The sequence below is a fragment of the Cupressus sempervirens genome, chromosome 11 (assembly GCF_028749045.1).
Source record: "Cupressus sempervirens isolate cs-2001-9-10 chromosome 11, ASM2874904v1, whole genome shotgun sequence".
NCBI lineage: Eukaryota > Viridiplantae > Streptophyta > Pinopsida > Cupressales > Cupressaceae > Cupressus > Cupressus sempervirens.
In genome coordinates this window covers 29,207,545-29,279,633 of record NC_143128.1, presented here as the reverse complement: position 1 = coordinate 29,279,633, position 72,089 = coordinate 29,207,545, and the positions used below count along the sequence as shown (strand labels likewise).

The window sequence follows — 72,089 nt, the reverse complement described above, 5'->3', positions numbered from 1 at the left end:
AATCATTTAAAACAAGAATTTGAACAAGTGAAAGCATTGGGAGGGAGCAAGGAGTGGAGAAGGAAGAGTCCCAATTAGAAATTTCAACCATGAAAATAAGAGAAAATAAATTAAAAGAATATATTGAAGTCAAGTCTTGAGCACAAGATAAAAATGGATTCCAAGTCAAACAAAGAAATTATAGAAAAATAAATAAAGAGGCAAATAAAAGGAGAAAAATGAAAACAAGGCCATAAACATCATCATCAAATATTAATAGGAATTTGTTAAGAACAAGCTTACATGGAAAGGCTATATTCTTCAAGAAAATAGAATTGGAAAGAAAATATGAGGAAAGAATAGGCATGTAAGATTTGTGCTAAGAAACATGTAAAACAAGATTGCAATCCCAAATATTAGGGGGTCCATCAAATGTACTCATATATAGTTAGATGAAGACTTGATATTTTCCCAACAAGAAGAGACAAGGGAGTAAGAGAGATTGAAATCATCAAGTGATGCAAGAAAGTGGGTGTGGTTGAACACGGGAAATTTCAATTCGGTTACATGAGAAATAGGATTTTAGGGGCCTATAGAAGTATTTGCACATGATAAGTTGGAATTGTAGAGGTTATCAATGGGGTACTTAGTAGAGGGTGAAGGCATTTATAACTATTGTTATCAAACATGAGTGTGATAGATGCAAAGTACAAAACTTTAAAGGACATGATAGTCTCAATATAGAATGAAGATATTGAAAAAGTAAAGAATGTGGAGGGATCATAATCCTAATGAGAAAAGCATGGAGTGGAATAGTAAAAATAGAAAAAGAAAATCCAAATAAGCAATTTATATGGCCAAAAATAACATTAAAGGAGACAAAATTAGGGTAGATGCTTGTTATTTTTCTCTAAAAAGCTCAAAGTTGTACAAGAAAATAAATCTAGAAAGAAAAGATCCTTAAACTAGTTTAAAAAAAGTCAATATTTTTTTTATAAACACAAGAGAAAAAGTTTTGATTGGTGATTTTAATGCTAGAACAACAAACAACCAATCTATTTAAATGGGCAACAAAGGAGGGATAACAATCCTATATGGCTAGAGAAAAGTGAAGACTTTGAGAAATGAGTTCACATTATGCGAATCAAATGTGTCAAACTATGCGAGGTAACTACTAGGTTTATATAGTTTGTGTGGCATGGTTATTTGTACTGGCATGCCAACTTGAACAAAATCCCCAAAGGTATTTCTTGTAAAACCTACAATGGGAAAAGTACTCACATGACAACTATATGATCTATTCTCGGAGTACTATTTCCAATTTGTCATAGTTCAATATTGGAAGCACACTAGATATAGAATACATAAATTGATAGAAAAAGGAGGGAAAAGAAGCAAAAGAGAAGAATGACCTTAGACCAAGACACACTAACACTAACCATTGACTTAGACACTTCATTGAGAAGGTTTGGTACACACAAGGTGGAGAAACCTTTTGTTCCATTGTTGATTTTAAAACTTCCTTTGATATCATTCCAAGAGTCAAGTAGAATGGACAAGTTTTGGATATCCAACGAGTATAGAGCAACAATTCATTAACTTTATGAGAGGGTTATGACTAAATTGAAAATCAAAGAAAGAGGCCATGTTTGAATGCTTTAATAGAAATGTTGGAATGAAACAAGGGTGGTCCTCTTAAACTCGTGAAATGACTTCTTTGATACCTGCTCAAATCTTGGAAATAACTCTTGCTGAGCTTGAATTCCAAAACAACTCTTCAAAGGGAGGCACTTTTTCTTGGTCCCATTTGTACAGCAACTATAGTTATGACAAAAAGAGGTTCTTTCAGCTTCACATCACAATTGGAAGGATATTTTTGTATATTGCTTCTTTGTGATGTGGATAAAAGAGTGATCTTCCTCTTATAATGTATAGATGGATAGGTTGTAGCCCAAACTACAGAAGAATGAGTTATAGTTCTATTTTGATGAATGTGTAACTGTGTCTCATATTATTACTATTGCAAAAAAACAAAAAACAATCACATATAATAGGACCTATGTATTATCTTCTAAAGTGCAACAATCTTGTCCATAGTACTAAGTAGTATAAGCATTTACAAAGAATTCAATATTCTCTCCCATATCTAGACTCTTATGATAGTTTTTTTTCTTTTTGTGATGGATAAGGGGTCATGAGTAAATTGAAATCCAAGAACTCTTCAATAAGAAGTGTGTTGCAGGCTCTTGCCTAAGATAGATGTTTCAACATTGGTACTGTCCAGGCTTGAACTGGAGACCTAGAACTCTTATGATAGTTACAATCTGTAACAGTTTCTACATTTTCCCACAAATACATGAACCATGAGCTGTGGATTTTCCTGATATTGTCAGGTCCTATTTATGGTGGTAGGTTCATGCTTTTTCGTTGGCACTTTGGCTTTTCCCTTGGCCTTTGCACAAAATGAGCATACAAATTGCTGCATATAATGCTTAGCAAAACCCTTTTGATTTTAGTTTATCGTTAGATTCCTAAACATATAAATGGGCACATAAAATAATATTTTTACTAGTAGTGAATAAGAGTGCTTTTAGATTGAGGCAAGAGCCTACAATACAAGGGTAAATTGTGAGTTTCTTATATGGAAAGTCTTGAATTAGAATCTACTTAAGATTAATAAAAAAAAAATGAAAATAATTTACACATAATAGAAATTAATCTTGACTTTACCCTTTTACCAAAAAAAAAATTTGTAAATAACTGTTAGAAACAGTGAAAAACCCATGCCAGTCAAATCCACATCAGCTTCTATTATAGTCGCTACAGATTTTCTTACTAAACGGATATGGATGCTGTCCTCCAAAATAGGTCATACAACTCTATAAAATCCACATCTCCTTGTGGACTAAGTCTTATAGCTCATGCAGCCATCCACTTGTCAAAAGCCTAGGATTTTCCTCTACTGGTTTTGTAGCTCCAATCCTCTATTTACAGAGGCTATGAAATTGGATTTTTGTGTGTAGCTAGATCAATATGAATATTGCAAGTTATATTTTCTTGAGATTTGCTGTCACCATTTTTTGTTAATTCTTTGTTTTCAATTTTCTTCATGGTATCAGAGCTAGATAAAAAATTAAAGTTGTTGGACAATGTTAAGAAAAAAAATGATGAATTAGAAGAGAAAATGAAGAAAGTAAAAGAAGAAAATGATTTGTATTTAGTTTTGAATTGGAGGGAAAAAGTTATTTAGGGTGATGAGATTTGCTTTCTGATTCATGGTTATTTGGAGAAATTGGAACAAGTTATAAGTGATTAGTGGGATGGGGAATCCATATTTCTTCTATTACAGAAGGACTATTTTTTTAATGGTAGAATCATACATTTTGGGAGCTTGCATTATCAGTTGTACCCGACACTTCAAAAGTTTTTTTTTCTTGGTTTGACATATTGATGAACCATGTATCTAAAAAGTATTCCTAGAGAACTAGCGAGCACAGTGACTGAGCACCCATGTGACTCGATAGATGGATTATTTTTCATATGGACTCAATATTAGTGTGTATGGAAAATTCTAGAGTTGGTTTCCCTATCATTAGATCAATGGTTTTGTGAAGTTTGAAGGGTTTGTGTTAATCCAAAACCACTTGTTTAAGTAAATCTATTGAAGGGTTTGTGGTAATCCGAAACCATTTGTTTAGGTGAAAATCCTAAAAGTCTTGAAGGGTTTGTGGTAAACCAAAACCACTTGTTTGGGTGAAAAGCCCTAAAGAAGGGAAAAATAAAAGTTTCTATGTTGTGAATGGGTACCTCAAAAGGCTTAATGCCGGGACCTATCATGTTTAAATTTCTTATTGTAATTTCTCCCACTCAAAGATTCTTTAGTGGTAGAAATTAAGGGAGGGTGTTAGAAATAGTGAAAAAGCCATGCCAGTCAAATCCACATCAGCTTCTATTATAATCGCTACAGATTTTCTTGCTAAACAGATATGGATGCTGTCCTCCAGAATAGGTCATACAACTCTATAAAATCCACATCTCCTTGTGCACTAAGTCTTATAGCTCATGCAGCCATCCACTTGTCAAAAGCCTAGTATTTTCCTCTACTGGTTCTGTAGCTGCAATCCTCTATTTATAGAGGCTATGTAATTGGATTTTTGTGTGTAGCCAGATCAATATGAATATTGCAAGTTATATTTTCTTGAGATCTACTGTGACCATTTTTTGTTAATTCTTTGTTTTCAATTTTCAATAATAACACTGTTCATTAGAAAATCATTGTATGACAAATCTCCCACAGAAGCATCAAAGACCACTTCCAATCTCCTTCACCTGCAGATGATCTCGAAGGAAAGATGATTCTCGAGAAGAAATATAATATGATCATATTCCTCTTCAAGATTATCTGCAAGTGAGGGAGATCTGTTCATATTTGTTCAGTTCATTCTCATAGAATTTTAAAAAAGAAACTGTATGATGACACAGTAAATAAACTATGAGATATTGAATCCACGATACAACAATTTAAATAAGCATTGAAAAAAATTTTCATATTCCATTCCAGTCCACATTCCGTTGGAATAAAAAACTATTCGCATTCCCTACCATTCCAAAACCCAAATTACGTTCCAATGATAGCGTGAATGCACTCGCAAGAAATGAGAACCAAAAAACAATTAATCGTTAATGTGGAATGGTTAGATTGTTGTAATCCAAATTAATAGTTGGATATTATATTAATACTATTTGTTGGTTGGTTAGTAGATACACTATAACATGTTAATTCACAATTTGATTTAAAGATAGATTCCTCTAATTTTAAGATAGAAACTATTTACAATAGTATTTACAATAGGAGAAAAAATGAAAATGTGTATTAAGGTTAGATTTTAAAGACTACAATATATTATATATAATTAATAGATATATACATTATATAGTATATAATATATGTAGAAAAAGTTCAAATTCAATTTTAAAATATGAACGATTTTATAAGAAATTAAAATCTTGATATATTAGAATATATATATATCGAATGTAGTATATAATGTATATATAACTAGTAGCTAAGGATAGGGATAGGATTATTTTATAAGGCTTATTAATCGAGTTGAAATGGTTTGTTCGAGTATGCTCCAGTGCCTAATTAGAAAGGTAATATTTTATGATTAGCATTTAATTTGATATGATGTTTAATTAGCCTTAAGTTTAAAGTTTACTTGAATGTTGTTTGGGACAAGGTTCATTTTAGTTTAGTGTTCCTATTAGGGTTCCATTTGGTGTAGATTAAGAGTAAATTAAATTTGTTATTAGGGTTTCATTTTTTCTTTTTTTCTTTTATTGATTAAGTTAGACTCCATGAATTTACATTTAACATTCAATTTTGTTTAGTCTTAAATTCCAATATTGTTTAAGATGACATTTATTTTTATTTAATGTTGATGTAGGTTTAGTAACAAGGTTAAAATATGTTTAGGGTTACCTTTTAATATGGTTTAGGGTTTACTATTTATTATGTAAAAGTCCAAGGGTTCAATTTGATATAGATATATAATCAAGACTTAATTTTATACAAGTTTATATATAAAATCTCCTCTTCCCTCTCTGCCTTTCGTGTCCTCCATTTCAAGATCCCATATCTTTATTTCCCTCTCTAGCCCCCTATCAATTTCTCTACATTAACCTCATCATCTCATTATCTTCCCATAAATTTATATCTCTTTCGAGTGCACTCATGTCATGTATCTTTGTCTCTCCCTTATTTAGGACCACTATCTCCATCTTCCCCCCTATATGTATTAATATACTTATCTTTTTTTTGTTTCACTATATATTTCACCCTCTCCCTCTCTATACATGTACTTATATGTCCCTACCACTTATTTTATTATCTAAATGGATATGTCTCTTCTCCATCTATTTGAATATTTATATCTCTCTATCTCTCTCTTTCCATATTTATCATTTATCATTTTCTCCATCTCTCTATTTATTCCTTTCTATCGTATATATACACATTTTATGCTTCTCTCTCCCTATACATATCCTCCTTTCTATTTATCTATTAGTTGCTCTCTCTCTCTCTCTCTCTCTCTCTCTCTCTCTCTCTCTCTCTCTATATATATATATATATATATATATATATATATATATATATATATATATATATATATATATATTTGTGATTTACTATCCATTATTGAAAGGGTTAAGGGATAAATTTTGTGTACTTATATAATTAGGGTTTAATTTGATTTAGGTTTATATGCACACATTCTTTTGCACATCTACCTATCTCTCTCCCTTTTTCATCCTTCATTTGCATATCCCATATCATTTTATGAGCCTCACTATTCCCCTACCCATCTCTACATATTAAACTCATTATCTCATTCTCTTCACATATATTTTTGTCTCTGTCAAGTTATCTTTCTTCATATATTTGTCTCTTCCTCATTTAACCTCACTCTCTCTATCTAACCTTCTATATATATCTAATATACTTATCTTCATTTATTTCACTATCTTTTTATCCATCTCCATCTATCTTTGTTCCTATGTATACTTATATGTCTCTATCACTCTATCTCTATATCTCTTCCTCTTTGATTTGAATATTTACATCTCTCTATCTCTATGGATCTCTGTATATTTTTTTCTTTTGATCTTCTTCATCCCTGTATTTATTTATCTCTATCATACAAAAATATACACATTCCATGTTTCTCTTCCTATATATATCCTCCTCTCCTAGATCTACCTATTAGTTATTTCCATCAATTTCTTTATGAGTTTTTTTTCTATTGAAATTATATAAAGTCTCTAGAGCTCTTTTTCCCAAGTGGTAATAATGCAAAAAAACACTAAAAACACATAAGTTATGATTTTCTCTTTAAAAAAGGAAGAAACAATAGTTCAAGAATTCATCTTTATGGAAGCTCATTTGTGATACAAATGACTATGAATTGATTTCCAATAAAAACTTAGTTGGGAGACTTGTATAATTAGGAGAATACAAGATAGATGGAGAGATCCATTCTTGTTTCAGTAAAGGTGTATGAAAGTGGAGCTATGAATTAAAAAATCAAGAAAAATATTTTTGGTTTGATGTTTGTATCGGTTGTCCTCTATGGTTATGAGATTTGGGGTAAGAGAATCAAATACCATGAGTGGAGGAAAGTAAAAATAATTCAAAATCCTTTAATCACTAGTTCTCTTGAAGTCAAACCAATGGTCTCATACAAATCCTTTTTTCTAAGGTGCAAATATTTCCAATGGTAGTATTATTAGTAATTCATTTTCTAAGATACCTAAAGAAAGTGGAAAACATGGATGAGAATCCCTCGCCCAAAATGGTTGTTGAAGAAGAATTACACCATGGGAAAGTGACTTGAATGAAAAAAAAAAAAGTTGACGAACAAGGGAAAATCAATTTTCATGATTTCCTTAATACTATTAATGAAAACGGGAAAAAGTTAATGTTAGAAAAAAAACCATGACTACTATGAGGACTAAATAAAATTTTATATAAAAAAATACAATGTATCAAAGAGTTCAACCTCATGTTATAGCACAATGAAAAAACTTATCTTAGAGTTACAATTTTGAGAAAGGTTAAAATTATATTTACATACTTGAGGATTGAATCTCATCATTTTATATGTGAAATAAGTGGATGGATAATCCCCAATGAAGAGTGGGGAGAAAGAACTTGCACTTTCTGCTATAAAAGGGTGGTTGAAATGGAACACTACTTCATCTTTGAATGCTCAACATATGAAGACATTCATCCAAAGGTATTTTGATATTGGTTCATTTTAATGAGTTATTTTAGAAGGCAATGATTCATTAAATAGAAAATTTTCTAGTAAAGATTCATAATAGAAGAGTTTGTATCAAGAGGAACATGAATATGTGTCAATTTTTTGATTCCTTGATCCCTTAAGTTTCTTGGTCTTGTGGACATCATTAGAACTCCATTCTTTTATTATTCACTATATTTTTTTTCCATCTAATTTATTATGGCAGCTAAAATGGTTATTCTATAAATGTTATTTGTTCTTCTCCTTTATCCAAATATATTGTATACCCAAAAAAGCTACCAAATGCAATTGACAAAAAAAAAATAGTAGAAAGGAAGAGTAAATATTTTCCAAATCTATTATCAAAGAAGGGGAACAACTCTATTTACTATTAATGTCAAGTTACTCTAGGTTGATTTAGTGGAGTTGTGTTGAGCTACACATTGAACCTCTTTGAGAACTTGGAATTAATTCCAAGTTGAGAGGCTACTCTAACAAATCCATGTGTTTTAACAATAATAAGATGAAATGCATAACATATTTAGAGCTTAAAAATTATAGATGCAAATAATTTTTTTAAAATTAATTCTTTGTTGAATTTAATTGTACAGTGTTGAAAGAAGTTAAAGAAACATATCTAATATGGCTTCTATACCAAATTATAGGTTTGAGTAATTTGTTTTAAAATAAAAAAATTCATTAAATGTTGTTTTTCAAAATTTGATTGCATATGTTTCCATGTCCAAAATCCAAATATATAACCTCCTAAGTTCATCATTGGATTCAATTAAACATGAAATGATTTTTTTGATTTCTTCTTAAATCTTGATAATGAAACCTTGTTGGACTTCAACTCCACCACAACACTTCAAAGGAAGTTAAAAAAACTAATGTCCCTTTTATATATTAATTTTAAGTTACACACAAAAATAGGGTCATAGAAGGTTTGAGACACTAAAATAGTGCCTAATGAACAAGAATTTATATAGGGGTGTAGTTTGCAATGCTAAACACACTTAGATCATGGTTTTAGTCCATGGAATTAGAAAGTTTACAATTTCTTGCATTAAGTTTCGCTATATATTAGAGCTTGAAGTAGGAAGAACACAATATTTTTCCAAGTTGTAGAAGTAATGAATTGCTACAAAGGTTCTTAAAGAAAAGTTGTAATGATGTAACTCCATTGAAAAATTATTTGGATTTTCATCTCTTGTTTGGTTCTTTGCATTTTAATTAATGATTTATCACTAAATCATGCACTAGGATGCTTTGAGTTTGTAACATTATTTGATTTATAAGATGTATCATGTTTCTATGATTTTTTTATTTTAATATCACTTTGGTTTTAGATCAAACTTTCTATTTATTATTGGTCTAGTATGATTCTTGAGGAGAGAGCCTGCACAAGTAACACAATCAGATTGAGGTTGTGGGTAGTTTCCCATGGTCTTGGGTTTGAAATTGATTTCAAGTTAAAGAGGTGGGATGACTAATGCATGAAGGATCTTTCCCTAGTCTCACCCTTTCTTGCACATGTTGTAGGCCGCTGGACAAGGTCACATGGATGCCTCATAAAAAAGGATTCTCGAGGAGTGATCTTGAAATAGATTTGAAATATCAATACAAAATACTATAGTGAACTGTTTAGATGCATGATACTATGTCCTCCCTAGTACATTTTGACTCTTTTTTGACAAAAATTGGTCAAATTTATGACTCATGTTGGTCAAATTTTTGACAAACTATTTTGTCACTATTTTTGTCATCAAAAATTCAACCAATTTTTGCTTTGGTCAAAATTTTGACCAAATTGACAATGATTTTTGTATGTTATAGTGATATATCCTCCTTTTCGATCACCAAAAACACTCATTGCCATTACTTATAGTGATATGTCCTCCTTTTTGATAGAAGAGATCACTATATGTTATAGCGATATCTCCTCCCTTTTTATCACTGCAAACACTCATCATGATGACTTAGAGCAATATCTCCTCCTTTTTAGTAGAAGAGATCATTATATCTTATAGTGATATCTCCTCCTTTCCAATCACCAAAACACTCATTTTCATTACTTATAGTGATATCTCCTCCTTTTGGACAAAAGAGATCACTATATGTTATAGTGATATCTCCTCCTTTTTTATCATCAAAAATACTCATACTTTGGGTTGTCCTTCAGATCCCTTCTATATTGGTCCCTCATAGTCTTTATATGTTTGGATGCTCTTTTGAGAAGTAGGGCACTATCCAAAATGCTTTTTCCAAAGAGGTTCTCAAAAGATGTAATGGGAGAATTTTTTAATTTAGGACTTTGTTCATTCCACTTTTTTTAAAAAAAATTGTTAGATCAATAAATTTAATATAGTACAATAAATGGAAGAAAAAAAAAATATTATAGCAATGATATGAAACTACGTACCTTGACAGATGGTGGGTCCAAATAACTTCAATGTCATTTCAAAAAGAAAATCATAGAAAACATCATTTCCTACAAAAAAACCATTGGATTATAATTCCAAAATGAGTTATGTATAAGTAAACTACTATTACACTGTAAATAATAACAATTTTAGAGCACCTAGAAGCTTTGGTAATTTTAATGGAAACATATTTTTTTTTTTTAGCAACAATGTCCCTACAAATGAACTAGTACTAGTCATATAGGCTGCTCCAAGAAATGGTCCAACTTCACTAGTAGTGGTCTCTATTGTTCTATCGACTATAGGTGAGTCAATTAGTGCAAAAATAGGTCCATGAGTATAAAATAAACCCAAAAATAATAATAATGCATGATTAACACATAACAAAATATAGCAAAACAAGGTTTTACCAGTTGTACTTGGTATACTCAAAGATTCATGCAAGCTCCTTGTTGCCAAAAATGTCATCGACAATATTGGAGTGGTGACTAAAGGAGTTGTCTGTACTTCATCATGAGCTAAAGAATACATTATTAGCAAAGACATTTGCAATGGATAAAGATCAAATGGGATACTAGCTAGAAGCATCTAAAAATCAAAATTAAGTGTTATAATTTTGATGAAATCAAACAATGTTGCACTAGTAGGGTCACAATCTTCTGTTATTGTTCATATTGTTTCACATGTAGCTAGTGAACTTCATGTACTAATTATTCCATTTGTAGCAATATATCCAACTCTCTCATAATATCAATATGGAATGATTGGTTTCTATGAGAGAAATGGATAGCTTCTTTTTATGGTTGCATATACAGATGATATGTATGGAATGATGGCAGTTGTAGCTGTGACTGGTTTCTATGGCTAGAAAGATATTGGGGTTGCATATAAAGATGATTATTAGAGGAGAAATGGAGTAGCTTCTTTGAATTATGCGCTAGAAGATGTTAATGCTAAGATTGTTAACAAATAACCTTTCCTCCTAGAGTCAGTAAAAATGATATTGGAAGTTTTTTGGTGCAATTAGCTTTGATGGAAAAGGGTATTTGTTGTGCATATGAATCCAGAAATAGGTATTGATCTATTCTCTGAGGTATTGTAGCTTGGAATGTTGAACAATAACTATTTCTAGATAGCCACATATTGGCTCTCTTCCCTTTTGGACTTTGATGGACTTGACTATGAAACCATGAATTCACTCCAAGGAGTCCTTGCTATATGCAGACATATTCCAATTTCACATCAAGATCATGCTTTTAGAGTTTAAGGTGGAACAATATTTACAAAACTAAGATAATTGATTTCCACTTGAATGCATTTGGACTATATGCTTATGATGCAATCTAGACAATTTCCCATTCAATTGACAATTTCTTGAGGAAAGGCTGAAATTTTCATTTTACAAGTTATCCTTAGCTCTCAAATTTAATTGGAAATGAAATAGAAGTAGGAGAGTTAAAGGCGTTTGTAGGAGGATCATAGTTACATAATATATTGCTACAAACAAATTTCACTAGCTTAATTGGTCCTGTAGAATTTGATAAAACTAAAAAATTTCTTGGTTCTACATTTTTCAGATTATCAATATAGTTGGAACACAGTTTCATGAGTTAAGTTATTGAGAAAATCAATCTAGCTTGTTCGTTATTCGTCCAGAAATCATAGTTGCCAAGTCACACATCCAACAAATTGTGGGTCAGAAAATGATTGATATAGTATGGCCAGGTCAAGAAAAACTAATACCATATGGGTGGGTATTTCTTAATAATGACAAGCATCTTTTGATTGTTGTGCCCAAAAAGATTGGATTTCAAGAGCTTGAGAATACAATGTAAGGTAACACCAACATGATGAAGGGCTTCATTATTGATGTGTTTGTTCTTGTAGTGGCCTTGTTACCTTATGCTCTTTTGTACAAATTTTAACCTTTTGGAAATGGAAAATCAAACCCCAATTATGATGAGCTTGTGTAGTAGGTTGCCTCAAAGGTTGGTATGCAGATCTATTCTTATATTTGCTACTATACTTTAAGATAATCATCTACATGTTAGAGCTCTCATGTAATTCTCACATTACATTTTTTGGTGCACCAGAGTTAATTTCCATATGCATACTAGGGTTATCTTTGTATAACTACAGTAGTGCAGAAATTTGATGCAAGAACATGGTGTACAACTATTGCATTCTTTCTTCTCATAGGAGTTGTTTTATAGACTTTGGAGCATAATCAAACTGTGATTTTCAAGGATGTCTAGAGGATCAAGCCACATTGTTAGCAAAGACATTTGCAGCATTGTTTGTTCTCATTTGCAATGGATAAAGATCAAAGTTAAGTGTTATTTAAATGAAGGTTGTGCACTACAACTCTCACTATATTGACCACATGGTCTCATAGGTGTCACAAAATCTTGTAAGAAGAATATATACTATTTTAGATCATGATCCATAAGATACTATAACATATAAACATCTATTGAACTTTTATTATTTTTTAAGATTAATTACTGCTTAGCTTCAAAGAATTGACTCTAAGTATCAATTCTTCTTTTAGTGCCTCTATCTCCTTGTTATGTTTTGGTCGAGGACAATGTCAAGAATTTCATCACTATAATTTTTTACAAGTTTATGGGCGATGAAGATGGGGTCATCGCTACATGCGATGGCATATACAAATGACACCTAAGTTTTAGTTCACATTTGATCTACTGTCATGTCCACTTTTCCCTATCAATAAGTATCAAGTTGTGACATCAATATCAATAAGATTCCATCAAAATAACTCTAAATTCATAAAGAAAAGAACATAATAATATGAAATTTGTTTCTACATAATTTGTACAATTACACTAATTAGGTTTAGTTATGTTGAAGAAGGTGTGTGAGCTAGTACATCCCCACCTATACCTTGTGATGTATCCATGTCACCCTATGAAAAAGATTAGTAATTCTTAGCAATAAATAATGTAATGAAAGTAATTGAATTACCCAAAAAATATATTAGTAAATCATGATTGCATCATACTTGACATTGATCATATGTCAACATATATTTCATTGGTCATGTCATTGATCATCATATTCATCTATGTCATGATCATCATCACCATCATCGTACTTGTCACTTTGATAATTATCATTACCACCACCATCTTCATCACCACCATCATCATCATCTTCATCCCCATTATCATGACCATCATTGCCTTGATCATCACTATCTTCATCAACATGATCATGATCATCATAATCATCACCATCATTGTTGGCATCACCAAAATCATCATCATCTTCTTCTTCTTCATTGTATAATAGTTGTTCATGATCATCATTTACTTCATCTTTTGATTCTTCAATATCTTCTTCTTCCATCACATTATAATTTATCAACCTTCCTCTTGGATCATGTCTAACAACAAATGATCAACCTAATTTATGTGGAATGCCAAAGTAAAATACTTGCTCACATTAGCTTGGGTGAACATAGGGTTCATCTCAAACTAGCTCAAATGACCTTGTATTAATCATTATAAATCCACTATCATATTCAATAATAGTCCTATCAAGATCATTTTGATCCAACCCTAGCTTTTACCATTTGATAACAAATAGAATTAACTTGAATGAATTAAAGTCACACTCAAGTATATCATTCAAAATACCATAGTATCAATTTTCATATTATTGAGGATGTATATCATTTCTAGACAAAATATTGGTGACCTCAAATACTACACTTATCCCATAATCACAAGTTTTCTTCATTTTGTTTAACTTTTTTACACGAAATTTATGACCATCGTAGTACATAGCTTTGTGGTGTTTGATTTGCAATTATTGAAACTTGTCAAGATTATTTGCATCGATCAATGAGTTGATATTAAACTTATGAATTATGATTAGTAATCTTCTACATACCTTTCTATTTGTTAAGTCATATGCTAGATCAAATACCATTGGCATAACATTGGGATCTCCATTACAATGAGCTTTTTTAACTAATGATGCAACACTGTCCCATGTTAATGAGTGACCATTTCCTTGAGACTGTTGAATCCATATCACCATCCAATCAAGATTGATTGCAATATACAAATGTAGTGCATCCCACACATGACCAACTATAAAGAAAATAATTAAACTAGTTAGAAACAACTTATATTAACTATGGATAAGAATTAATTAACTACAATACCATCTTATCATTACCTCTCACTTTCTTCAATCTACCTTTCCCCATCAAGTACTCCCCTTCAAATCTATTAATGGAGTTGGGATCCCAAATGTGATCTACATGAATCTTTGATGCAAACTTGAGAAGATATTCACTAATGTACACTATGTTATGGTATACCATATATGATCCCTCTACCATAGAACCCTCAAGATGTTCTCTTTGCCAAACCAAGCCCTTCATAAATTTTAAGTACCTCTCAACCATCCACATTGGCCTAGTTTGTATAGGTCCACACAATCCAGTCTCCTCAAATTGATGTATGAGGTAGTGTTCTTGAGCATTGAAAAAAGTTGAAGATCAATCATTTTTCATTTCAAACATAAGCTATCGAATTTTTCTCTTCCAATATTTTATTTCATTTTTTATCAATTTCTTTAGATGATAACCACCTAAAAGAGATTCAATATACAAAAACATATATGAGATTTTAGATAAAAATATACAATAAATTACATAAAAAGTAAAGTGAGTCATAAATATAATATATGTACAAAAAATCTAAGAAATAACACTTCTAACCTCATGTATTTTCTAGGATCATATATAACTTGTTTAATACTATTGTCCAACTAGTATAGGAGAGATAAAGGTAAAACGTACTGCAATCATTAAAAAATGATCTTTTTAATAAATTATGAAATAAGACAATAGGTAGTACATGAAATTTTACAAATATATTATAAATAGATAACACGGCTTACCTTGATGAAAGTATGCCAATCATTTGTTTTCAATCTTGGTCCAAAATCACCTTTCTTTGATAGAAGACCACTTATATTTGTAGCAAACCCAATGGGAAATCTTGTTTTTTTAATGACTTCTTTTAATGCATCACTTTGCTGCTTCATTAATAACCATGAAAGGGCACTCATATTTATGTGGTCTCCGTTGCTATTTGATTGAATGAAAATTTTTAATGCATGATTAGATTCATGAATGTCATTACAAATTTTGACAATTTTTTCTCTATCATACCTTCCATCCAATATTTTCCATAGTGTCTCTGTTACATTCTTTCCAATATGCATAGCATCAAATAAATACATGATTGGGAGATCCTTGTAGTCTAGTAACCTACTAAATTGAGTAGGACAAATTTTTATTGCTCTAGGAAGTTGGTCATTAATTCCTTGATGACCTTCATAAGCACCAATTACATCATTAATAAATAAAAGATAATATCAAAATATAAATTTCAAACTTTGGACCACAAACTAGACATTACCTTAGCAATTTAGTCGATCATATTCCAACCTTGATAGATGAGGTGTCATTCTTTGTGGCTTTGTTGTTGTTTCTTCTTTTCTATTAAAAAGATGTTTTTCATTAATTCAATATGTATGATTATTATGGATAAAGTACCTAAACTCATTGAACACTTGCTTTCCCAAACTTCTTGAATGACAAGATTTCATCTTTGGATTACAAACTGGACATGCAAATTTTCCCTTTGTTTGAAGACCTAAAAGATCATGTATAGTTGGAGTTTGTGCAATTATCATGCACAACTTAAAATATAACAATAATGTGTAAGCACTATAACAGACCAAAAATATGTGACCTTAACAAAATAGTATATCACAAAAATAAGTTAGCCTAGGGGCATCATGTGTTGTCCATACAAGAATTGCGTGGAATTGAAATTGTCTTTGTCCTATTGGTCTAGAAATGTCATACATAGTGACCCCATTCCATAAATTCAACAACTTGTTAATAAGGGGCTTAATATACATGTTCATATTTTTAACTTGGTACTTACTTAGTAATTGAATGAATATAAACATTACACAATTATTATGACCATTTTGATGTATTAATATAAATTAATTTAGATAACTATTAAATTAAAAAAACCTAGTATAATCATTCACAATATTATGTGATCCCTCTTTATGGACATCTAAGGAGGAATGCTATTGTTAATAACAAAAACAAGCCACACTGAATAAACATATCACATATCTCCAAATGGATTGACATTGTCCACTACTAATAAAAGCTTGAGATTATGAGGTTATTCTTTAAAGTGTGGCCATATTTTTTCTGTCTTTAAATGCAAAACCATCTACAAGCATTGGCATAATGTCATCTCAACTTCTATTGTGTGTATGGTAATCCATAAATTGTGCCAAGCTAGTAGACCTGAATAATCGTTCAAGATGTGAAATAATGAGAATGTATCAAAGAACCTTGTGAGACACCTTTTTTAATTTTTTGATCTGACCGATATCTACTAATATGACAATTATGACATTCTATTACAAATTCATGTTGTTTATGATATAGAATGTGATGATTGGGACATGCACGTATTATTGTTCGATACTTCATTCCAATTTGATTCATAATGGTAGATAATTTTCAATACAAATGAGGCAAAATGTTGATGGTGTTAACAAAAACTCACCTATCAACCTACAAAAAAAAATATGGATTGTTAATTTAATAAATAGTAATGGTATAGTAAAATTGAAGATGACAAAAATGACATTACCTTAGCATACATGACATTGCTACATTAGATAAACTATTCATAACCTTAAAGTTCAACAACACTATAGTAGAGAGAAGATTTTTTTGGGAGCCTTGGTATAGGGGCTCCTATGACTTCTCAAGTATAGGTATATCAAGACCATCTTCATCATCATTATCAAATGCGCTAGTACCATCATCATGATCATGTTCATTAGTTGTGCCGATGCCATCTTCTTTAATTATGTCATCTAGCACTTTATCATCTTCTTCCATGGGAGCATTATCCTCAATTAGATATTCACACCTTCATGTTCCTCCAGTTGGAAATCCACATTCACCAATTGAATAAAATTGTGGCCCCCTTCAATGTGATCATGTTGCCTACAATGGCTTTGGGATGTTGTGATTAGAATTCTTCAATTCTTTAAGCCTTTACACTTTTTGCAAGGACAATTATATTTATCATCTTTTCTTTAGAACTGATACCACAATCTAACAATTGTCTCATTAGTTTTTTTTGGGTTCATATTGCCAGACGTGGTCTTTCTTCATAGGAGAATATATTTGTAAAATTATTAGACATGGTGTATTAAATATTTATATCTTCACATATGGTTTTGAAATTAATTTTTTTTTAGTGTAATTAATGTGTATATCTGCAAAAGTATTGGACATTTTGTACTTAATGTTTATATCTACACATATGGTTTTGAAAGAAAAATTTGGTCTAATTAATGTGTATATCTAGAAAAATATTGGACATATTGTACTTAATATTTATATCTGCACATATGGTTTTGAAAAAAAAAATTGGTCACCTTGCTCAAATTCAGCTATATTATAATCAATGAAAATTTGTCTTCTTACAATTCTCTTTGTGCTAAGTTGTCACCTTGCTCAAATTCACTCAAATCGAAGAAATTATATGACCTTGAATTTTCTTGTGTGCTAAGTGAAAGTAGTTGGCATACCTAGCTACAGGAAAACTCTTAAGAAGTCTTGATCTTTTCTCACTTTCTTACAAAGAGTGAGCATATCATTTAATTGGGCAGTCAAATAAAGTGGGTTATACATAACCATCTTATTAAGTATGTATAATGATTGTAGAGCTTAACAATATGTAAAATGAACTCCATATGTCTTTTGAACTTTATGATTTCAGAGGTTCTCAATTGAAAACACTACATCACATGAAAGAGAAACCAAGGTTTGTTGAATGTTGGAGTTTTTTGTCGAAAGATGAGATATTTAGCCTTTATTTGCAAGCATGTAATACCTAAATTATAATTAGTCTCTAGACAAATTATTTCAAAGTCCAGATTTTGATGCAGAACTTGAGACGATGATTACATTAAATAAGGGTTTTAAGAATCAATTTGACATATTGATAAGCATTTTAAAAGATCTTACCTTCATAACTATTTCAATCCATCATGTTAATGATATGGGTAAATGTCCAATTTGCACTAATGATTTGTATTGGGAGAGGAGGTGGTTGAGATGCCTTTTCATCCAACCCATATATTCCATTCTCACTAAATTAAACTATGGTTGCTCCAACAATCCACTTGTTCGAACAAGTGTAAACGAAACATTGTAAATTGTATCCCCATATAATTTCTTTTTTATCTAGGTCCCACTAAAACCATGTGGCCTTCCACATCTATTTTTTCTTATCCCATCTTTATTCCACACATATTCATAATAGTGTATCTCCAAGTAGGATCTTTGTTCCAAATTCAGATCCATCTTGGGAAGAGAAGGATGATTAGGGAGGACAAGGGAAACTTAGGGTTTCTCTTTCCTTAAAATCTACCCCTATCCTCAATGTTTGGCATCAAATCTAAATGGGCAATATTTATTTGGTTTCAGTAGGGATTATAGGCCTATTTCACTCTTATTTGAGATTTGCATCCCAAAATGGTTGGGCGAGGTATATAAACAAGGGTGCCTCCATTATTTTGGTAAGTGTCCAATTCACTTCAAGGTAATGAATTCTAATCTTAGATCTCTCAACTATATTTTTACATCAATACTTGTGATCAAATGAAAAGAGCATCAAATCATCAAGGTATAAGGCATTATTTCTCAAATACAACCTCTATTACATATCAATGTAACCTTTTACCTATTTTTCTATGCACAGGAATAGGCAGTAGATGTGCAAGAAGAGATATAAATACATGTAGAAATGAACTGCATTTCACAACTAATTTCATTGATTGTAAACAAAAAGAAATTGACTACCATCAAATCAGAATCTAGAAAATTAATATATATAAATTATAAAGTTAAAAATTTATCATGTACTTATAAAGAAACATAACATTTATAGAAAGTCATTAGAAAAAATGAATTTTAATTGGTAGAGACTACAATGAGAGGCAGGGGGGCATGGACACGAAGGGAGATAATGCTAATGGGGAGGAAGATAATCTTAGAGAGGAGGAATGTAAGGAGAGGATGGGTGGAAATAGAAACATCACTATTAAGATGCCTGCAAATAGAGATGAGGATTTTGAGGGCAAGTCTAATAGGAGTTTGAAAAGAGGGAGAGATATCGACTCTAAGAAGGACAAGTAGGAGGAAGGGAAGGATAACATTGAGGAAGATGAGAAGTAGGGGAGTGGGTAAAAGAATGAGCAGGAAGTTGAGGAATATGGGTCCAGCTAGTACACATGTATGATTTCAAGCAAAGATGGGAGAGTAGTTTGGAGAAATTTTGATAATATTTCTACGAGGATGGAGCTTAAGAGAGAGATGATCAAAACTCTAGTTAAGGAGAATAAGGAGGGCAAAATTCAAATGGAGGAGCTAACTGACCCTGCCCTTGTTATTTTGAGTGAAATCACAAAGGAAAACCCTCAGATGGATGTGCTTAATAATGCTAAAAATAATTCTGTTGAGAGTTATTGAACCACTACATGGACTTTCCATGAAATCCAAGAGTTCAAATATAGAGTGGGTAGACTAGAAAGGGATAATTGAAGCATGTAGAATAGGAAAATAGAGGAGGAAAAGGAAATGGATAATAGAGTGGAGGAACCGAAGAGTAGAGTTTAGACTATGGAGGGAACTCTGTAGAGAATTGCTAAGCAAAGCTATAACATTCTAAGAGAATCAAATTCCAACATAAAGGTGCTCACAAAAAAATTTGAAGAACATAGGGCTAGTAAGGAGGATGGCCAATATCCCAACAATGGAAAGGATAAGACTCTGGAGGACGGTTCGAGAAAGAGAACCATATCCAACACAAAGAAGAAGGACATCCAAGAACTTGAGAAAGATCTTTTAGACTTGAAAGAGGTGGCTCAAAGAATGACTAAGCTAGAGATTCAAGCTATGAAAATCCTCAGAGAAATTGCCTGAGCCTTTCTCTTGGCTTTTTGGGCTTGTCCTTGTTTGTTTGCTTTGCTTCCCTATTTATTTATGTTTTTACTTGTTTTCCTATGGGAAGCTGTTACTTCTGTCAGTGGCTTTTATGCTGATAATACGTTAAGCACTTTATCTATGCTTTTATTTTACTATTGTAGGGTTTCAAGGTCCCATTAACACCTATTTTCCTTAATAAAAAATCAAGTTAATATGAATAATCTAAAAAATGTCACAATAATACTTAGACTACCAAATGAATGCCTTCCATTAAAAAATGGACTTGTTGCCTTAACTTAACATAGTTTTACTATAACTAAAAGTCATCTTTCACCTTTTCAATCCAACTACATCTCGGAAGCTTTTTAATTTATCAATTTTCAAACTCTTTAGCATTGGATTGCATGATCTGCCCACTTCTACAAAGATGTTTGAAAGAAGAAGATTGTTCACATAATTCTTAAGATCCAAATTAAAATATAATGTTGATGAAACACTCATGAGCCTATTTTCATATGTAATTTAAAATTAGTAAGAAATAAAATGCATAGACCCACCCCAGGTTTCAACTCAGCAACTAGCTAAGCCTACTTGATTTGTTTATATGATACAATATCATCATGACGATAGCTTTTTTTTTGTGGTTTATGTTCTATCAACTTTGTCTATCATGCATATTTGCTGATTGCTTTAGGATTGGGAATTGGGGGATAGAAAATTAAATTAAAGTAAAAAACAAACTCAAAGTGTTGTGTTTCATTCAGAAAAATCTTCTTGGTTAAGATCATGGAATGGGTTTTTTGGGTTGTAGTGCTAGCTTCAGCTGGTTTAGGATTACTTCTCTTAAAGGTTACAAGAGATATATTGTGGATGCCACTGCAGTTAAAAAAGTACTTTGAAGCCCAAGGGATTGGAGGTCCTTCCTATAAGCTACTCCATCGAAATACCCTTGATATTGTTAGAACAACTACAGAGGAGAGTTCTAAGCTATCAATGTCAGGGCACAATATAACTCCTTCAATTATTCTTGTGTATCATCAGTAGGGGAAAACTCATGGTTGATATATTGTATACTTAATTTTTTTTGAATTTTTGAGTTCTAAAGCTTCATAATCAGCATTGATTTTAGTTTCTATGAATTTTATCACCAGACAGTGTCTCTAGTTGCAATCATAGTAGAAGGGGAAAAAACACAAAAGCATCCTAAATTTAAAATAATATTTGAAGGAAGTTTTGCAAATTATTTTTTGGTAATATTTTGCTTGAACTTGTTCTAATTATGACTATTGTACTACTTGAACACATTTCAATTAGCTTTCTGAACAGCTTGTATTTGATTTTTAAAAATTACTATCATTGTGATTGGAGTAGTATATAAGAAGAGGAGGATGTGAATCACCAATTCATTAGGCATTCATTTAATTGTAATATAGGTCAGGATTACGTTTACTGGTTTGGGACCAAACCCAGACTTTTATATATAATGGCCTAGAATTTTATAGCATTGAGATGAATTCCAACATAGACATGTATGACTAATATAATGATATGAAGATTTGTTTACAATGATTTAATTGGGGTAACGGGAGATTATAATTGTTCGAATAATTTGAAAGATGAGAATGATGACACCAAAAACTAATCAAACATAGAAACAAAACCAATGGATTGTGATTTATTTGTGGATGGATAGACATGACATTTAACATAGAAGAAAAATATCAAATTGATAACAGTAGACACACATTTATAAGTTAAATCAATGATACCAATTCTTACAGAGTTTTTCTTTTGCTAAATAACTCTCTTGTTGGGCAATCAACCAGGTGCTCCTAGAATAATGAATTCCAACTGGAAGAACTCCCCTGTTGGGCCTATTGTTCAGTAGGAGATCCCTTCTTGTGGCTTGCCGTAAGGGGATTACCTATTGCTAATGGGGAGAAATCTTTTCTTCATTAGGGTTTTATGCTCTTGAATGGAGATCCCAATAAGAATAGCTTTATTTTGGAACCCTTTGTTTGGTACTTTCATGGGGGTATTCTTGTACGTACAACCTAGCCCTTTCCCTAGCACACTACCATCGAATTCACAATTGCTATAAAATCCGTGTTTGGAAGAAATATATAGTTTTGATGTCAATGGCACTGCATAGGAAAGTAAAAAAATAGTAAATCAAGACATCACATATATGGTATCCGCTGGAAGCATGGAGCAAAATTTTAAAACTGAATCCTATCCAATCAACCACATACCTCTCATTAGATATGCCCAAAATCCTTAGCTCCAATAGCTTTTGCAATCCTAAAATCCTCAGCTCTAATAACCCTAATTGTGCCGCAGAGATGAAATAACAAACAAACAAACTTTTCTCTATTTTTTTATTTGAACCTGAGTTGGTCAAACTTTTGACCAAATTGTGAAACTCTAATTTGGTCAAAATTTTGACCAACTCGGGTATAAAAACAAAAAAAGGTATTGAACAAGCCAATTAAGAGCTTGGTCGAAAATTTAGGTGGAAATTTGACCTATAATGTACTAGTGCCTATCAACGAAATTCTAAAATATTAAATTATCTATATATTATATTTTTGTAAATTTATCAATTTAATTATTTCATTTTAAACATACTTTATACAATATAAAATACTCTACTTATAAAGCTTACAATTGATTAAATTTGTATAGTTGCAACTTTTTTATAATATACTTTTCAATATCTTTATGATAGGTTGTATATTCATCTACTATATCAAATTTTCTTTCAAGATTCTACCCTTTTATAGCTTGTGATTGCATATATATACAACATGTTTGAGAATATTGGAGCATTGATCACTACATTTTTCTATAAAAATGATAATTAATTTTCCTCCAAAATAAATATTGTGAAAGGTGTTATCTTCAATTGTTACTTATCAGTTTTTTGTTTCATTTTTCTTTTTAATATATATTCTCTTTTTGTAATTTGTTTTCTTTTTAGTTCTAGTTTAAAGAATGCCCACTAGCAACAAAAAATTCCACTTGTTCATTTTTTCCTATTTGAATCAATAATTTTCATATATCATTATATAAATATGAGAAGGTTCAATTTAACAAAAAAAATGTCCTTATATGTATATATGTATACATATACATATATGTAAATGCATTGAATGAATTTGAAGAGAACATTTCAGAGAAATTTGAATAACAATATCTACATCTACATTTAAAATCACTTAATGGTTCATCATCAAGTTGGTTTAGGCAACTTAGGTTGTGAACATTATAAAACACTAATCTTCAAAATAAATCAAGGTAGGTGATAAAGAGATGTTGATGTAAACATTTCCATACAATTCTCTCCATAAATATTCCTACAAATTCCTTAATAACTTGGATTGTAAAAACTTATTGCTCCTTACTAACATTGAATATTTAAAACATGTTGAATTAGTTTCTCTTTATGTAGTTGGTCCTTTTGGATATGTTACTTTAAGATTCATACAAACTGGTTAATTAAACCTTTTTTTATGAAGGTCCTATGCTTACCGCTTATCTCATTTGCCAAAATAAAATTCACATTTCTTTGAATTAGGAATTAATGGACAATCTTGAAGAAGCAAACAATAAGCTTATATAGGCTTATGAGAAAATTGCAAGACCTTTGTTTGAGAATTTTTTAAATATATGCCAAAAAATGACATTGAGAACAAGTTAAATTTTATCAAAGATGAGACCACAAAAGGACTTGAAATTTTAGTGGAACAAAGGAAGTTAATTTCTGTCACAAATGACAACTATAAAGAAAATTATATATGGAAAATTCTAGCTTTCCAATAATTTAACATAATAATAATAAATCTTTTGCAAAATATTGATGGAATAACATGTTTTCGTTTTAAGCTCTTTCAATGAGAACTATATTATATGGTTCCTAGGTTACCATCGTAATATGATTTTAGTATTCATTAGATACACAAAAAAATGTTTCATAAGCATCATAAGAGATGTATAATTATTGATATGATAGATTTGTGTGATATATTTATAAAAAAATATTGATAAATAATAGATGTGTGAGATATATTTGTGAACATAATGCAGTGAAGAATTGTTACTTATGTGTATTGTATTTGATACATTAGAATCCAAGATAATAATTCTATAGTTAAATCAATTCAAAAGTAATGTATAAGTATTCCAAAAGTTATTATCACTAATATTAAGACAACCTTATAAAAGTAAGGGGATCCCCCCCCCCCCCCCCCCGGCCCCCGCCATACCCCTCTCCCCCCCTCACCGACCTCCCCACCTTAAAAGCCTCAACTTTCCTAATAATTTTTTCCAACAATGAGATGAGAAAGAAGGATAAACTCGTAAGGATTTTGTATTAAAGAAAATTAAGAAACACAAAATGATAATGATAGTAATAGTTAAAATTCCTATCTAAGGTGAAATATTTGATAAGGATCAAAGAAAATTGTCACATGGTTTAAAGTAGATGTCAAACAAACCCAATTTGACACTCAACCAATTGTTCCCTTTGAATAAATTTAACAAGCTTTCAATGTTTGAGGTCTTTCTTTGTTAGTAGATATTCTTCCCACTTTAGCTCATCTCGGTGACTCTATTAATGACCTTGTTAACTTTGAAGCTAATGACACTCACCTAGAGACATCTTTAGTACAACTAGATGGACAAGTTTTCATTGTGTCCGTTAAGTAACTCTAGATACAAGGCAATGCTTCCCTCACCATAAAATAGAAAAATAATGACATCCTTCTCGAAATCCTTGCAAGAGTGTAGCTTAATGTGAACATGAAATGTTCCAAAACAAATATGTATATATGACTTTTTTCAAAGTATTAATTTTTTTAATTTAATAAATTTGATATTATATTATATATAGACCTAGTATTATATATTTAAAGGAATTCAATTAATCACATATAATATACTTTGATCTTTTGAATCTAACCTTACCCATTCTCAATTGTACTAGTGAAGACAATTTTTATATTTATTATCTATACATCCATCTTTAAATCAAATTGTAAATTAATGTATCATAGTTTATCTATTAACAAACCAATAATAATAATTATTAATATAATATCAAATAAAAATTCTTATCATGCCACATTAACGACCAAATGTCATTTTGTTCTCATTATTTCTTTCGATTGCATTCGCGCTTGCATTGGACTGTAATTTGGGTTTTGGTAAGGGAGGGAAGGCGAATGGTTTTTGAGTCGAACGGATTGTGGACTGGAATGGAAAGTGAAAAGGTGTTTCATAGCTTATGTAGCGTGTCATGGATACAATGTTTCATAGTTTATTTACTGTGTCATGGATACGATTTCTTTATTTCATGCAATGGAAAAATCTACAAGAATGGCTGAAAGGAATCTGAACAAATGTCCCTCAGCTGCAGATGATATCGAAGAAAAATTTGGTCCCATCAAAGAAGAGGAGGTTCCTCCAAATTACAAGCACTCCGGATTTGACAAATGGCTTTTTTTGGAATGTGCAGCTTTATTGGCTCTTATAGCAGGATTGCTTTCGAGCCTCCTAGTCGGGTCTCTGAAGAAACGTTTCATTTGGGGGTTAGAGTCATGGAAGTGGTTTTTGATGGCTCTGCTTGTTTTCTCCGGGAGACTCGTTTCTGGCTGGATAATTCGTGTGGGGGTTTTCGTAATCGAGAGAAATTTCATTTTGAGAAAGAGGGTCCTCTACTTTGTCTATGGAGTGAGGAGTAGTGCGAAGAATTGCCTCTGGTTCGGCTTAGTTTTGCTCGCTTGGCATCTCATATTTGATAAAAAGGTAGTAACCGTTCCACACTCTCGTTTTTCATAATTGTTCTTCTCAATGAAAATGCATTTTCATAATTGTTATTGTTTGTTGGGGATAGGGTTTTTCTTCTTAGTCATCTGCAAATTCCTCTTTATATTTGTGATCTCTTTCACATTCTAATATTTTGGTGAATTTTTGCTATCAGTTCGAGCGAGCTACCGAGAACAAAAACCTGTTGGATTACATAGGGACATTTCTACTTTGTCTTCTGTGCGCCTCATTTCTATGGCTATTCAAAACACTATTGGTGAAGATTTTGGCTTTGAATTTTCATGTGAAAACATATTTTGACAGAATTCAGGAGTCCATATTCCATCAATATGTGCTTGAAACTATATCTCCGCCCCCAATGATGGAAATCCATCAATCCTCTGCTCTAGCAGATACAAATAATACGAACAATGCAGGACACGTGGAAATTCAAATAGATCCTCCTGAGAACAAGAATAATGATAGGGCAGGGCTCAAAGAGGAAGGGAGCACCAATGGGATAACTATTAAACAACTGAAGAAGCTGAATCAGAGGAATGTCTCTGCTTGGAAAATGAAGAGATGGATCCGAAATATCAGGCATTCGGGAATCGCTAACACAATTGACAGGTCTTTGAATTACCATAAACATGATCCGAAGATCGATAGTGAATGTCAAGCAGCAATTAAGGCAAAGAGGATATTTGAAAATGTTGCTAAGCGTGGAACAGAGTATGCATCCACTGACTTGTTCTTTGAAGTAATTCCTTTACCTCACATAGGCTTTGTCCTACAATGAGGTGTCGTACTAAGCTTTGTTTTTGTTATTCAAGAATTAGAAAGCTAACATTTAATAGTCCATAGATAATGCCAATTCTAGTTTCTGGTGGATTGTTCCAATAAAAATTTGTAGCAGGCAATACTATTGGCAGTTTATTTATGTCTTAACAGAACGCCATTGCCATTTAAACTGGCATCCTCACACAATAAGATCCACAAGCACTCTTGATCACTACTATGGACTGGAAATTGGTATCCCAGTTCCTAACCATACTGCAGTCTGACGATGTACCCATTCATGTGTTTGGTAATTAAACCATGAACTAATACCAAAACGGCTCTGCTAAGCATCATGTGCAACAGTTTGTATTGTATGATCACTTTGGTGCTAATGTCATTGTTCTGAAACACCTGACTTTTACAAAAGCACCAAGGAAAAAGCATGAACCCACTAGCATAAATAGGACCAGAGAATATCAGGAAAATCCACGGCTCATGGTTCATTTACTTCTGGGAAAATGAATATGTTTCAGAATTATTTTTTCTTACTTAAATTAGAGTCCCATCTTTTGCAGTTATATTGAGGAAGATGACCTGCTGAAGTTAATGAGGAAAACAAAGGTGAGCAGAGTCTTTCCCCAATTTACAGGAGCCTCAGATACAGAAAGGATCACTGAATCGTCTCTTGCAAACTGGGTGGTATGCTATTTCAAATCAGTTCCATACTGCTTTTAAGTATCACTCCCAACATATAGCTAGATGTGGTTTTGTTCGGAACGTTGTGCTTATTTCATGTTCTTTTGACCTAATTTTGCTGTTTTATTCCGACGAAAGCAGCACAAAATAAGTTAAACTAGGCAATACTGATTATCTAGTTCTATTAGCTCTTTCTTGGGACATACTGACTAATGTATCTTTTTTGTGGCAGATGAATGTTTTTGAAGAAAGGAAATTACTTTCCCAGTCTCTTAATGACTCCAAAACTGCAGTTAAACAGCTACACAGACTCATCAATGCAGTTGTGGTTATAATCATAGTAATGTTCTCTTTGGTACTTCTGGGCATTGCCAGCACCCGTGCTATTGTTATAATATTAACTTCCCTTCTACCTGTGGCTTTCATGTTTGGAAATACCTGCAAAACAATCTTTGAAGCCGTTGTGTTTGTATTTATCACACATCCATTTGACGTGGGTGATCGGTGTATTGTTGATGGAGTTCAGGTAAAAGTCATCCTTCTTACCTTTCACAAATGACTGAAATGAGTGAAGATTCACCTATGAACAAAAAAAGAAAAAGTAGAAAATGTTACAGATTGGTTTTTGAATACAACCGTACAACTAATTGATATTTGAATGGTACAGATGGTTGTGGAAGAAATGAACATCTTCACTACAGTGTTTCTGTTGAGTGATAACGAGAAAGTATACTACCCCAACTCAATATTATCCACGAAACCAATCATTAACTATCATAGGAGTCCAGATATGGGAGAGAGTTTTGACTTCTTCGTGGATGCTACTACTACTGTGGAAAAAATTGCTGCGCTGAAGGAGAGAATAAGCAGGTCCTTTTATTTGTGATTTTTTTTAGCAATGGTATAATATGAGGCACGGTTACACATAAATCTGCAAACACCCTTACATACGAAATACTTGATTGGGTTAATCACATAAAGTTTCTAGAAATTTATTCTTAAATCTCAGCAACAAGAGAATCATAAACAAACTCATCTAGGTCCATTGGTCCACTTTGGCCTAAAGGCCAGTAAGGTTAGGTTAGCTTATCTTATTTATGAAACAGGTATTTCCTTGATTTGTATGAATATTTAGGCACTGTGTTTGTTTATGCAGCTATATTGAAAGCAAGCATCATCATTGGCACCCAGACTATAATTTGTTTACTAGGGAGATTGAGAACACTAATAGGATGAGAATGGGCCTTTGCCTAAGACATACAATGAATTATCAAAACATAAGTGAGAGATCAAATAGAAGATCTGCATTGCTACTGAAAATGAAGGACATGCTTGAGGAACTTCAAGTTGAATATCAAATTTTGCCTGAAAAAATGCCTATTAAGTTTGTTGGGTCTACTGTAAGATGAGATCCTCATTCATTTCTAATGAGTTGAGGTAAATAAAGAATAACAATTTTTATTGGAAGTGTTTCTTTTTCTTTGTTTTGTTTTAATGATTGTTTCATTACTTATCTTGGAATCTGCATTGGTAATTATAATGACAAATTCTTTTGGATTGTGTTTTGCAGGGAACAAAGCTCCATTGCTTTGTGCACAAGGTACATGTTTTTGGTTTAGGGTTTAGGGTTTAGGGTTTAGGGTTTAGGGTTTAGGGTTTAGGGTATGAAGTGCAGACAGAAACATACTCATTGTGGGATGTTGACATCTGTTTTAGCAAGATTGCACTAGTATTTTTAAATCTTATTTTTACTGCAAATCTGTATCAAGTATTCTTCCTGTGCTCTTACATAATGTAATCTTGCAGTAGGATTTTCAATATTGTTTGTGGTAGAGTTTCATATTCAAAACTAAATCAGGTAATTATTTACATCTTTAGAATACTGGGAAATATGACTCCTGAGAAAGAGTACAACAATATCCTCCTCCCTGTTCACCTCTATGACTTGTGATCATACCCACATTTTCACATTTATTTTGGAGAACATTAGCATTTGTGATTTTTGTGTCTACTAGTTACTATAGCTTGCCCTCAGACTGCTATATTTGAATTGGTTTTTCAGAAATCTTTGAGCAATACTGTTGTTTTTGAAATCTATGCATGATTTCTTTACAATGCATTGAAGAAAAATGTTTCTCTCATCTGTACAGCAGTGAGCAAATCTTGCAACTTTCCAGTGTAGAAATAGCATAAATTGTCAGTAAGGAAAATAGGACTTGATGACTTGTAGTTGTCTTGTAGTTTCCTCAACATCTTAATTATCTAATCAAATTATGGTCTCTTTTAATTTTGTATATTTATAACCATTTGACAAATATAAGTGATAGTTTTTGAGTTGTATGCTAAAAGTGAGCTAACGAGAATGAAATTTGTAGGAATTGTCACTCAATCTTCAGCATTTTTATCTTTGAAAACAAGTTGAGATCTCTGTATGCCACATTTCCAAGCAACAGGAATGGGAGTGGATCTAATACTCTCTCCACAGAAGGTGGGAACTTTCTGGATAAGTCCATTTTTTGCGGATATGCAGAAGGAATTGCATAGGGGTATGGTATGATGCAGATATTATAGCATCATATATTACATTTTTAAGGAGTGGATGTGTTCTCTCTTTCTCTAGCCTCTAATATTACAGCTGTAGGATTGAGCATCCTTGAAGCATGGTCGGAACTATTAAGAAGCAGCAGCTCCTCAGTGAGGGAGATTATTTTGATAAAAGACATGTTCCCTTCAACATAATTTCAGAGACATCTATGTCTTGTGTTTTTTGTGTTGTAGCTTTACTGAAGGCAGCAATATATCCTCATTGAAGTCCTCAAGCCATAAGTCAGTAGTAATGATTGCGTACACATACAATCTTGTACAAAATAAAGAAATCATGTTCATCCTTTAATAAATATAATGCCAACAATAAAGGCATGGAGAAGTTCATGAAAGTCATGCAAGTGCAAATTAGTTTTCTTGTCAACTTGTTATTACCACTTTGCATCTAATTTTCAGATTGGACTACAATAGGGAGATAATTAAGTACTTGAAAAAAACAGGAGGTCCATTTGACATTATTGCAGGTCATATTGATCCAAATATGGATCAAGTATTGAGCCAGTTTTTGATACATCAAAATAGAACTATAACTCATTCTTTTGCAGTTTGGGCTACAACCTACCCATCTATACATTTAAAGGGAAGAGCATTCTTTTATCCACACGACAGAATCAGTATACAACTTCAATGTCCTTCCATTTATGATCTCAAGCTGAAAGAACCTCTCTTTTTAAGAACTATAATTAATGTACGACAGATACCGACAACTTTTTGAAGAAAAAATGACTCGCTTTGAAGAGTTATAGCTCATCTAATTAAATTTTCAAACTTTTAAATTTCCAATATTTTAAGAACTACAATTTAATATGAAAGTCAAATTTAAATATGTTTTTGTAGCTTCTTTCAACACTACACTTATTCGACGATAATGAGCCAACATTTTAAAAAAACCAATCTGGCATGTTTGCACTCTCAGTATGTTATGCTTTTAACCTCATTGTTGGAAAAATAAAATAAAATGAACAAACTTGTCATAACAATCTCTGTAAGTTCTAGAAGAGGTTTCACAGTTAGACTCCACTACAGCAATGCAAATCTGATTACTTCACATCCGTGGTAAATATAGTTTTTTCCTTGCTTTGATATTGGGTTTCAGAAACATTTTCTCCTCCTTATTTTTATGGCTCATTTATTTTTATTTGCCATGGATTTAGGGCGGCTTTGTTAGTATACAATATTTCAACAAAAGAGAAGAGTAAGAATATTTACACAAATATCCAGTACAATTGTCATATGCATTGAAATAACTAAAATTTTATTGAAGAGAAAATGAAAGAGTCTGAATCACCTTGAGGAGACCACGGCCTAATGGGCTATGGAACATAACATTTAACACATTTTCAATTTTTTTCCTTATGCAAGTTCTCTATTGCGATTCTTTGATATCACCTCTCCATAAAAGTAGGATAACAATAACAACACTAGTAGTCCACTCATTTGGGTTATTTCTTTATGTGGCACCATTAAAAATTCTCTTGATGTGTGGAGCAAGAATTTAGCAAGTGGTCCTTCATTGTCCTGAGTAAGTTGTCTTTAGTAGCCTTGCATCCCTCATTAGACCAAGGGTAGGTTAGGAAAGTATTTGAACTTGTCTTCATAGGATGAGATCTCCTACATGTTGTCAAAGTCTTGTGCATTAAAGTGATCAGTATATTGCTGCAATATACTCACTTCTATAATCGTTTTCCTTGAGGGTGTTGCTCAAGTGCAGCCACAAAAAGCTTTCAGTTTTCTTGCTTCACAAGGAATATAACTTTTGTCTGATTTTTTCTATTAATGTGTTTGGTTTCCCCTCATTAAAGTTCATTTGCATGGATTCCAAACTTAACAAAGAGATGTAATGTTCAGGTTTCATTTTTGGTAAGCCAACCCCCAATATTGAACTCCAACAACTTCTAAATATAATTTCAAGAATAAATCACATAGTAAACCATACTTTCACCCATTGTAGTTTTGCACTGACAATGGAGTTATATGCTTCATATGTGGGTTTAAATGTGATAATATGCCAATTTTGTGACAGCATAGAATTAGAATAGGTTTCTAGATTTAGTATGTATGTTCCTTGAAAAATAAATATGTGGCTTTTAAGAGCCTTTTTTTCTTATTTTGTTATTAAATAATATATTACTAGGCTCATAGTCTATTTTTTTAAAAAATAAATTACTTTCTCTAAAGTAGCATAAGGAGCTTTGCTATGTAGATTTCTTTTCTTGTAGATCTTGAAGCTTTTAATGGAAAGGTAACAAGAATCCATCCTAATTGTTGCCCACTTTATATTATTTTGAGCCAATGCTTATGTAGGTCTTCTTTATCTACTTTTATTATTCAAACCCATGATTCTCTCATTGGGATTGTGATACCTCTATTCCCCTTACTTGTTTCAATACATTTATTCCTCATTGATACTTCATTGTATCCTTGAAAATTTAGAACATTAAATATATCATGCTCATGTTCTTTCATAGGAAAAATAATGTGTTCTTTCTTTGTGAAGGACGCTGACCTTAGTTTTTTCTTTTATAGGTAGCCTCTACAATTCCTACTTGTGATGCAATGTTGGTAGATGTAAAAGAATGTGATTTATATCATTTTATGGTTGTAGTATGATGTTAAGGAATGTAAAAGTATTTTAGATCTTAGGTTTGGTGTTCCCATTTGGTCTGCAAAAAAATTTGTGTTGTTTTGAGTATCAACCTATATGCAAAGATAGTGTATCAATTTATATAAATGTTTTGCATTCCTACACATTCAATGAATTTGGTGATATGACTCTGTTTATTGCTTTGTCAATGTTAGTGATGTTATGTTGAGCATTTGTAAGTGTCTTGGAGGTTTGCATCATTTTTGGAGTATTAATTTTAATGTGCATTAACAATTCTATTTTTGTGAGTTGAATTGAGTTGTTTAAATTTGTGTGGTAAAATCCTAGGTAGCTCCTAAAATTGGCAACCACATGCAAACTTCAAATGCTTGTATATATATTTTCCTTCATTTTTTTATTTGGATAAAAACGAATGATTATCTTAATTAATTCAAACCCCTTGATCATGATAGTGACCTCATAAATGCATCGCCATGGACTAATTCTGACATGAAATATAAATCCACATAGAGGAACCAAACATAATCTACCAAAAATAAATTCAAAATGTCTCAAAACATTATCTAAAGACACTTATCAATCTTTCATACCATGTACAATTTGGCTATGGAGGTAGCTACCCAAGATATAGAGGTATAATCAAAAGTGTTATAACAAGAGATAACCAATATGAGAAGAATAAATTGTATTCTCATCAAGAATGCATTTGGATGGAACCAATAGAATTAAGTTCACATGAGACGCCTTGGTCAAATAGGCCAAGGTGAGATATAGGAAAGTATAATATTATGTAAACATCTTAGTATTATGCCTTTATACATAAAGTGATAACTTATTACCCACCTAATGTAGAAAAGTGCTAATATGATAAGTCCACCAAAGGTGAAAGTGACACTTAAGGTGGAAAAGTGAAAATGTAATAATACCACTAAAAGGGGAATATTCATATGTAGACCTAAGTAAGCTTAAGTACATGTGTATTTATGGCCTAGAAGAAGTACTAGGTACAACACTTAAAACATACCAATGAAATGTGTTGCTTTCTCATCTAATCCTTAGTAAGATGAAGAATGCAAGGCTAATTAAAGACATTTCAAATAATATAAGAAAACAAAAAAACAAACATAAGGAAGCATGAATGATTGATAAAAATTTAAAAGCTAAGATATGTGATTTTAAAAGGAAAGAATTAATAAGTTTCAAAAATTACAACCCTAGAGTCTTTTTAAGGGAGCTACAAAATAATGAAACAAAGAGAAAATAATATCATTAATGCTCACTTGTTGGATTGTGTGAAGTTCCTCTTTTAATGCCCAAAGAGAAAAGTAGATACAACTTTTTTTATGGTAGAGACACATTATACATGTACGGAGGCAGTTGAACCTAGATTTCAATGGATAACTCTTATGGGTTATGAAGTAGATCCATTTGTTGTAACATAACATGTGTATGCCATACTTTCTTCTGAGAAGGATCCCAATTCAAAAAGATGGGGAACTTATCAAGAGAAATCTCAGAAGGTATGGGAGGAGTTGAGAAGAAGTTCAAGAAAGACGAAGGTGCATAAAATAGTTGATAGCATTGTAGAGAAAGAAGGAATTTCTAAAGAGAAGATGGAAGAACATAGAAACAAAGTGAATCTATGCAATCTAAAGAAAAGGTTTCTACCCCTATGATGGTACAAGGTGAAGCTATTATTGAGCCTGAACCTTTAGACATACTAGACTCACTTACTCTAGTGGCCTCATCTACAAATATTTCTCCTACATTGTAGAGAGTAACAAGAAGATTATCAAAGAGAACACCACCTGCAAAGGTTGTGAAGAGTGAGGTCTCGAAGGTATATTTAATTGGTGAACAAATTGTGAGGCCTACAAGAACACCTAGACCTAAGGCTATGTTGGCAATTTGGCTAAGGATAGTTGATAGGGTTGTCCTTAATGGAAACATAACACAAATTTTGAGGTAACTAAGTCAAAAGAGAAGTTTAGCTATAGGATACTTAGAAAGTTGTCTAAGTATAATAGTGGTAAAAAAGAAACAGTCATACAATTTTTTTTAGTGAGTTTCACATAAGGCATATGAAATTAGACAATCTTAGAAGAAGGTAGTATGGACATCATAGATGATGTGTGTAAGGCTACTAAAGTTTAAGATAAGTTTTGAATAAGTTTGTTAATCTCATATTGGTTTTGACAAGGTGCCAACAAAACACTTAGTCATTATTCAATAGAATTACACTACAAGCCAAGTGATCAGAGCAAGCCAAGAAATCAGTGTGAACTAAGTGATCAAGGCATACCGAGTATTAGTTTCCAAACAATACATGCTGAGTAATATACATAGTAAGTGCTGAGAAGATAGTGTCGAGTCACTCATAAGATGAGTAAATAGAGTATGCTAAGTCATTTAGAAGATGAATTACAACATTGAAGATACAGTGAATGCTGAGCATTAGTGACTTCAATTGCCGAGTGAACAGTTTTGGACATAATTGTTTGTAATGACACAAGCTTCTATGTAAACCATTTTTGGGCTGACTTACCGATTTTTTTATGAATTCTTATGTAGTTCATGCAACCAATCAAATTGAGGGATGTTCTAAGAGGAAAAATGGATCAACCTAAGCCATTGATTCTAACCTAACCCTAGCCAAAGTTTGTGTTTACTTAAGGAGACAAATCATAAATAGTTAGTATTGCATGAAGGAAGAGAAGGAGATACAAGAGACAAATGCTAAGTATAGAGAGCATTCATGATGGCTATGGAGGTTGTGACAATTTTATGAATTGCAGAATCAATTAGAGAGAATAGAGAAAAGTAGAGAGAGGACAGAGGAGACATATTTAATTAGAAGGATCAAGTACACACTAAGAAAGAGAAGATCTGACATCTAGCAATAGAGTGCTAACCAAAGGATTATGGTGCTAAATAATTCTAACAGGCAATGTAGAGAAAATCTCCTAACAAAGTAGTCTTAACAAGCTTGTGTAAAATTCTTAATCGAGTACTTGTTTTATTGCAAGTTTAAGTCCTCTAACAAGGCACACTTTTAGTAAGGTGTTTAAATCCTTTAACAAGGTGAGACTTAATAGTCTTTGTAAGCCTTTAACAGGGTAGACCTTTCATAGGGTAGATCATAGTTTATGGTCAAACTTCTTGTAACTTTAATTGGCTACACTTCATAGTTGTAGCTATGAAGATTTGTGGGTGTCATCCTTGCCCCAGTTTTACCTTCTTATTGGAGGGTTTTTGGGTAACAAATTTATTGTGTCATGTATTATTTGTTTCATGCTATGGATGAACATGTATAGTTAGCTATTTCAACTTAAATGCTAAATTATGAGATGTATGTATGGTGAATGTTTTATAGTTAAAGTTTTGAAGTACTAATTCATCCCCTCGCTAGAGTTTTCTTTCCCATTGTTATTTCCAACAATTGGTATCAGATCCTTGTTCTTTGAAAAGGAAAGCTTTATAACTTTGAGAAAAGACGTTGAAGATGGAAGTCTATAAGTTGGGAAAGACTATTGAGAACTAGAAGATTGAAATCCATCTTGCCCTACACCACTTCATGGAAGCAAGAGATGAACTACAACATTCATTGAGAAGAAGGAAAGAGATATCTATTGAGCAGAATGACACTCATTATCAAGAAAAAGACACTACTAAATTTTTTGCAAATTGAAACTCAAGTGAGTTTGATGTAGCTATTGTAGATCTGATGGAAAAGAATGGTGCCCTAACTGAAGAGGTCAAAAATCTTAAGATAGAACAAGAAGTCCAATTTGTATTTCTACGCGAGGTAACCATGTAGAAGAAGAAATTCGAGGAGGAAAAAGTCATTATTGAAGATGACAAAAGAACACTAACCAATAGATTGTATGAGAAGACATCAAATGTGTAAAAGATTCCTAACATGCAATTGGATACAATGAATCAATTGATGATTTCCAATCATGAATTAAATGGAAAAGATATTGAGATCACAAACCCTGAAGTTACAGCATAAACAACCGAGGAATGAATTGAGAAATGAAAAGGAATTTTCTAAAAGTTTCAACAAACCTAGTGAAGCCATCAAATATTTTGAGAAACTGATGAGATTTAATAGATCTAATAATGATACTGTTGGATTGGGATACACCAAAACTGAGGAAGGAGAATCATCTAAAAGTGGTGAACAATGAAACAACAAAGGTAAGAACTATGAACCCACTTCTCATAATTGTGGAAAGTTAGGTCATACAATAAATGTTTGCAGGAGCAATAATGCAAATTAGAACCCTAAGTAGAAATTCAAGGGTTATTTTCATAAGTACAATAAGCAAGGACATTAGACACATGAATGAAGAACCAATACCTTAAGCACACAAATATTTGAAGGATATTGTCATAATTGTCAGAAGTATGGACATAAAACATATGAATGTAGATCTAATGCCAAGTGGGCATCTAACAAGTAGACAAAGGTACAACAAAATGAAATATCCTACAATTAGGTTTACAATACAAGGTACACTTGTCACTATTGTCAAGAATATGGACATGTTCCTAACAAATGCATTAGAACACATTTCTAAGGCAACTACAATAGATGGTTGAGTGAGACTACATGCTTTAGTTGTTTTAAGATTAGTCATATCAGTAGAAACTGTCCAACTAGATCACCAACACCAAGTAATGGAAACAATAAAGGCAATGAAAAGTTCAATGTTGAGAAGGTCAAAGTGCAAATGAACAAGACATGGAAGAAGGAAGATTTCAGCACATCAATTTTAGATGAGGTCACTTCATCCAATGGATTAGTTGATCTCATCACCTCCAACTAGGCAATCAAAAGTATGTGTGGGACTGATATTTCAATAATATATTTTAAATCAATTCTGAGAATCTAAGTTCTGAAAAGATTATATATGCATGAATTAAGATGCAATGTATTGGTTAGAACCTAGAAGAAATCTATAGCTTTGTTAGTTTTCATGTTGTTTCCAAGTATGAAATGTTTCACAGTTACTACTAAGCGTAAATGTAATTTCAGTTGTTGTCGAGTAATGAAGGTATGGTAGTATTGGCTGAGTTTGCTATGTAAACTGAGAAAAGTGGAAATAATGCATATACCGAGTGAGTTGGAAACCCTATGTTGACCGAGATTACAGCTGTGTAAGTATTAAGAATTTATTATAGAATTTTAAGGGTTATATAATTGTTTCTCAACTCATTTGCATTCACCAGTGATCAAAGAGAGCATGAAGGTGAATTGCATTAGGAGATTCTTGCATTTGTGAACTGAATTCAACTAAAACTTGACATATTCATAACATTGGAAAAGTATTTTACTAGTGTCGAGTTTCGTTGTTTAAATATTCGTGAACCCTAAGTATCAAATATGGCAACTAGCTCTTCTGCAAGTGTTAGGAAGGAAGGAAGGAAAGGAAGTGTTTAATGTGAAATCAATTAGTAATGATGTAAGACAACCAGCTTTTTGAGAAATACCTAAAATTGCTTATAAAGGAGACCCGTCTAGTGCATTTTTGATGATACCACCAAAGGTTCTTATGATTTAGGATGTCAGATGTTGTTATACATGCAAAGTTGGAAGTATAGGAGACATGGAGATAAGGGATTTGTACAGTCAACTTTGTGTAGATGAAGTCTTAAGGGAAGAGAATAAAATTGTAGAAAAGAAAGGGTTGACCTATGCCCTAGATTTCCCTAATGTATTCAAAATTGAATGGACAAAGATTGTGCTCGGTAGATACATGATGACTTTGTATGGTTGGAAAATGGACCAATTAAGATCACTAAAAGGATCATCAACCGAGTGACATGGTATCCTACCCTAGATACACCCAAGAGCATGTGAAATGATTCAAAGGAGATAATTTAGAAGAACATAGGTGTAATATGGAACAAGAGGGGAATTTCTATAGTTTTTATCTTTGACCCCTTAATTGACTTTTTTGTGAGAGTAATAGCTCACAAGTTCTTTCAATCTAGCAAACCAAATAGTGCATCTTGCATGGATGTAGGTTTGGGATACAAAATAGTGAAGAGAGACCACACCTATGACCTTGTTGAGTTGGAGCTTCAAAAACTATTTGAAAACTTGGAGGCAATAAGGAAAGCAAAGAGTGTATCTTGCAAATTTGGTTCTTTACTAGTTTGTATATTCTTTTATGTGTAGAACACATTTCCTACATTTGGAAAAGTTTCTTGGAATACAATAGGTCTATTACAGTACATATTGTAGAATTCATAGAGTAACTTGGGGAGAACTTTGAGTTAGTAATGACTAGTTATTTTGAGGATTTTAAAAAATCCATGAAACAGAGACTAAGGATTCCTATGTCACTAGTGGAGAAACATTATAATGATGTTTGATTCTTAGTGGATATAGATTATAAATATGTGCAAGCAACTATTCCTAGGGTTAGATGACTTAATCCCTTGCCATATGTGATCAATGGTGATGAGGTATCTGCAACTATCACAGCTCTACTGGCAAAAGAAATAGATAAAAGTGCCACCTCATTTGGAAACTCTAAGGAAGGCAAGTCCATAATTACAATTGACTTGAAGATAAATTCTATGTTAAGGAAGAAGAATAAACTTGTGAAGAAGCTGGCGAAGGGGGAGAAGAAGATGAAGATGAAGAATAGGATGTATAAGTCCAAGCGCCTTTGGCACTCACTCAAGGACAAGGAGAAGATGATGAAGTAAATGAAGAAGGTGTCAAGGGAGAAGAAGTTGATGAAACACCCAAACCTACTAAGAAGAAGAAGAGAAAGGATAAGGAATCTGAAGTGGAGAAACCTAAGAAGAAGCTTGTGAAAATTACATGATAGAAGCCATCAATACCTACTACTAGGCCTAACACAAGGGCAACCACCGAGAAAGTTAAGGTTGTTGAGAAACCTAAAGGAAAGAGGACTATTGCCTTTGCAGAGCTTAGCCAACTAGCCAAGAAGACATATGTGAGGAGAAAATAAACTCTAGTGGCTGAGTAGATGAGGAGAAGACATAATCTAATGACATGAGTCAATTCAAGGTGGTAAGCCATAGTCCCTCCTCCGACTTAGATCATTTGTGTGACAATATTAATCTGGTTTTGTACACATAGATTTTGATAAGTTAGGAAAGTTTGAACAAAATACTTCTAAAGAAGCCATATATGTGATGATGGCTACATTCAAATCAACTCCTATTGAGATTGCCAACTCCCTACCTAAGAGTCCATATGACCGACTTGAGCAGAAATGACAATATTGTTTACAAATTGAGAGATAGATGAGGGAATCCACTCTAGCCCAAGTAATGCTAAAATTGGATAAGAGGAAGATTACCAAAGCTATGGAAAAGCACAAGTCAAAATTTGCCCCAAAATATAGAGCTTTCCATATATTGAACAAGAATATTGAGGATGTGGTGACCAAGAGTACACAAATCTAGAAAAAAATCTATGGGTTATCCACTCCTACAATAACAGACAAAGGTGAGCAAGAAATGAAAGATCTTAAAAAAGATGAAAAAGCTACAATAGAAACAACACAAGAAGAATCAATAAAGGATGGTAGTATGGGAGGAACTGAGGAAGCAACAACAACAAAAGAAGCCACAACTAAAGAAGATCAACAAGAGGAACAAAATGTACAAGATGTACAAGTGCCAAATGACAATCCTCCACATGTAGACCAAGTGAGTCAACATGACTAAATACAAATCGAGGATGTTCCTAATAATTTTTCTTAGAACATCAATCTTTGGATTGATAATTACTTGAAGAAGATATTGAAGGATTCCACCATGGCAAAAAAATTATGCTCAAACTATATTGGTGAGAACTGATGAAATTGAAATGGTAGAAGTGGAAGCAATAGGGGAGAAACAAATTGATGCATTTAGTGTGTCCCCTACAACTATAGAGACAAAAGATCAAAGTGTAAGAACTAAGCAACTAAGTGTTATTATTGAAACACTAGTAGCATTGTCTCTAGTGCACTCATTTCAACTAAGCAAGCCTTAGTTACAGTTGAGAAAGATGGAGCATAAGTCAAATTAGGTCAAGAATCCAATCCTATACTTACTCCACAAATTCAAGGAGAAGCTCAATAGGAAGTGAGACAAGTTGAAAAATCTAAAGAAGTGAAGGTGACTACTGCTCTAGACGAACAAATTTTCATCTAGACTCTGGTTACCTGACTAGTTTTTTTGACTCCTACCAGTACTCAAGTTCTTCAAAGCCTGAGACCCAACAACAATTTCTCATCTTTTATACTATTTTAATGCTCGAGAATTTAAAATGCAAAAAAATAAAAAATAAAACGATCAAATAGACCTTCTTCTTTTGTGCAGCCTTTCGCACCATCAAATCTCTGGCGATCTACGGTGGGTGCATTCCCACATTCTCCAAATGCACGACCTTTATTTAATGCGGGGAAGCCCCTTTATGACACATGGATTAGTGGGTCCATGTTCTTTCTATGGGCTGCAAAGGGAGGAAGTCTCAGTCTAGTTGGCGATTCTATTGGTGCCTACTTACCCGCATTTTGAGTTCTGTCAAATTTCTTGACAATGCAGGGAAGCACATTTTGGCCACGTGGTAGGTGGGTCCACCTTCTTTAGGTTGCCACAAATAGGGTGGAAGGGTATTTATGTAGGTTTAGAAGTGTGTGTTATGAGCACCATCAGATCTCTCAAGATCAGCGGCTGGTGCATGCCCACAAGATGAAGTTGCAAGGAAGTTAAACAATGCAGTCATGCCCCTTTGTGACACATGGCTGGTGTGACATCATGGGCCCACCCTTCTCAAGGAGGTATTGACAGCTCGTCCGCAATGGAAGTTTTTAGGAAAGTTAGAGTACAAAAAAGGTATCTCATTGGCCCTTCCAGCTGACCAAATATGCAGTTCTGCAGAGTTTTGATCACCATAGATTCAAATGAAATCAGTGGCCAGCGCATGTTTGCAATATAAAGATGCAGGGATGTTAAGGAATACAGACATGCGCCTTGCTACCATGTGTCCTTGTGGGGTCAATTTTATTTAAGGTGGCGCCATTTGTATGCCAGGGTAATGCTGAGTCAGGCTAGGTCAGATGCTGAGTGTTTTTGTGGGCCCCAGTTTTCATGGACAAGCATAGTGAATGGAGAGTCTTTCTCGATCATTGATCTTGTTCAGATTGACGATCAGTGCTTGCTCGCAATATAGAAGTACGAGGGAGTTAAACATTGTGGGGAAGCACTTAAATTCCATGTGTCCTCGCAGGCCCAAGGAGATACGTTGTGGCTCGGTAGTGTGGTTAAGGCTGGAAATTGGTAGTTGCATCACAGTTAGGATTTGAGGAGGTGGAGCAGTTAGTAAAGAAGGTATTGGTCAATCGCATGGAGAATTGTAGAGTGGGAAAATAAAATGAAGTTATTGGCCCACATGGCCTAACTTGGGTGCAATATTCAGTCGACCTACTGATCATGTTGATTCACGAGCTAGAAACAGGGGAATTTGAGTTTTATTGCACGATTCGATCCTTGTGATCAATGCCAACCACCCTCAAATGAGCACTAAACTTAATGAACGCGAGAACACCCCACCATCTCTGATCCGATCCATAGACCTAGTCAGAACTATTTAATGGCATCGTTTCTATCTTCTCAGGGCCCTGTTCCAACAAGATCAGATATCATTACATTTGGATCTGTACTCAGATTAAATTTTCTTCAGATCTCCATGATTATTCTCTGAAGGGCTTAATGGTAGTGGTTGTGGAGTAAATTCAGTAAGAGGACATCTTAGTTATGCTTGAACTATAAAGGCAATTTTTGTAAAATATTGTAAAGGTTGACCCTTCTCTAACTTCTCTGATATTGCTTTGCAATTTCATGGTAAATTCCTTTTGCCTCTGAGCTGTATGAAATTCTGCCTCATCTCCTTTAGCCATTGATGTAAAGTACAAAAACTATTTTCCTCTCATTGGTGTATTGTGGATATCTACAATCTTGCATGACTATATTTCTTTTGGCCTGTGAATGATATATAAGTGAATCTTCTCTTTCCTTGTGTCATTCATTCAGGTTTTATGATCTGAATGTGATTGTTAGATTAAAACAAGCTTGAATGTGTATATATTTTGGTGTCATGATGGTTCAATAGTGCATGTATGGGTAGAGATCAGTTTGAACGCTCTATTTTGGTGCATCACCCCCTTAGGTTAGAGTAGGTAGATTTGTTTTCATGCATTCCTTCTCCCCTTTCCTCTCCAAGAATATTTAGGTGCACCCTAATAGTAAAGGAAGTTGGCCTTCTCTAGAGACTCAACCTCACAGTTCAAGTCCCATAGCTTGGAGGTTGTTTCCATGTTTCACAAGGTTGTCCTTAGGTAAAAACTTTGGACAAGGGTGCAAACCTTTGTGACAACAAATGTCAAGGAGCTCAGAAGAAATATCTTATGGAGATGTAAGCCTAGATGAGCTGATTGAACTACCCAAGTTTGATCTTAACAAAATCACCATTGAGCATATGAGCATTCTACAGGAAGCTCTATAGAGGAAGAAACAACAAGAGTTGCTAAGAACGGAGCATATTTCTCGATGCTTTCAATCTTCTAGATACAAATGAAGACAAACCAATTATTAAACAACTGGTACACATTGTTGATAAGATCAATGATGAAGACCTAGATGCAAATACTAAACTATTAGAATGGTCTAAAAGAAAATTTGATACTAAGGTACTTGAAGAGAAATCTAGTGCCCTTGCACTATTTTAGGTTGATTTAGCAACCAAGATGGAGAGTGCGAAGGAGGTGTTGGAGAACATTTTTTCTCTTTACACCAAGTTAAGTGATGTGAATCTTTTCACACATGAGATTCAAAGGCATGTTGACTAGCTGGAAGGAGATCTAAAGACTACAAGTGATACATTAAAACTATCTCTTGGTCAAATTCAGTCACATTTTCAGAGACTACTATCCACTCAAGGTAGTCTTGCTGAGTTGAAAGCACAAGATACTAACATTCCAACTACTTTGATCAGCATTCAATCTATGTTGACCCCACACATGGAAGTCTTGTACAAGGAACTAAACTATGCTAAAACATTGATGAAGAAAGATTCTCATCTTTCCACTCATGATGGCCTAGTTAACCTTGTTACTGAACTAGATATCCAATATCAATATCTAGAGGTAGCGTGCAACAATTGGGATGCAACATTGAAAATAATAATGGAGATCCATAAATCATTTTTGGATAAACATACTATCAGTGTACCATCCATGAAAATAAGTGTCAAAAAGGGAGACAATGAATATAAGGGGGATACAATACAAAAAGGGATATAGTGAAGTGAAGGTGAGCAATGCAAAAATAGGGTACAACTAATATACTCAATAGGAGTATCAGATTCAAATACAAAAAAGAAACATTTACTCAGGGTGAGCAATGGAGTAATTGAGGAATGAGGTATGATAGTTTGACATCCATTTTGCAAAATTTTGAAGTTTTGAAATTTTATATAACAACTAAGTCATAGATATATATTGTCTGATTTGTGCTCATAATAAGGATTTTATATGCATGAAAACATGCTTTTGCCACTCTATCAAAGTGGGGAATTGTTAATCTCGGATTGGTTTTGATAAGGCAGTGAAAAAACACTTAGTCATTATTCAACAGAATTATAGTGCAAGCTGAGTGATCAGAGAAAGTCAAGCAATCAGTGTGAGCCGAGTGATCAAGGCATATTGAGCATCAATTGCTATACAATACATGTTAAGTAATATACATAGTTAGTGCCGACCACCAGTATGTGCCAAGTAGATAGTTAATACTGAGTCACTCATAAGTTGAGTAAACAGAGTATGTCGAGTCATTCAGAAGATGAGTTACAACATTGAAGATACAATGAATGTCTAGCATCAGAAACTTTAATTGCTGAGTGAACAATTTTGAGCATAGTTGTTTGTACTAGCACAAACTTCTATGTAAACCATTTTTGGGCCAACTTAATGATTGTTTTGTGATTCTAGAAGATGTATACAGATGTATATTATGAATCCCTATGTAGTGCATCCAACTAGTCAAATTGAGGGATGTTCTAAGTGAAAAAATGGATCAACCCAAGCTATTGATTCTAACCTAACCATAGCCAACTTGTGTTTACTTAAGGAAACAAACCCTAAACATTTTGTATTCCATGAAGGAAGAGAAGGAGACACAAGAGAGATGAATGCTAAGTACAAAGAGAACTCATGATGGCTATGGAGGTTGTGACTATTATGAATTGTAGAATCAATTAGAGAGATAAGAGAAAAGCAAAGAGAGGATAGAGGAGATGTATCTAATCAGAAGGATTAAGTACACACCAGTAAAGAGAAGATTTGACATCTAGCAATAGAGTGCTAACCAAAGTATCATGGTGCTGAATCATTCTAACAAGTGATGTAGAGAAAATATCTTAATAGAGTGGTCTTAACAGGCTTGTGTAATCTCTTAACTGAGTGCTTGTCTTATTTCAAGTTTAAGTCATCTAACAAGGCACACTTTTAGCAAGGTGTTTAAATCCTTTAATAGGGTGAGATCTAACTATCTGTGTAGAAGACCTTTCACAGGGTAGATCATAATTTATGGTTAAACTTCTATTAACCTTAATTGGCTATACTTTAGAGTTGTAACAGTGAAGATTTGTGGGTGTCATCCCCACCCTAGTTTTATCTTCTCATTGGAGGGTTTCTAGGTAACAAATTTATTGTGTAGTTAGCTATTTCATTTTACATGCTAAATTATAAGATGGATGTGTGGCAAATATTTTATGATTAAAGTTTTGAAGTACCGACTCATGCCCCCCCTCAAAGCTTACTTTCCCATTGTTATTTCCAACAAATTTTTGGGAAGTTTTCCAATAATAGGTATAACATCGCAAAATAGAGTACTAGAATACTAAGTTTTTGGTTAAGGAATTATTTTGACTTGTCAAAATAATTGCTTGGCAATGTTGGGCTGACATGCTAAAAGTTAACTCTCACATAGAATAACTTAATATGAGATTTTGGTAGCATGTGAAGAAGGATAAGGATGACAGTTTAAAGTTTCTAGTATAAAAGAATATCTTTTTGTTTAGTCAACTCACAAGTTGTATTGTAATGATATGATTTCTATAAGTACACTTTGTATGTACTATATAGATACAAATTTGATGAGCAAAGAAGGGAAGATTTTTCTATGAAGTTTTGTATATGTGGGACTACAAGGACATATTATACATTCAAGATATAAACATAGTTAAGGTTTTGTATCTATTCATATAACTTGTAAAGTTGTATATACAAATTTGGGAAGTGGGATTGACTTGCATTTTGTATTGTAATTACAAATCCTAATAGTGTTGAGGTGTCTGACAAGGCCTAGTCCTATCATAAGGACATGTACACTATATAAATCTAATAGACTCATAATAGGGTCAATATCTTTCACAAGATACTTTTGATTAGTTGATCATTTTGTGGGTACTATCCCCACCGAGGATTTTTACTTGGCTATAGGGTTTCCCTAGATAACAAAATATAGTGTTATGAGTTTTTTTATGTTGCACATGGTTTCAATTTTTAGTTAACTGATGTACATGCAAGCTTATAATTTGTAAATCATATCCATAGTTGGGCAGAAAATTGTTAAAAATACATAATTAATTCACACCCCACCTCCACCATTCAGTTATATTAGTATACTTTACTTTGTAACAATTGGTATAAGAGCATAGTTACTTAGAAGAAGTTTAGTAACTTGAGGGAGATCACTTTAGATTTAATACATTTGTTGAAGAATCTTGAAGATACACTTGAGGAATTAGATTTGGTTAATGATGAAAGAAACATGTTAAAAATCAAGCTTAAGGATGCACAAGACTTTATTCAAAAGATGAAAGATCAGATTGAGAGTATAATATCAAAGAAAAAAGACTCACCAAAAAAAAAAGGATTATAAGTCAGAATTAATAATGTCAGAGGTGAATTACTTGTTTTCTAGAAAAATGAATAATAATGGTCTTGGCTAATCTTCAGTGGTAAACTGAAAAATTGTTTAATCTGAAAGCGAAATTTGCACATGTATTGGTTAGTGACTGTACTGATTGTTGAGTAGTGAAATGTCCCTTTTCTAATTTTATATGATATTTCAAGCCTCTAATCAGATCTTTAAGATCAAACAACCAATATTTCAAAGATCCACCAATTTCTGAATAAACCCCAAATCGAGTATGCCGAAAATAGTGCCAAAAACTTCACAGCTTCACATATTATTTATAAATCTGAAAATGGTCTTCTTTTATAGAAATTTCAGTAGCATAATTGCCTACAAAATGACATTTCCAGATTTGTAGCTCCCAAACGGAGGACCAAAACAATGCTCATCGAGCTCCCGAAAACAACACAAAATAGCTGGAAACACCACAAAAGCACTGATAATCTATCATAGAAGTATAATCTAATAAAGTACATATATTCAGCTCTATTTTAACATCTAAAAGTCTGAAATGCAACAGCAACCCAAACTGATATGAAATACTCAACTGAAAACACCAAACTCTTACAAAAAAACACCCAAAAATCCACAAATCTGCACTGTTCAGCACAAAGGAAAAATCTGCATGAGCATGCACATGGAATGAATTCAAACTCCCATCCTTATCCTTCTTGGAAACCTACAAACTCCCTTTCTTGGGTCTCCTTCTCGATAGGTTTGGCAGCCTCTGAAGAACAACAAAGTAATGCGCAATAATCATGTTCTGGAATGAGCCCAAAATGCCTCCAAACCCCTTAAAAGAGGGCATAACCCTAACTCACATCCAAGAGGGGTTAAGAAAACATATTTTAATAATAATTTTCATTTATTAGTCCATTAGCTTCCAAAGATTATCTCCTTTTTTCGAAACTTCACCTTTTTGGGCCTGCCTGCCTTAGCAAAGATTATTATTTTTAATTATTTGAAAAGGGGACATGATAAGTAGTCACTTTCAAGTTTCAACTTGTGTCCTATATTAGGTGTGTTATTAATAATGTCATAACATCGTTACGTCAGTGCCACAATTACCAAGTCGACTATCATCACTTTTGGTACGTTAATAGTAAATACAATAGTTTTATTGACCGTTGATTAGTTAAAGATCAACAATAGTAGATACATCCCAGGGCCACTCGCTTGAAAAGACTTGGAGTTGCATGTAATTTTCTAGAATGGAGACACGTGGAAAAGTTTACATGGAAATCATTAATCATGTCAGGCACTATTGACTATTCGACATTAATGTCAGCACATTTTGGCATTTCACATACTTGAAAATTAATAGGAATATGAAAAGATAAGATATGGAAGATCGTGAGCGCCAAAGAATTAGATGCAACTGCAGTCTACCAATAAATAGGCTCTTCAATTCCTCTTTCAATATCATTTCTTATATTCTAATTTCTTTAATTTGAATTTGGTTTGTAGTTGCACTTTGCAGAGTTTTCAGTTTCTTGAATCGTAGTCATGGATACATCAATTCGCCTGAAATGCATTGATATGGCTCTGCAAAAACCCTTTCTGGGAAAAACGCCTGATGATGTCCTTGCCATGGTTTGCAAGGTAGATGGCCGAAGTCCTTTTATCTGCCATGCTATATGCATGGTACTTGGCCATGAATTCTTGAGAAATGATAAGAGGTACCGTGTGTCCACGGATATTACCTCCCACTTCTTTGTGTCTCTTCTCAACCTTGGAGGTAGGCAAATAGACATGTTGATGCTTCTGCGTAACATTTTTTAAGGAAACATTTTTAGAAGATGATGTCAAAATTATTGTATTGGCCAAGCAGGTACTGGGGCCAGGTATTGGCATCCCTTTTGCAGATGTAGCAGACAAGTGCTGGGAGGAAGGCATAGGGTGCATTATACATAAGCATCCTTCCTTGCTCGGCATGAACAAATGGCAACTGACTCACCATCGAAAGTGGGCGCAGATTAGAAGGGACTTTCTACAAAAATGGTTGTTGTTGGATGATGATCTCAGTGAGGCGAACTTCACATGGCTAGACGAGTTTAGTGACATCATCTTCTCCAGTAGATTCCTCGTAGATGGAACTGAAGACCTTTTTGATGAATGGCTTCAATCCTTCGGCCCCTCAGCCCACTCATGCTTCTAGCCTCCCTGGTTCCTTGGTTCCCTGTTCAATGTTCCCTGTTCCCTTGGCCCTTTGGGGCAAAAAAACATTTTGATAAGGGCAAAAGTTTGCCAATTTTTTTTTTCAAGATTTCTATATTTTTCTTTGGATTGGGCCCTGCCCTTTTTTGTAAATTACGAAATAGTAAAATCAGGCTGATTAGTGATTTAATCAGCTATTTTGAATATGTATGCTATGAATCAGTATTATGTACATTGTACAGTCTAAAATATTATCAATGAAAATAATAGTTTTTAGCTTCTCGAATCTCAAATCGTTGTTCTTCTTAGTCTACGACTTTGTAAGTTTGTTTCAAATTTATGTGTCAAATTTTTATAATTTGTGTCAAATTTTTATAATTTGTGTCAAATTTTTATAGCATACCTATCTTGTCACCTATTCCTAACTTTTTTTCCATTATGAAATCTTTTAAATGATGAAGAATAGTTTATAAACAATTATCAAAATTTTTGATATATGTTAAATTTTAATAATTTATGTATATTATAACTATATTATATTTTAATTTTGAAACTAAATAATAAATATGAATAAAAATAGAGCATTTGCAATTATATTTTTAAATTGTAATTATAACCATATCATATACATATAATATAATTAATTATACTATACTGTAATATAATATAATATAATTATAATTTATAACCATATAATATTTATATAATATAATAATAATAATAACAATGAGTATGACCATTTTAGATAATTGTGGATTCTGTGACACGTGTCACGATTTCGAATGAATCTGGGCAAATGGGAAAAGATTCCCCAAATTGGCCCAAAATTCATCTTGGGCCGTCGATCTATCAGATTGAGTCTACTATCTGAGATGGTCATTATATATTTTATTAAATTTATTATTATTATTATATTATATTTACATGGTTATATTTATATTTTATTACATGGTTAAGATTATATCATATGACTATAATTATATTATATTATATTATAGTATATGTTCTATTATATAGTAAATAACTATAACATATAATATTTATATAATATAATAATAATAATAATGACTCGAGTCGTCGACAACCTGGGAGGAATTTCAGGCCAATTTGGGTAATCTTTTCCCATCTGCCCACATTCATCCGGAATCGTGACACGTGTCACGATTTCGGATGAATCTAGGCAGATGGGAAAAGATTCCCCAAATTAGCTCGAAATTCCTCCCAGGTCGTGGATGACTCGATGATTCTTATTATTATTATTATTATTTATATAATATAATAATAATATTTATATAATAATAATATTATACCATATAATATTTATATAATGTAATAATAATAATAATGACTCGAGTCATCAATGAAATTATTATTATTATTATTATTTATATAATATAATAATATTATTATTAATATTTATATAATATAAATATTATTATTATTATTAATATCTATATAATATAAATATTATATTATTATATAAATAATAATAATAATAATAATAATTTCGTCGATGACTTGAGTGTATAATATTATTATTATTATTATAATTATAATAATAAATATTATAATAATAATAATAATAAATGTTATTATTATAATTATAATAATAAATATAATAATAATAATAATAATAATAATAAATATTATTATTATATAAATATTATTATTATATTATATAAACAATAATAATAATAATAAGAAGTTAGAACCATCGAGTCATCGACGGCCCGGGAGGAATTTCGGGCCGATTTGGGGAATCATTTCCCATCTGCCTAGATTCATCCAGAATCGTGACACCTGTCACGATTCTGGATGAATCTAGGCAGATGGGAAATGATTCCCCAAATCGGCCCGAAATTCCTCCCAGGCTGTCGATAACTCGAGTCAATAATTATTATATAAATAATAATAATAATAATAATTCTGTCGATGGCTCAATTCATTATTATTATTATTATATTATATAATAATAATAATATTATAATATTATATTATATAAATATTATATGGTATAATATAATAATAATAATAATTCTAGAGTCATCGACGACCCGGGATGAATCTCGATCAATCAGATTGAGATGGTCATTATTATTATCATTATATTATATTATTTAATATAATATTATATATTAATATAGTAACAATAATAAATTTAATAATAACCATTTGATAGTCTATAGATTGATGGCCCGAGATGAATTTCGAGCCGATTTAGGGAATGCTTTCCCATCTGCCAAGATGCATCCGAAATCATGACACGTGTAACTTATGTACATCACTACATTATTTAATATTGATTTTGAGTCTTGAAAATTTATTATGGACCACGGTTAGATGTATATTGTACATAAAAGTTAAAACCATTAATTTCTTATTACTTTCATTTCAACTATTAAACTTCATGTATTACCTTTTTAGAGTATGAAGTTGAGAGTTCTGGAATGTAAGAAGACTTAGACGAGAGTCCGATAGAATAGTCATAGGGTTTTCAAATTTTAAATTTTCAAAGACTGGCAGTTGTGTTCTATTTTTTGAAGACTAAAAGTGTGAAACTTGGGTATCAGACGACAACACCAATTATCCAATCTCAATTCCAGGTATTTCATTTTTTTCAAAAAAATTCCATTGTGATTTGTAGCAATAGAAATCTTGATTTTAATTGTCTTAAGTTTACACTTTACAATTATTTTGAATAGGGTCTAAAGTCTAATAACCAGTAGCCACCAGGCATGGGCAAAACAAAGTCAAAAACCTCCCAAACAAGTGCACCCATAAAGGAAAAGAACACCATTATACAACTCAGACAAGTGTTACAAACCCCAGGTTTCATCGATGAATTTCATGATATTTTTGATCCTGTTATCCATGGATATTCTGGAATCATGGCAATTAGACATTCATTGTTTAGTAAGTGGAAAGATCCCCAGAAGGGGAGAATTTATTACAAATATGACAACAACATTGGTGCATATACAAATAAACTAGCTACTCTGGTTACTGGATTAGCAAACCTCGCTGCACCTGAAGTATTCCCTTGCCCTGAAATTGTAATGCTATGCACTTAGAATTATGATGAAAATAGAAAGGCAATTGTAAACCAAAACACTCAGGAGGAAATTTTATCAATAACTAAGACTGAATTTTTTACTCTGTTAGACCTAGGGTTAGGGTTTAGAATAGAAAGTTCTAATGAGTGCATTGACTTGGATAAACTAGCTCAGGATAATGAAAAGCTGAAAATAAGTTTTCAAGATTCATATATTAAGGGTTTAATACCCTCAGCGTCCACTAGTAGTGTTACTTTTATAGGGGACAAAGACCATAAGCCTCCTTATCAATATGATATTTTTGTGCCATGGGTTCAGAATACTATTTATTTGTTATCATTTTGTCTGGGATTGAACAGTAAGAAGGAAGTGGGGGCCAGTGTTCTTGAAATGATTTATAATATCCATTGTCAAGGTCAATCAGTTGACAATGTAGCAGTAAGATATGATTTTGTTCGGTACATTTTCGAATTTATGCAACAAAAAATACTAATGATTAAACAAAGTACAACTACAAGCAAGACAAAGACATTTAGGTTCACAAGTTACTTGTGCTACCTTCTTTTAGCAAAGCATCGCCCAATATTTGAGACAGAGAACAACAAGCTTGATATTGAGGTCTATAAGTTTGATGAGAAAACCTAGAAGAAATCAAAGACACCAAGTCCAGTATATGAGTGGAGACATAAGATGAGGATGATTGCTAACAATAAATACTACAACCATTTTGTAGACTTCTTTTTAAAAACTTCCAATGCATGTTACAAAAAAGGGTTTTTGCATTGGAATATGTAAGGCAGATGGAGAGCGCGGATGAACTTTTCAGTGGTCAACAAAAGAAAATGATATTTCCTTCCTTGTCTTTCGCAATTGGAGGCCTCACATTTGGGAGAAAGGCTTTCAAAGTGGCAAATGATTTGGTAACTTTTTTTGGCTTTCATTTTGCTAGTCGCTGGAATTATGATCCACTGAATATAATAAAAACAAGACTTATTGCCAATGGGAACTCTGCAAGAAAATATCAACACCAGGAGATGCCATTGATAGAAAAGTTAAAAAATAAGGATTCGTGGGATGAGGTTAAGAAAGAGATGGAGAAACATGCAGCAGAGAATAATATTTCAAAGCAATAGCTGTCATCCCAAATTACGACATTGTACATATCAGAGTCACACAAATTAGGGCCTCTGACATACTTAAATTTCTATGAGAAAGCACTTGAACCTTCTAAGAAGTCTATGCCGAAAGAAATTAAAGAGGCATGCGCATCTGAAATGTGGTGTCAAACCAAGACAACTGAGTTTTGGAAATTGAGGCAAAATTTGGGTGAACCAAAGACATCATCAAATTTTGAGAAAATTGATGAGGATGACCTTTTCAACACTTATTGGGATAAAGAGCATCCAACTATACTATATCAACTTGAGACTTGCAGTGACAGTGATATTCAAAGACAGGAGGATCTCCAGTCTAATGCTGACATTCAAGGTATTGAGGATTTTGGGTCAACCAGGGGCAGAGATATTATTAAACTTCAAATGAGTGATTCTATTAAACAAATGTATGGTAAAGGAGCAACTATGATACAAAAACTGGGTTATGCAGGTATAGGGCCCATTGGTGCAAGTGGTGATGGGATTTGGAATCCAGATGCAGTACTAGACCCACCCAAAACAAGAAGTAAACCAATCATTGGAAGCTTCAAGATTGAAGATGATTCATCTAAAAAGGGCAAAAAACATTATACTTCTACTTCTAAAGGTCATCCCAACAGATTATTTATTAAATCTTCAAATCCAGTTGTAGTTGATCCCACTGGCACTGGCATTGACACTGGCACTAGCATGGATGAACCTTGTGCAAAAAAGCAAAAGCTTATGACAATTACACCGCAAGAAATGTCAGTGGTTACTTCAACAATGTATGGACTAGTGGCTTCTGTACAAAACCCTAAAAATAGTCCTAAAACACCAAGATTTGGAATAGGCCATCTTCAGTATGTTGGCAATCCTCAAAATACAGTTGTAGGTGGAGAAAGTTTAGCTAGAGATGGAGGAGCATCAACATTCAATGATATAGTTGATAATTCACCTTTCAAACACTCAATTGTGTCAGAAAACCCAGATTTTAGTTTGAACGAGTTTGCATCAAAATTTGAATAGACAAGCGAAAGAAATAGGCAAATAATGAAGACTTTGAAAAGTGATGCAGTTGCCAAATGTCAGGGATCTACTAATAGAATATTTCCAACATATGATCCAAACAATGAAATGATGAACTTCATGGCTGTTATGCCCCTGGGCAGAGATAATAATCCACCACAAAATGTAATAAATCGTAACAATATACAAGTTACCAGTCTTCAAATGGATTTGTCAAAAGTGAAAAATATTGACAAAATCAATATATCAAAAGAGAGCAAAAAACTGGTCTACTCTACACTTCTGAAAGAAGAGAGGGGAAAAAAAAGGCTTACAAAGCAAATAGAAAAGTTATAGGCAGACCTTGATAATGTGAAGGCGAAGGAGAAAGCAACAGACAATAGGTTCGAAGAAATGAAAAACACGAAAAAAAAATCTTTTCCTATAGAGTCAATTGTCCAGCAAGAAAAGATGAATGAACAAGTGCAACATTTGACTAAAGAATTGGATGAGTGCCAAAAAAGACTTAAGAATGAACAAGTGTCTACTGCACAGTTGTTCAAGTCTATAGAGAGTAGTGCACAGGTCATGAATCAATTCAAAACTGAGCTGGAATCTGCTGCCAAGGAAAATAAAATTTTGAAGGATGAATGGGAGAAGGAAAAGAACAAAGTGGAGTCTAGGTAAAGTATGATTTTTAATTTGCAAAAGGAAATGGGGAATGAGAAGAAAAAAGAGGAGTCTACTACAGACACAATCCACAATTTGAATAACCAATTGGAGAATATGAACCAAAAAGAGTTGTCAACTGCAAAAACTATCAGTGATTTGAATGAGGAATTGGAGAATGCAAAGAAAACGGAGTCTAGTGTTACTGCAAGCACTAACACAATCCACAAATTGAGGAGAGAATTGGAGAATGCAAAGAAAAAAGAGGAGTCAGCTGCAAAGCAAAACCTCGATTTGAGAAAGGAATTGGAGAACACGAAGAAAGAGGAGTCTACTCAAAGTCTCTATGATTTGAAGAAGGAATTGGATAGTGTGATGAAAAAGGAGGAGTCCACTTCAAAGACAATCCATGATTTAAAAAGGGAACTCGAGGTAAATAAGAAAAAAGAGGTAACTAATGCAAATAAAATCCAAGATTTGAAGAATAAATTGGAGGATGAGAGGAAGAGAGCAACTGATTGCCAAAGGAAACTAGAGGAAATTGAGAAAAAGAGTGAAAAAGAGATGTCTGAAATGAAGAAAAAGGTGGAGAATGTAATGGCAAAAAATAGAACGGCCTTTTCCAAAGACCATCATGTGAAAGATACTATAATAAACACAGTTAAGCTTATGAAACAAGAAATTTGGGACAAAATAATGATGATTAGTAATGGTTTGGTTGAATGGCTTGATTTAAATAGAAATCTCAAAGTTGTCTTTGAAAATGTAAAAATTGATTTTCAGGGTAAAAGACAAATCTTCACCAGTTCCTTAAAAGATCTTTCTGACCAAGTTCTCAATAAAGTAAAGATATATAGTGACAAGGATTTGGCAAACCATGGAATAAACAACCACTTGGATGCCTATGTAATGGCCATTAATGTCTCTCAACATTGTGAAGAAGTAACACAAATTGGTGAATCGCTCAATTCTACTTCCAAAGAGTTGATGAAGATGAATAACACCATAGTGAACTTGGTAAATGTTGGCTTACCAAATCCTGCTAAGTTAGAAAGCACATTCATTGGAAACAAAAATTACATGAAAAAGTTGAGGGTAGGATGAATTCTCATTTAGGGGAATTGCTTGAGGAATTCACTCCGGAGGAAATTGCAGGTTGCATCAAACCATTGTCAACAATGAGTGATTCTATAGATAGATTCCTCCTATCATTTGATTCTATCTCTCAGAATTATTTTTTGTTGACAAGACCAAAACTAATTAGCTACAACCTCAAAAAAATGGGACGTCCAAATGATTTAGAATGGAGTGCCCTAAAGAAATTCAGTGAAGCTGGGTCATCTTCTCAAACTGTTACTGTTGCTATCAGTGGCGGTCATAGCTGATAGCACTAAGTAGTAACACTGTAAAAACTTAGTAAGTGATAGAACTATAATTATTTTGTTACTTGTTGCTCTTTAATTTCAAATTTTGGATTTAATTTCAACTTTGTTTAATGTTAATTTTTACAAGAATCAAGAGCCAGCATATCAGGATAGTTGGGCAGCCAGGCACTAGCATAGTAGCATACTATGGCATATCAGGAATCAAGAGCCAGCATAATAATATCTTATCATATATACAATTATAAACTGACGCAAAACTATTGTTGCTCCCTTGTATCTGCAAAAGGGAATTCACGGTCATTACAATTTGACATTGAGTCATTTGCAAAGGGTTTTAATTGTTTGTAATTGACAATCGTAACTTAAATGTATTATGTTACAGGCTGATTTGTAATTATAAATTATAATACAATTTTTTAAAAATGGAGCTTATTCTTTTAAATGCATTATGTTACAATTTTTTAAAGAAAAAACTAGAATCAATGAAAATCTCAACATTTCAAAAAAATACAATCAATGAAAATCTCCACATGAAAGTACTAAGTTTGTAACATCAACATGTTCAAAAATAAATAAATAAAATTAAGCATCTATAAAGGGACAGTGAATGAAGGCTATAAATTAACTATTACAAACATGTTACATAAATAATTAGTAGGTAGAGTCTTAGATCAGAGCTACTAGCCTACTACTTGACTCACACACAAGGTTGAGAAGCTGCTATAGTTGCCATTCTGCCTGGACCAGCTCAGCATCATTATCATCAGAATCCTCCTCATTTATTGCATATAAAATTTCATTATTTGTTGTGTTTTCTTCAGATTCACTATCAATGTCAGACTCACTATGCATGCCAAATTCAACATCATCTTCATTGCTTTGATTTTCAATATCATGATATGAACCACTTCCACCACCACTACCACTACCACTTGTGTTTGAAATGTTGGCAATCCCTCTTCTTTGACATCACTTTCTCCAAATGATGATAGCCCTGTCATAAGGGAAACTTTCTACATCATACCTAGAATTATAGATCCTTAGACAATTATCCAAATTTTTGTCTAATTTGTTTCTAACCTTTGACTTAAGGAAGCCCAAAGTACTAAAAACTCTCTCCTCCTCCACTGAGCCCAATATCATTGTCAAACATAAATTGGTAATCTTGAAATATCTGGTATTACCTCTCTCAACTAATTGCTCTCACCAAGGTTTTTCCAAAGCTTTGTTACTACTCCCTCTTCATTTGGGTTCTCCATAACAGCATATTGTTCCCTAATAATGTTTGCAAAAGAGTATGATTAATCTCTCAGTCGAGTTTCATCTAAAATTTCATTTATGCTAACTCCATTGATTACTTTAGGTGTGCAAAAATGCTGAATCAAAGTCATCATCCTTCTTCGAAAATTAGTTGGACTGTTTAGAGACCAATATTGTGGAAAAACAATTGACATTGCTTCCAGCAGTTCCTCTGGAGGGAATCTGAATTTTATTTCTGACAAAAGATTGTAGCAAACTCGCTTGACAAAGTCAAGCACAGAGTCTTTGATCTTCTTGAAGGCTTCACTTGTAACATGTGAAAGTACCTTCTCTAGTTTTGATTCAACTTCACTTCCTGCTTTGTTGGGGTTGATGTGGGCATAGTACTGCATTGGTATGTCAACTCCACGTACCCTGGCATATACCTCATTGTTTGCATCAATATGTAAAAAGTTCCCAGGATTGTTCAAATCTGAGATTTCTAACCACTTTGTAAACTTTGTTTCATCTAATGGTAATAATCAGTACAGAGTATCCAGGCTACTACATGTCATTTTATGCAGCTTATTATATTCTGTAATGTACATAGCTCTTTGTTGAACCTTTTTTATAATATTTCTCATGCCTTGTAGCATGGGGAGAATAGCTACTAAAGTTAAGAGTACCTTAACATTAGTTAGGCTTGAATATAGCTGAGGGAATTCATCTCGCACAGAGTGGATTAGTCCAAATAATGATGGGTATTCAGACATTACTCGATGCAGTGGTCCATCGAAAGAGATCCATCTGGTATCATTGTCTTTAAGAAGCTTCCTCCCATCAGTAAGTTCTGCAACAAAGTGTTGAAATTCTCGGACTCGTTTTGGACTTCGACCGAAGTATTGGTAAATCTCTTTGATCAGAGATTCCACTTTACTTACACAACCAAAATTGCTGACAATTCCAAAAGCTAGATTCATTCGAAAGGCCATGCAATGAATGGGAATAGCATAGGGTGCCAAATCATTCTTGATCTTTTTGCAAAGACCACCTTTATGACCTTGCATAACCGAAGCACCATCCACTCCAACACACACCAAATTTTTGGAAATCTCCATGCTATCCAAACCTTTAGATTTAATTAGAGTAGTCTTTAATAATTCATATAAGTTTTTAGCTGTCTCACTACGATTCAATTTAGCAACAGATAGTAGAAATGGTTGATGACAAAGATTGTTTAAAGTATAAACATGCATGCACACCTAAGAAGTATTATCAATTGCTATAACTTCATCTAGAGACAATGCAATGAAATCTAAGTTTTTAATAGATTCCTTCATATCTTCTATTTCAACCTGTGCAAGACATTTAGCCCATTCCCACCCACTGTTTACTGACCAGTGACTGTTAGGATAGTTTTGAGTTTTCAAAAGATGCAATAATGCAGTCATTGTAGGGTAGTCCATCATAGGGCATCCTCTACTCAATATATAAAAGACCACACCTAACTGAACTACTTTTCCCATATTTTGCACTTCTATTGCTTTCCCAATGAAATGTTCAATAGAACCTTTTACTGCAAAACGCTTCTCCCGTATTTGCTAGTGTATCTCATATATTTCAGCATTACTGATATGCAGACAGTTCTCCTTTGTTTTCCAAGTTAGCATAGATTTTTTAACTCTATCTATAATTTCCTTCTTGTAAACTTTATCGACATGCTTTTCTATGGTATCAATTTTAAGCTGCAGTGTCTTCTCCTTCTTTGTTATCTTTGTGCAAATTTTACATCTGCATTCCACAGGAGGCTCACCATCATTTGGATTGGGCACTAGTTTAATGAACCAGTACTTTTCCACCCATTCTAACTAAAAGTTCCTTTTGGATAGATCCCAGGGAGATGGATCTTTCTTCGATTCCAGTTTTCTTTTTTTCCCCTTTGTGCATGAACCTGATTTATGGAATCATTTTTGGTTTTCTCAACCGACTGGTCCGGGACTGACTGCAACTCTATAATCTCAGTTTTTGACTCCCTACTCGAGGGAAGTTCCTCCAGATCTTGTTCAAGTTCATCCTCGACAAAGATATCAAGTTCACCAACTTGAACTTCAATACTGTCTGAGGGTCCAACTTGTGATGAATCTCCTTTTTCAGTAACCACTGGAGATCTAACTTGTGAATCTTGTAGGTTGCCAACATTTCCACTACCAAAATATACTACTATGGTTCTACATTTTGGTAATGGTGGCCTCTCTTGGATTTTAGGGATCAGACCTCTCTTGTTTGACATGGCAAACCGATAAAGGCTGCAAAAAAATATCAACTTAGTTGTTGAACAAAAGACTTAACTAGTCAGACTACATATAATAAAAATAATATGATTCATTCTCAAAAAAAGGGTACTATTACTAGTCTACTATAGTACTACAGTCTATGGTACTACCCAATATAATTCGCAAACCTAATACCTAAAGGCTATCTTAGCATGTGAGATGTCCAGTCACCAGCGGACACTAGATAGTGAAACTTAAAAAATAACCAATACCAATTACAAAATAATTTAAAAATCACTTTCCTTTTACAAAAACCAGGTCTACGAGTCAATGACCAATGCACTCAGCACTCTGAAAGTTTGGTAGCAATAAGAAATGCCAGTCTCTAGACTAGAAAATAGCAAATTGTGTAGAATAATAATTTCTTATAGTCCAATCTAGGTTGGTGAATTAGGTAGGATTAACAAGCAGGAATGTCAAATGCATGTGAAATGTACCTTCTGATGCAAGCCTATAGTCGAAAACAATTGGCTAAATGGGGCGGGTGATCGACACATGTCAGTAAATGGTTGGCAACACCCAACCCAAGGGAAAATTTATATGGTTGTAGCAATGGCGAAATAACATCGGCCAATATGAAACAACATGCAAAGGCTTGTGATATGTTTAAAATAAATGTATCCAAACTATATATTGCATTGGCGATTGCACCAATATTTTTGACCAATCATGTGACAACTAATGGGCGACCACCTCGGGCATTTTACCCAAATATGATAAATATCCGGCGACGCGGTTAGACACAAATATGATAAATATTCACCAAATGACGATTGACCCATCAAACGGGATCCCCAAAAGGCAAATATTCACCGCTAAAGTAATTGCTGCAACCATGTTGGAAAAAGTACAAGGAATAAAACTTATGAGGAACATCTGGTCAAATGGAAAAGGAGGCCAATAGAGGATTCATCATGGCTAGAAAGGGAGGAGGTTAACCATCTTGGTTTTCCTTTCAACACCAGAGACATGATGGAGTCACTTCTCAAATTACCTCAGGTGTCTGATGTAGGAGCATCATGGGTGTAAGAGCAATCTTGTATCACCCAAAAATATTTTTATTTTAGTCTTTTATATTTTAATAAGGACTAGTAGATAGGGTTGTTACTATTAATGGGAACTTGCTATTTTTAGCAAGCTTTTCATACAAGCTTGGAATGTTCTCATTTTCTACAAGAAGGTTAATTTTACAGTTGTAAGCCTACCATAAAAATTGCATTGCTCAAGCATAAGTATCAAAGAAGTTATTATAGAATTTCAATGGAAAAATTTCTAGAAAAATCTTGAGGCTTACTGTTGGAGGCCTTAGAGTGCCCAAATGAGGTCTAAAAACTTGATAGAAGGGCACTTGTGTGGTTTTCAACCTGTAGATCAGGAGCTCACATTTGTGAAAAGTGGTTATAATAGCCAATTTAAGCAACGGTTTGAGAGTTATGGCCTTCCAAAGTTGGGCTACCTCAAATATCTAAAATAATTGTCAAAGATGTATTTGGCCAACTCTATATGTATTGTCAGGGTCTGTCACCCTAGGTATTAAGTTTCATTGTCTAGAACCTTCCTGGGTGGCATAAAATTGCTTATTCTAGAAAGGCCTGAACATTATCTAGGATAGCTCTGGGTGATAATTGGTAGCTTGTCTTGTAGATTACTATAATGAAGGTGCCCATGTGGGTTAGCATATTGTACTTATGAATTTTGTAATTCCCCATTTGTGGTGCAAATAAGAAGTCCATATTTTGTTCTCGCATTTTCTATTGTTTCTTTGTTTTTGTTATGTGTTTATGGTATTAAGGGGAGCAACCTTCATCATTAATATTATTATTTTAACTATAATTTTTAAAGTTTAATTGGGTTAGGGTTATCATTATGATTGGGTGTTAGGATTATGGTTAGTATTTAGATTATTATTCATTTGGGTTCATATTATGGATAAAGTTTATAATTAGAGTTTAAGGATGAGATTATCGGTAGGGTTAGAGTTAGACTTAACACTTAGGTTATGGTTAGAATTATGGTCAATTTTATAGTCTCCCTCTCTCTCTCCCTCCTTCCCTCCCTTAACTATTCTCCCTCTCTATAGTCACCCCTACTCTCTCTCTCTCTCTCTCTCTCTCTCTCTCTCTCTCTAGATATTCCTCCTTCAAATTCTCTCTAACTCGCAACCCTCCTTTATCTCTCTCTCTCTCTCTCTCTCTCTCTCCATATATATATATATATATATATATATATATATATATATATATATATATATATATATATATATATATATATATATTTATATGCCCCAATCTCTCTCTCCCTCTCCCTCCTTGTCTCTTTTATCCCTTCCCCCATATCTCTCTCTCAATATCTCCCTCCCTCTACAATCCATTACCTCTCTATGTATACCGCCTAATCACCCTCTCTCTCTCTCTCTCTAGACACACACACACACCCATGTTTCCCTCACATAATATCTCTCTCTATCTCTCTCTCCCCCCATCTTATCCCTCTCTCTACCCCAATCTCTAAGCTCTCCCTATTAAAAAAAAGGATCCCTTGCCTCTCTCTCTCTCTAGATATTCCCCCTTCAAATTCTCTCTAACTCACAACCCTCCTTTATCTATGTCTCTAGATATGTCCCCCCCCCCCTCTCTCTCTCTCTCTCTCTCTCTCTCTCTCTCTCGCTCTCTTTCTCCATATCTGTATATATATTTATATGCCCCAATCTCTCTCTCCCTCTCCCTCCTTGTCTCTTTATCCCTTCCCCCATATCTCTCTCTCAATATCTCCCTCCCTCTACAATCCATTCCCTCTCTATGTATACCACCTAATCAGCCTCTCTCTCTCTCTCTCTCTCTCTCTCTCTCTCTCTCTCTCTCTCTCTCTCTCTCTCTCTCTCTCTCTCTTTGAGCTCACTATTGTGTACCTTCTCTTTATGTCTCTCAAAGTTAAGTAAACATGAATTCTAATATCTAATATATTAGATAAATAATGATTAACATTTCATTAAGATTAGAGGTGGAGTTATGGTTAAATTTAGATTTCAACTTAATTTAGTATTAGAGCCAAGTCTCAATTTTGTTGGGTAAGTTTAAATTTATTTAGGGTAATATTGTGATTTGAGACATGACCATTTTTTGTTAGAGTTTAGGTCTCAATTAAGGTGAAGTTGTGATTTAAAATATTACTTCAAAAAATAAAATAAAATTATATTTGAAAAATAATTATAAATACATATTTAATAGATTATAAATTAATATTTTCAAAAATTTGATGATCCGTTTTCCATATTGTTTTTCTCTAGAATTTATTGTTCATGGTATTCCTATTACTTTAAAATAACTCATTGAATATGATTAATAATAAAAAGAAAGAAATTGTTATCACTGAAAAGAAAGTTGTTTCTATATTATTATATTTTCTTTTCTAACTAAGCATAATGATATTTCTAATTGAAAAATATAAAGAGAATATAGAAATATCTTATTATAATTTAGAAAAATGAGAGTTATCTATTTTCTTATGTTATTTTTTTATATGAGTTATCTATTTTCTTATTTTATTTTTCTACCAAATCTACCTGTAGACACCTAAATTTGATTACACCGCTTTAGTAATCCTATTTAGTTATCTCTAAAGGTATCATTAATTAAATTCTTATTTAATTAATCCTTTTGCCATCTCCTAGCTGATTAATTTAATTAATCATCTATAGTCCTAAATTCATAAATCAAATAACCTATCATTTATCAATTAAATCCTTTTCTCCTATCTAATTCCAAAAGTACTCATTTATTAAATAAATCTATTTGATAAATAAAATCCTCAAATCTAAAAACCCCTAACCTATCTCTAATCCTCCATTTAGCCTAATCCACCCCATCCACCCATACTAACCTAGCTTAGCCACTAACTCACCCAACTTCATTAATTCCATCCACTTGCACATCTCTAACATCCTTAATCTAATCCTAAACCCAAGCCTAATCCACCCCCCCAATGATGTCACATTCCCTAAACAAGTTATTCTGCAATCTGTCGTCTCCACTAGCTATTCTGTCGTCTTTGCAACCTCAACTATCGTCTTCGCAGATTGGTATCTGTGCCTACAAACTGTCGTCTCTGCTAGCTATTCTATTGTCTCTGCAACCTCAATTGTCATCTCTGCAAATTGGCATCTACACTCGCAAACTGTCATCTCTGCTAGATACTCTATCATCTCCACTGTCGCCAACCTAAACTGTCATCTCCATCATCGCCAACTTGAACTGTCATCTCCACCACTGCCAACCTGAACTGTCATCTCTGCAGATCAACATCTCTGCAGATCGATGTCTCCGCAGATCAGCGTCTCTGCAGTTTGGCGTCTGCGCCTAATGAACTATCGTCTCTGCCTATCTTTGTTGCATTTCTATTTTAACATCTTTGTTTCTGCACTTTGTAGTTATTAAAAAAAAAAAAAAAAAAGAGTATAAATCAAATTTTAACTTTTGGTGGTTCCATAGAGTAGAGGTTTTTTTAAAGCATTTTTATGCCTAGGAAAAAGAACAAAAAAAGTTGATTTTACTTTTCCCATAGTTAAGCTTCAAATTTTGAGATTTTTGGGTTACTAATCAAATTGTCTTTTTGTAGCTATTGTAGGTTGGAGCACATATGAAACCACTAATCATATTTTTTGTAGGTTCTCTTTACATGATTTTAATGCGCTTAAAAAATGAACTTGAATGTTTAAACACTTGTCTTTGAATGCACGTTGCTAAAATGAACTTGAATGTTTAAACATTTTTCTTTTGAATGAATGTTGCTCAAACATAATCTTGAATGCCATAGATTAAAATCAACTTTTCTTGGAATGCATGCTTAAAAAAAACAAACTCAATCTTGAATGCAAATGATCAATTAATCAATAAAATATCTCACACTTCAATTTTCGAGCATAAAAAGAATCTACATTCTAGAAACTTCCTAAATTATAAAAACCAAATAAAGATTCTCTAAGTGAGTTTTTAGTTGGACTCACCCTCTTTAATCATCCATCAATTTAACCATTGGTTGCAATCTCAGCACCATCTATGGGGATGGGTCCACCTAAGAGGGTGTTAAGTGCTCCACAAAGATCAAACTTGTGTTTTTATTAGTTTTTCTAACTTAGAAAATTCCTTGAATGCACATTAGTCACTAACACTTCTTTTTGACATTAAAATTTGAACAAATCTTGACGTGGAGGGCCTCCAGGCGCGCACTTGAAATCAAGTTTCACATATCTTTGTTTTGGGCTTAAAATAAACTCACACTCAATCTTGAATGCCTTAAAGAAAATCAATCAAAACTTGACGTGGAGGGCCTCCGGGCGCGAGAGTGTGCTTTTGTTGACCCCTAACTCTTCTTCTTGCTTGCATTCTTTGATCGATTTTACTTTTTTTGGTGCATTTGAAGTTGGAATTGAACATTTGCATCTTAAACATGAGTGCTTGCAAAGTCTAGATCAGCACACATAAGAGTCAGTTGGTAAAAGAACAAGCATATTTTTTAGCTCAAGGTCATCCAAGTCTTCTCTCCCCTTTTCGTCTTTTGAGGCCATCTTGGGTGCATAAGGTTAGGATCCAAAATCTTGTTTAAATTTTTAGGAGGCCTACTTGGGGATTTCATCACCCCTTGGGACGACCTCAACTCCAACGTTCCAGCGAAGTATAAGAATCGGGAGGTGAATCGAAAGACATCTCTCTTGGGATCAAGATTTTGTCACTTAGGCTAAGCCTCAAGAAACTTTATACCCTTGAGAAGTGAAAGAGGAGAAGAAGGTTACCACTCCTCTCAGCTGTGTGATATCTTTTTGGTTTCATCTACGGATTTGGGCCTCATGTACCTTGGGTATATCGAGGACTCCCTAGCTAAACCAACTGTCAGCCTTGCAGACAACCATCTAGGATGTTAATGTGTTTGAAGTGATTGATCAAAACATTTGTAGAACATACACACTCCTTGGCGCAAGTATCACATTCTAAGAATCACAAACTTCTATCTGGTTGTTCCTATCTATTGCTTGATTATTTTTTATTTTGTTGAATGAATGTTTGCCAAACTTGGTCGATCCTAGTTTAGGGCACACTTACCATAGTCACTGTCTGTTCCAAAAGTTGAACGAGTTGAAGAAAAAAAACTGAGATCTCTCAAAGCCAAGCAAATTCAAGAATTTATGTCAGAACAACCCAAACCCAAACATCGGCTTCACAAAGTCAAACTCAAGCCATCTCAGGCATACCAAGAACTTTCAGCCAAGAGAAAGGAAATAACACCAAGCCCTCGAATTTCCAAACTTCATAAAGCAGAAGACAAAGCTGCCGACAAAGCCCTTCAAGAAGCCTAGTTAGATCACACTATCAAATTTAGCCAACATCCAGGAGTTAGCCCTGCTTATGCCTTACCAACTAGGCATGATTTCTATGATTAGACTCCTTTGTTTCTCCACATTTTCTTGCCTAAGCTGCATCTTAGAGTCATCTTTGTAGGAAAGCCAGCCATTCTAGGTCATCCCCTTAAGCATTTTAGCTCATCCATCTCATTTAGAACCAAACCATCTAGCCAGAAATCCAAAAATCATTCGCATCCATGCTTTGAAAATTGTTGTCACATTGCCAAAGTTTTCCATTCCTAACATCTTCCAAATCCACCAATCTCACCAAGGTTATCCCTTTGACAGAGCTTTGTCTAGGGTAATCTAGCTTTGTCACTTGTTATCCCTCATCACCTTGAGCTTAAGGTTGGGATCCACAAGTGGTCAATCTCGTGTTTTTCCTAAAGGATCATTAGTCTATCCTTAAGTTGACATAATCACCACCAAGCTTGCACATAGGAAAGCAGACCTTTTGTGCTTTGGCAACATATCTTTGAAGTTAGAATCCCCAACCCAATCCTCTTTAGGTTTTGTCATACAACTTTGCCTCAACCTAGGAAATCATTTGCATAGAAAAGCCTTCCCCCTTTGCATCCATCAGCATTGTTGCATCTCATCGCTAGGAACATTTTGCATTTTCATGCCACCCATCACTTGCTTAGCCAGGAAGAAGAAGGAAACAATGGAGCACTATTATTTGGTTCAAACAACATCGCTCCCCTTGAGCACTCAACCATCCTCCAGCCTAGAGAACACTATACCATCACCTATTGAAGCTTTCATGAACCAACCAAGAAATGTAGTATTGGTGAATGCCATTATAGACAAGAACAAAGAAACAATCATGGCTAACTTTTGAAGGGACAATGTAGGAGCCTTCGACTTTGGAAGACCTCCTCCATTATCAGATCCATCTCACCCATTGTTTGGGTAGCTGCTACCACCCATAGGCTCTTATGATTCAAATTATCCTCAATATGTGCCAAAAGAAGAGCCTCAAGCCAATCCATATGATCCAACAGACCCAAACTTACCATCCTCTACCCAAGTTGAAATCTCCATTCCACAAGCCAACCCAGCCACCACCACTCCATCCTTGGTCCATACCACTCCATCCCAAACCCCCTTCACCCAAAACACCTCATCATTCACTCCCTTCACTATTGCTACTTCTACTTTCCAACCTAGCCTTCCAAATCCACCCATCTCCCAAATCAATGCTAGCATCTTTGGTCAACCTCAGCAATATACAACAGGAATGCCACCTATGGGGCCAAGTAATCAACCTTTTATCACCCCATGCTTGTTCACTATAGCCCAAAGCATAATTCTATCATTTCCATTAGGTCCTTGGAGCTCAGTGCCATCAGCCACAAATCGAAAAGCTACTACCCTCACTCCACAAAGCTATCAAACTGCACAAGCTACCACCAATGTTCTTCCAAGCTCTCAAGTGACCCAAGCTCCTGCCACCACTCTATGAAGCTTTCAAATCCAGCCACCAAGCTATCAAACCCCTTCAATTCCATTCCCAAGCTTTCAATTCCCACCACCTCCACCACCAACTAATCCATTACCTCCTATTACCAACTACTTTTCAATGCCACTTCTAGGAGGTAATCCACCACCCTAGCCAACCACCAATTATTTGCAGATACCATCCCAAATGGGAGCACAACCAACATATATTGGTCAAACTTCTCAAATTCAAAGTCAAGTTCCACAAGCCCCCTGATCCTTTCCCCAAGCTTCACAATCATCTTATACCTTACCTCTACAAAGCAATCCATTTATCCCATAGCCAGCTTATGTTCCTCAATCCCAACCTCAAATCCCATATCAACAGCAAGCCTCGCAGCACATGCAACAATATGTGCCACCTCCACCTTAGCAACCCATCATCCACCATGCAGCTACCCAAACAATATACAATCCCTATCAGCAAATTCCTCACAACCATCCATATTCAGTGACCCCATCTAGCACATACCTACCTCAAGGCACTCCTACATTGGGGGCACCCAAGCCATCACCTATTAATTTAGAATGGGAACAAATGAAGACAGATCTGAAAGCCATCCAAGAAGGGAATGATCCGAAGACATTCAAGTTTGAGACTGTGTGTCATTATCCATTTTATAGAGCCATTACTATGACTCCATTCCTCAAGCATTTTGAAATACCTAAATTTTACAAATTTAGAGGAAAAGGAGACCCAGTCACCCACATCAAAGAATTTTACATGCACTACCAAGAAGTGGCATATAGTGACATCTTCCTCTTACGCCTCTTTCCCAAAGGCTTGGTCGGACTAGCTCTTGAATGGTTTTATAGAATCCCATATGGCACAATTAAAAACTTTGCTAAATTGTCTGAGGCATTTGTAGCCCAATATGCCCATCTTGTTGAAATAGACTTATCAATAGTTGACCTTGTCCACAATAAGCAAAAAGGTGGAGAAAGCCTTGCCGAATACATGCAAATATGGAAAACCCTTACCACCCGCATATCTTACACCTTGCCAGAGGGCCATGTGGTGAAAATGTTTATTGATAATGCCCATCCCAGCTCTGCTCACCACATGACCATGAACTGTTTGTAGACCTATAAAGATATCAAAGAGAAAGGAATGATCCTTGAGAAAGGACTCATCAAATATGGTGTGGTCAATATTTACAAGGAAACGACCCAAAATCAATCACATTCCAATGAAAAGTCTAGGTATTGGAACAAAAACAAGCACGTTGCAATAGATGGCATCACTAACACCAGACATGTGAATATTGTTGGTCCTTCTCAAAATCAATCCAACCAACCATATCAACCAAACAATCAACAAGCTATCAACTACCAACAATAGAGTAACCAAAGCTATCAAAACCACAATCCAAGACCCAACTTCCGAGGATCTAGCAATCAAGCTAATGCCATCAATGTAGCTGCAAGGCAAAAGACCATATTCCAACCTGCACCTAGAAACTATACACCCCTTGGTGAGCCATTGGATGTCATTTTTGAGAAATTAGTCAAGGAAAACCTCATCCAATTTCATCCTACCCAACAAATTGATCCAGGCCAATCCAAAGCTGCATGGTACAAAGACAATGAGTACTAAAAATTTCATAGGGTAAAAGGTCACACCACCCTCAGATGCATGAAACTGAAAGATTATGTGTAGGACCTCATTGATCGGAAAGAAATCACAGTTGGAGCACAAACCGCTCCCAATGCAGGCTTGTAGATCTATCAAAATGTGTTTCCTCCTCACAATAACCAAAATCCTAGAAAAGCACCTATCCAAAACAACAACAACAACACCAACAACCGCCAGCCAAACCAATAGCATGGGAAGAACAATGACCGTACTTCATCCTATATAGACTATGGTAGCCTCATAGGTTGTATATCTGAGAAAGAGCCTTCTATCAATGTTATCAATATCTGAGGACCAGACAATGAGTGTGCCGTCACCACTCAAAGATCATGATTTAACATCATAGGCCCACTAGTTTTATCAGCACCATCAGCTCCATCAAAAAGATGGTACAATATCTTGGAACACCTTGGGAACATGCGAGCCCAAATCTCCATTTTAGACCTTCTCCGCACTAGTCCTGTGTACAAAGACATCCTTGATAGTGCTCTCATAGAATCTCGTGTCCTTTCAGATATCAACGCTACTAATTTTTGTAATCTTGTTGGACACCTTTCATCCTCATGTGCCCTATCTTTCAAACCCACCGACATACCTGTGGTCGAGCCAGATCACACCCTTCTGCTTCGCATAGCCATCATGGTATACAATTTTGCCATAAAAAGAGTAATGATAGATAATGGATCAACCTTGAATATTTGCACCCTAAAATTCATAAAACAATCTGGGTATACTAAGGTAGATATGATCAGTGAGGTTATCACCATCAAAGCTTATGACAACTTGGAAAGAACCACAGAAGGAACTATTTTGCTGCCAATCAAGGTTCGACCAATCATCCAAGAAACACTCTGCCATGTTATTGATCTAAACCAACCATTTAACATCCTCCTTGGTCGCCCATGGATTCATGCCATGAAAGCCATTCCATCCACTTACCATCAGTGCATCAAATTTTTGCATCAAGGCACTGAGGTAACCATCCATGCCGATCCAAAACCCTTTGCTTACTGCAATGTAGTTGAAGCTTCATATACAAACCATTACTCTTGAATTGATATCGGCACAACCATCGCCAGTTCATCCCACACTTGTAATGACCTAGAAACCATCCTTGCCTCCACCCTATCTACCGTGAAGATCAATAACAAAGGCTGTGGAAAGTATAGTTTGTCAGATGCATTTGCTGTCAGGGCACTCCCACTTGATCCACACGCCCATGGATGATCGACATATCACAAAGCTAAGGAGATTCCACCTCCTCAATACTAATAGTTTGGCCCAACAACCTTTGTATCCTCAAAAATCCCTCTTCATGAGGAGCTCACCCCATATATCAACAATTGGTTACATAAGGATGCACCTCTAAGAAATCAAGCATGCCTTGATAACTTCAGCCAAAAGTATCTCGAAGAACATAAGATCATCACTAACAAATGGAACTATCAAGGTGGTGGTCTAGGACTAGAAGAAAGAGGCATGCAGTGCCCCATCGACACACACAAGTGGGAATCAAAGTCAGGTCTTGGCTTTGGCATACTCACAACTGGGGGCACCAATGAGAACGGTCACGCTTTTTCGAACATTCACCGCGACCTTGTCAAAATTATAAACATTCCTGAGGAAGTTGAAAAAAGTGCCTACGACAATATCCCAGACCAAATCTTCCTCGGAGACTCTGTTCTCCAAGAACTGTCCATCCACCTCATTGACCTACCACTCGCCTATCTACAACTCATAGATTGGGACCAACCAAGCGTCATACACATTGATGAGTTTACATTAGAGGAAGCACTTCTGAGATTCATGGGAGCCAAAACTCCTCACAAGAAAACAAAGCCAGATTCTACCTATATCTATAAGCTAGATCCCAAGGGGTATTTTGGAGAAAATCCCCAACCTAGTTCTGATACACCCAAAACTAGAACTAGGGTGAATCTGAGACTAGCTAAGGTAGCGAAGAAAGCCCCTCAGCAAGAAAATCTAGAGTCACAAGTAGAACATGAGGATTTAGCATTGCCTCCTCAAGATAATCGACCAGAGGTGTCTTCTATTCTAATTGAGGTTACTAGAGAAGTCAACATCAATTCTTTAGAGATCCCCAGACTTGTTCACATTACTGCATCCCTATCACAAGACCAAGCTAACCTCATCTTTGAGGTCTTAAGAGAGAATATTGGCTGATTTGCATGGTCATATCAAGACATGCTAGGACTTGATCCAAAGCTTGTAGTCCATCATCTTGCAGTCGATCCAAAGATCAAGCCTGTCAGACAAAAGCTTAGAAAAATGCACCCCAAGGTTGCATTACTGGTCAAAGCTGAATTAGAAAGAATTTTAGTTGCTAAGGTTATCCGACCTATCGACTAATCAGAGTGGATCTGCAACATGGTCCCTGTCACTAACCCTTCTAGTGACATCAGAATCTGCACTGATTTCAGAGATCTTAACAAAGCTTGTCCAAAGGATGATTTTCCCTTGCCCAACATAGATATGATTGTAGATCTTACAGCTGGACATGAAATTTTGTCCCTCATGGATGGATTTTCCAGGTATAATAAAATCAAGATTGTAGAAGAGGACCAGCATAAGATAGCATTCACTACCCCTTGGGGAACCTTTTGCTACAACATGATGCCTTTTGGCCTAAAGAATGCTGGGGCTACCTATCAAAGAGCTATGGCAGCCATTTTCCATGATCTTATCCATAGAATTTTGGAGGATTATCTGGATGATATCTTGGTCAAATCTCATACCTTCATGGATCATCTTGCTGACTTGGAGAAAGTCTTTG

The 72,089-nt window shown here is 33.9% G+C and overlaps 1 protein-coding gene across 1 annotated transcript; it reads left to right on the top strand.

Annotated features, from left to right (window-relative positions):
- The first annotated feature begins 25,661 nt into the window (after window positions 1–25,661).
- Window positions 25,662–41,328, top strand: LOC149528072 (mechanosensitive ion channel protein 6-like). Its single transcript, XM_089808001.1, has 8 exons — window positions 25,662–26,090; window positions 26,266–26,822; window positions 27,446–27,569; window positions 27,799–28,092; window positions 28,234–28,436; window positions 28,723–28,966; window positions 29,137–29,166; window positions 41,131–41,328. The coding sequence occupies exons 1-8, from the start codon at window positions 25,662–25,664 to the stop codon at window positions 41,326–41,328; spliced, it is 2,079 nt and encodes a 692-aa protein (XP_089664127.1).
- Window positions 41,329–72,089: the final 30,761 nt, after the last annotated feature.

Bases quoted from the DNA above. Each gene is read 5' to 3' on its own strand.
- LOC149528072 (XM_089808001.1), top strand. From the start codon at position 25,662: ATGGCTGAAAGGAATCTGAACAAATGTCCCTCAGCTGCAGATGATATC. The intron at 26,823-27,445 runs GTATGCATCCAC...CATCTTTTGCAG, and splicing joins GTTGCTAAGCGTGGAACAGA to TTATATTGAGGAAGATGACC. The intron at 28,437-28,722 runs GTCCTTTTATTT...TTGTTTATGCAG, and splicing joins CTGAAGGAGAGAATAAGCAG to CTATATTGAAAGCAAGCATC.